This window comes from Arvicanthis niloticus, chromosome 22 (genome assembly GCF_011762505.2).
Source record: "Arvicanthis niloticus isolate mArvNil1 chromosome 22, mArvNil1.pat.X, whole genome shotgun sequence".
Lineage (NCBI taxonomy): Eukaryota > Metazoa > Chordata > Mammalia > Rodentia > Muridae > Arvicanthis > Arvicanthis niloticus.
In genome coordinates this window covers 1306975-1367052 of record NC_133429.1, presented here as the reverse complement: position 1 = coordinate 1367052, position 60078 = coordinate 1306975, and the positions used below count along the sequence as shown (strand labels likewise).

Here is a 60078-nt window from a genome sequence, read left to right as displayed (position 1 = left end):
ATGGTGCTTTGCTTGCATATTTGAGTGAGGGCACCGGATCCTAGGGAGCTGAGGAAGTTACAGGCAGTTGTGAGCTGTAATGTGGGTACTGGGACCTGAACCCAGGACCTCTGGAAGAGCAGCCAGCACTCTTAACTGCTGAGCCGCGTCTCCAGCCTCTGGATTAGATTATTTATTTATTTATTTTTGGTTTTTCGAGACAGGGTTTCTCCGTGTAGCCCTGGCTGTCCTGGAACTCACTCTGCAGACCAGGCTGGCCTCGAACTCAGAAATCCGCCTGCCTCTGCTCAGTTGATTTTATTTATTTTTAATTATCTAAAAACTTTTTTTTTTTTTTTTTTTTTTTTTTTTTTTTTTTTTTTTTTTTGCCAGGCAGTGGTGGCGCACGCCTTTAATCCCAACACTCAGGAGACAGAGGCAGGCTGATTTCTGAGTTTGAGGCCAGCCTGGTCTACAGAGTGAGTTCCAGGACAGCCAGGGCTACACGGAGAAACCCTGTCTCAAAAAAACCAAAAAAACCAAACAAACAAAAATAACTTTTTTTTTTTAAAGACAGAGTCTCAATGCGTACCCCTGGATGGCCTATGCTGACCAGGCTGACCCAAGGACTGAGAACTAGAGTTCCTCCTGGCCTTCCTATTTCCTTATAATTAAAGGCACGTGTCGCCTCCGGCTGTATTTATAGTTCTTTCAGTTGATTTCTGGGAGGTCTTGCAGGTTGTCTTAGCCTCCAGTCTCCTGCCGCGCCCCCACTCCCCGCCCGTCGACCCCCGACTCTGGGGTAGGGAGAATGCGCTCCAGGCCCTGACCCCTGCCGGACACATCAGAAAACTGGAGTGCTATGTTCTCCCAGGGGTTACAGGTCCTCCAGGCCTCGCAGAAGGGTCCAGCCTGAGGTGACAGCTGGAGCAGAAAGAGGGAATTCAAGGCGACTCCTGAAGTCCCCAGACCACGTCTCCGGGGGAAACCGAGGTAGGTAGGAGGAGCCTCAGCCGTGGGCGTCGACTTCTGGCCTGGCACAGGTGACCCCGCCTCCTGTGGCCCAGCGGAGCAGGGCGGGCGCGGCCACCCGGGTGCTTAAGTGCTCCTAGGCTCCGGTCCCGGGCCGAAGTTCCGGGTCCCCCCCCCCCCGCCCCACGCCGGGCTCACGTGGCCGCCCGGAGTCCTTCCCACCTTCTTGGCTAATGTCACTGCTCGGCCCGGGCTTCCACTTCCCCTGTGGGGACCTCCAGGGTTTCCCCTTTGAAGGCAACTTATTATACAAAAAGCCAATCAAATGTATTTGGGTGTTGAAAGGTACATTTATTTATTTTTATTTTTGAGTCAGGGTGTCACTATGCAGTTCTCTCTGCCCTAGAATTCGCTGTGTAGTCTGGCTGGCCTCGAACTCACGGGGATCCACCTGCCTCCCAAGGGCTGGGATTAAAAGCGTGGGCTGCCACGCCTGGTCGAACCGTACTTTTAATTCGGATTATAAAAATGTGTTGGTAACCGCGGGGAGGGGATCGATGCTTTGATGTAGAAAACAAAAACAAAAAAACAAAAACAAAAAAACAATAGAAAGACAAAATCAACACGCCGGGCTTCGACCTGGGGCAGTTTGTAAATATATCAACATTAATAACAATGAATGAAAAATAACCTGAAGTAAGGGCCGGGCACTCTGAGGCTGACATCTCACACAGACACGCTTAAAGCCAAAGTAAGGATGGCCAGTCTCCATAGGACGGGGCGCGCAGGGGGAAACTGAGGCCAGGCGCTGCCTCTTAGTCCCCGCTCCGCTCCCTCCCGCGAGCCGGACCACAGCCAGGTCGTCTGGTGGCTGTGACGTGCTGGAACCCGAACCCAGCAGGCCTGGTGAACCGGGATGTCGCCCGTCCCCTCCTCTGCCTTCCCCTCCCTCTCCGGACCTCTCCCACGACCAGAGAGGAAGTGGGAGAGAAAAGGACAAGGGGGTGAAAATAAAAAGGAAAACAAAACACGCTGGGCTGAATCCGCACCTTCCCACTCCCCACCTCCGTCCTGCGGAGCCGCGCGGTGGCCCTGCGAGGGTCCGGGTCCACGCCCCACACCAACCGGGTCAGCCAGCCGGCTGCGGGGAAAATTACAAGGCCTGGAAAACAACCGTCCTTCCCCGCCCCTCGCCAACCCCTTCCCCGCGCTACGCCCCTGGCACAGCCGGGTGGAGGCGACTGTTTTATGTAATCGCGGGGCGGCAGGTTTGCTGGCTGGCTGCACCGGTGAGGGCGGGACCCCCGAGCTCAGCTGACACCTCGCGGCCCTGCAAGTCTTCCCCTGGGGGTCCTTGGTACGGCTTTGGGTAAATTGAGGCGCAGATGGGAGGGTGGACGGAGACCCGACACTCTGAAGCAACCTAGCTGTACTTGCAAACTCTGGATTCCTCGCAGTTTGGGTAAACTGAGGTTTATGGTGGGGGTTAGGGGACCCGGAGCTCAGATGCAGACTCCCGATCCTTGCAAATATCCTTTCTCTTTCTCTCCTGGGTTCTTTGCACTACTTGGGTAAACTGAGGCCAAGGGTGACGGGAGCTCCGATGCAACCTCACCGTCCTTGCAACAGACTCTTCTCCCTTCGATTCCCTGCATTACTTGGGGAAACTGAGGCTCGGGGAGGGAGATGAGGTTTCGTGGCAGCGCCCCGGCGGCCTCGGAGAGAGGTGTGAGGCAAGGGACCGTCACTTCCTCGCCTTCGTCTCAGCTCCCTGGGCCAGAGGGCCCCCCACGCCCCGGCACCGGGTCCTTCGGGTGCGCACCGCGCTCCCGCCCCCACTGCCAACCCTGTCTCGCCCCGCCCCGGGCTTCGGGGGCACAGCCCGCGCCCCCTGAACCCCGCCCTAAGCGCACAGGCCCGGGCTGTTTATCTGCGGCCCCCACCCCCTGCACCCGAGGGGCCCCTCTTGCCCGCCCCCAGCACCCCGGGGTGCTCCGGGCCGTAGATAAGCCAGCAGGCTGGCACCGCGCCGCGCACGGGGCGGAGAGGTCACGGGCTTGCCAGGGGAGGGGCCGATGGGTCGGGGCTGCGCCCCCCGCCCGCTCGGCACCCCCAAATCCCTAATCGCAGCCCGATCTGCTCTCGCGGCGCAGCCCCGCGGGACGTGGCAAGAGCGGACCTGCAGAGCCTGTTCTGGCCGCGGTGGCCGGGGGGGCGGGCTGGGCGTGGGGGTGCCGGCGCTGCGGCACCTTTAAGACGAGGGAGGACCCCTCTTGCCCTCGGACAAACCAGGAAGGGAGTCGCGAGCATCATACGGGGCTTTGCGTACTGTACGGCTACTGTAGGGGCAGTGACGCCGCCGCCCGCCCGAGCGAGGTCCGCGCCGCGGGCTGCCCCGATCGCGCGTCCTCCGGGCCCGGGTCCCCGCGAGGTAAGCTGCCCAGGCTGAAGGGGACCCCTCTCCGGGAGAGGTGGGTTTTGTTTTTCTTTTTTGTTTCTTTTTTAATTTCCTTGCAGGGTGGGGACGCGGCCGGGGGCGCAGTGCGCACCCCGAGCGCCCGTACGGAGCGGTACGGACTAGATGGGAGATCTGGGGCGCCTCCGCAGCTCCGGGGTTCTGGAGACCAAGGTTGCCCGGGCAGAGCCGGAGACGAGTCGGGAGGGGGGGGTGCTCCGCCCGGGTCCCTCCGGGGCGAAGGGCACAAGCCCGCTCCCGATCCCTCCTCCCTGCTCGGGCGGCACGGCCTCCGGGCTCCCGGCGCGCGGCCCGCGGGGGAGGGGAGCCGGGCCGCACAGAAGGCGGAGGTGGGGGCAGAGGGGCGCGTCGCGTGCTAAGTTTGCAATAGGGCCCGGGGCGCGCTGCTCCCCTTTCCAAGTGGTAGTGGGCAACCAGAGGGCGGGGGAGGCCTATCCGGGATTGCGCGCAGACGTTAGAGTTGGCCAGGATGGAGCTCCTTGGCGGAGGGGGGGAGGGGGCTGACAAAACAGGGAGGGGGGCTTTGCAAAAAAAAAAAAAAAAAAAAAAAAAAAAAAAAGGCCCGAGATAGGCGGAGGGAAGGGGTGAGGGGTGGAGTGTCTGGGAGGCGGGCGCGTCCTCGCGGTTCTCCTGGGCGCTGTAGTTCTTTCACTTATCTTCAGTGACGTTTTGGAAGGTGATCAGGGAGCATGAACTACAAATCCCAGTGTGCCTCAAGATAGCGGCGGGTCAGGGAGGGGCGTTGCGGAGGAGGGGCGGTGAGCGGCAGACCAGAGGGCCAATGGACACTAGAAACCGTCCGGCGCGGCGCTGCATGGGGGTGGAGCCTGTGTCTGGGCGGAGCCTGCGTGCAGGGGCGGGGTTTGTGCAGAAGAGGCGGGGCTTCCGCGACTCCCTCGCCGGGGGCCGGTGGCGGTCCCGGCTTCCGGCTGCCGCCCCTCCCCTCCTGTTGTGTAACCGTTCCTAGGCCCCCCCCTCCCCGTTCGATATTTTAATTTTTCCCCCTTTCCCTTCAGTTCCGGACGCTCCGGGACGAGGAGAAAGGTTCCTCCGCAAGCCTGGACGTTCCCTCCCCGAGGGAGGGTGTGGTGTCAGGGGGCCTCGGGGCTTCAGGCGAGGCCGGGGATGCGCGGCCTGGCGCGGGCCGGGCCGGGCGCGGGGGAGGTGACGGGCGGACCCAGATCCGGCGTAATTTGCATCGCCCTCCCCCCAGCCCGGGTGGGGATTGGCCGGGCGGCGGCGGAGGGTGGTGCGGGGCCGGGCTCTTCGTCGCCCGCCGGGGCTCGGAGCCGCCAGCCCGCCGCAGCCATCGTCACGGTCGCCGGCGCCCGCGCGCCGCCCGCGAAGGAGGTAGGAGCCGCGCGGCCTCCGGGCCGCCGTCCTTTCCCTTCCTTCCTCCCTTCCTAATGGTGGCCACCGCCACCACGTGCGCCCCCGCTGCCGACCCCACCTGGGCCTGGCACCCAAGGGTGCTCGCTTTAGTGGCGGAAGTGAGAGACAGATGGCTTCCCCAGTTCCCTCCTCTCCTTCCCCTCCCCTCCCGAGCAGACCGACTTAGCTCAGCACCCGTGAATGACTAAGCCCAGTACCCACGGGTGACAGGCTTGGCGGAAGCCCTGCGTCTCCCCCTCCTCGCCACAGCTGCTTCCTCCAGCGAGGGTGTCTCTGGCTCCTGTGTTAGCAGGCCAACCCCCCTCCACCATCTTCCCCAAGCCTGGGCCAGGGCGTCATCCCGAGTGGCCGCTCCCACGCTGCGGGGGGAGCCACCCCAGACACCAAGCTGATTACTTGTAGCTGGCAGGGCTGCGGTGGGAGAGGTCCCCAGGCCCTTCCTCCCCGCCCCGTTCAGGCTCGACCCTGGATTGCAGAGGGGGTTCCTCAGTCGGGGGACATCTGTTCACCCCAGGGTCACCTCCACCCCACACCTTTCCCGGAGGGACTCCCAGTGGCTCCCCCAGCCGGGCCCTGGCACCTCTCCGGGGCTGGGCTCGGGGCTCTGTTTACCGGCAGGCATCGCTGTGGAGACGGCCTGGGGGAGGGAGGGAGGGGACAGAGCCTGGGGTGGAAGACAGGCAGGAAACAGGATCCAACGGGGACACTGAAATTTTAATTTGCCGGTCACTTTGGGGGTGGGGGTATTTATTATTTAGTTGAGATTGGCTGTGGTAGAAGCCAGCCAGCTCCTGGCCGGTGAAGACGGAGCCACACACCTCCGATCTGGAGTGTTCGGGGGCACTGAGGCCACAGAGGCCCCGACTGGCCTGGTGTGGGGACGGCTGTCGGGCAGAGCACCTTGTCCTTGGTGGCTTTTGGGTGCATTCTGTCCTTTTCTTTGAAACTGTGTGACTTACAGCTTGGTTCTTGTCACGTAGAGGGAAACTGAGGCTTGGAGTGGGGAGGTCTGGCGAGCCAGGGTCTGTGAGGGGCACAAGGGGGGTGGAAGGCTCAGAAACAGACTCAAGGTCACATGGTCAGTGGTCCTGCCTCTGAGTGTAGGGGTCTTTACAAATCACCTAATGTCCTGGGGGGTCTGCCCACCTGTGTCTCTCCCAAGAGATCTGGATGCCTAAGTAACACCTGTCACCATCATAGGGACTGCCCAGGATGACATTGAGCCCAGAGAGGGATAGCAACACTCCAAGGTCACACAGCTGGAAGCTAGCACTGTGTCCTGGTCCTTGGCTTCTGCCACCCTGTGTGTTGGGCACCTGGTGGGAGCATGTGAGTGACCCAGAGCCACCACCCGCGCCAAACCTGTACCCCAAATGGGGCAGAGGTGTGGTTTCTTCTGATTATTCCAGGAGGGATAGAAGTTACCTTCCCAGGGCCTGGCATGAGGAGGGGTCCACATGTGACTTGGATGGGCCGTATGACAAGCTGTTGTCTTAGATTCCCCTCCCCCATCCCCCATTGAGGTTCATCTGTGTCCTCTGGTTCCTTGGGGCTAGCTCAGGGCACTTCAGCACCTGCTAGGAGGTGGGCGTGGGTCTCTGCCACCTGAGCTTCCCCCACCTCTTTTGCCCAGGCTCCTCAGTCAAGGCCCTGCAGGAGAGCAAGCCGAGGTGGGGCCTGCCATCCACCCAGGAGTCCCTCCTCTGTTCTGCCTCAGTTTCCCCTACTGTTCTTTCCTGGACTTCACTTAGCCAACCTGAATCAGGCTTGGAGGGACTGGTGGTTGGAGCGTCTCTGTTACCCTGAATTGGCTGAAGGATCTCAGTCCTGCCAGCCTCCTGGGGTGCTTCACAGCCTGTGCAGGCGCCAGGGGCCCGGGCCCATGCCCTGCGCCCTGCCTGAGCTCCCTGGGGGCTGTGTCGGGGGAGGGGAGAGGCACCCTGGGAAGAACAAGTTTAGCAAGATCAGCCAGGTTCAAATTCCAGCTGGCTCTGTGACCCTGGGCCAGTGGCTTCCCCTCTCTGATCCACCCGTGTTGAGAGAGGGGGCAGAGATTCCAGACCCTCTCAGGAGTGTGTGTCCGCAGGTGGCTGAGGGTGGGCCAGTTTCCTTCCACCACAGCCTCACATCCATGGTGTGGGATCTGGAGTGTGGCCGGAGGATCGGCTCCTCCATCTGTCCCCTCAGCAGGCTGGGGCTGGGCTACTCAGTGGCCGTCCCCACCCACACCTTTCTGGTTTGATGGGAACAGGCCTTCCTGGGGGCCCACCTTGAGCCAGGATGTGTCTGAGGGGCCTGGGGGTGGTGCAGGTGCTGCAGGCGGCAGATAGGCCTGCCAGGACCCTCACTTTCTTCTTGTGGGCATCTTGGATAACAAGTGCAGCTAGGCTCCTTTGTGGCTGGAGGGGACCTGGGTCCTCTCAGTCGGCCTTGGTTGTCTCTAGTGGCAGAAGCCTCATCCCCTCCACCTGGGGAGGGGTCTGGCTTCCACTTGGAAGTGGCCTGGGCCTCCCTTCTGGCTTTCCTGGATGTGTGGCACTCAGCGTGGGAACAGGGTGGGCCTGGGCCCCACCCTGTAGCTGGGCTCCCCACAGGCCTGCCTGTCCCCACCCCCACACGCACACACTTCCCACTGGGCCAGTTGTCTTCCTGCCTCTGGCCCTTTAAGGCCCAGGGCAGGAAGCCCCTCCCCATTATGGCAATAACTGCACAGTAAATGGCAGGGCCTGGCCCTCCACTGCTACCTAGTCAAGGAGGGCAGGCGGGCAGGGGCCTATGTGCCCTCACTGACTCTCTGCACCATTAGACCAGACCCAGGGAACCAGGCCAGGTGGGCATTGGCATCAGGTCCGGGCTCTGTAACCCATGGGGGCTAACCTTGCACCACAGGCCGGGTCGGGGACGGGGCTGAGGGGCAGGGGCCTGGTGGGCTACACTTCTGCACCTGTGAGCTGGCAGGTTGCTGTGTGACCTTGGGGTGGCTGCCTGCCCTCTCTGGGTGTTGTGAGAGGACTATAATACACCAAATAACCTCAAGGGGTTGGTGGGCACTGTGGCAGGGTGTGCCAGGTGGTCTCCGGTTCACTGCTTGCTCTGCTGAGTCCCCAAGGAAACTGAGGAGCCTGGGGAAGCAGGGTGGAGGGTGGGTGGGGTGCTGGGGAGGGTGGAGTCTGACCCCTCATTTACTGGCCTTACCCCCAGAAATGAACAGGAAGGTAATGAATGGCAATTTTCTTCCCAGAAGCCCCACTTCCTGAAGGTGGGGCCTGTGGAGCAGCCTAACCTTTCCCTGTGTGACCTTGGGAAGACCCCAGGCCTCACCCCCACCGCATGCCCGACCCCACAGCTGAGCTGAGCTGGAGCCCTCCTTGGTTATCCTGCAGCTGGCTGAGATCACAGGGCTGCAGTGTGGCCCTGGCTGTGGTGGCTGTGTGACCTTGTCTGTCTGTCTGTCTCTCATCCCATCAGGGGTGTGCAGGGAACATTCCAAGTAACTGATGAGTTCCTGAACACTATGGAAAGGGGAGGGCAGATCATCTTGAAAGTAACTACAGCAAGTAATCCTAGGTTAGACCAGAGGTGGGACCAGCAACTGTCCCCTGATACTGGGTGTGTCTGCCTGCCAGGTGGGTGGAGTAGGGCGTGGGCCTGGGTCTTGGTTCCTCTGACCTTTGCCATGACCCTTCTATATGGCCAGGCCTCAGGAGCATGTGCCCCACCTCTTCAGCCCAGAAGGGGCCTGCCAGGGCCTGCCCCTTGCCGGTCCGCCGACTCAGCACTGAACAGCCTCAGAAATCCCACGGAGGCAGGCACAGGCAGGAGCTGTCGTTCAGGGACCCCAGCAGGTGTTGGGGAGGTCTTCCTGCAGAGGGACATGTCCCTGTGTGGGTCCCTGCACCCTTGTTTCACAGGAACTATGACCGGCCCTGGCCTTCCCTCTCACTTGGAGCTGAGTCTCAGGGCTGTTCCTGGGGTGAGGCCCCTGAGAGGCCCAGGTGGTGCCAAGGTCTGGGTGTGGTGCGGCAGGTGGTGCCCTGTTCCTGGAGAGATGGCGGGCGGGTCAGGTGTCTCCAGGGGCCCAGGGGCCCCGGAGCTCTGAGGGAGACGGGACTGTCACTTTTATCAGTGGGGGTATGTGCGATGTGGAAGAGGCTTCATGGCCTTGGGTCTCCCAGGTCTGGCCCTTGACAAGGAACATCTGCCCCAGCCACGACCTGGAGCCTGGGAGCCTCTGTACTTAAAATAGGGTTCCGGCAGCCCCAGGCCCTGGTGCTCAGCGGCTGGTGGGGAGCCAGGGTGGCTGTGCCCAAGGCAACAACCAGGCTGAGTCACTTGGGTTTTTTCAGGCCCAGGGGCCCCTGGAAGGCCACCTTTGAGCCATTCCCAAAGGGACCTGGGTCACCCTGGCTGGGGGATGTCTTTGGGGTCACATGCCCCCTCCCTCTCTGTGGCAGGCTGTGGCGGGAGGGGACAGGCTTGTCTTGTCTGCCCACATGGTCTCCAAGGCCCTGGGCCAGAGAGCAGATGGTGGCAGGGGGTGGAAGCCACCAACGGGGGCTCCTCGAGACTCCCAAGGGCTGTGCCTGGCATAAGGGTTCCCCTTCTGGCCCCCTGGTCCCTGCAGTCACATCTGAAAGTTCCCTTCCCTGTGTGGCCCCAGGGGGTGGTCTGCTTTCTGCTTAAGCAGCTGGTAGGTGGGCGGGGGAAGGGGCACAGAGGACTCTGTCACCAGCCACTCCTGTGGGGAGAAACCCACTATGCCTCCTGATGGCCCTCTGGGTGAGGGAAGGGACAGGAGCAGCCCAGAGGCCTCAGGAGGCTGTAGAAGGAGTAGCTTGGGCCTTGTCCCTTCTGGGAACAACGTCCAGTGGCCCTGGCCCTGTAGTGCAGGCAGGCCATTCTGGATCCAGAGGAATGTGGGCCTTGTTGGGTGGCGAAGGGCAGCCTGGCTCCCCAGAGAGGGCGGAGGGGTGGGGACAGCGCCAGAGGGTTGCACAAGGCCGTGGGCAGATGAGTCACAGCTGGGGGGGGGGGGGAGGAGGGGTTTGGTGGGTGGGACAGCCCAGTGTCCCCTCTGCCAGGCTCCTCTAGGGATGGCTGTCCATTTGTCAGATGGGCAGTCTGAGGCCTGGAGTACCATCCTGGACAACATAACAAGGTGGACAGGAGGCCCCGTCCCTGCCCTGTATGTGGGGTGTGGCATGGGTGGTAGCCTGGTCTCCTCGGTTATTCACCAGTCAGGTCTGTCCGGCCTTGGGGCACAACAGGAAGGGAGCACCCCAAGTGTGCAGGTCCCAGGCAGGCTTGGGTCCTGTTGTAGTGCTAGTTTAGTCCTGTCCTGGCCTCACTTTGGGGCCGTAGATAGATGGCTTCCATCCCCGGCCTATGGCTCCATTTTGGGCCTTCAGGTGCCATCCCTGGAGAGACTAAAGCTGGGGCCTACCTCAGGACTCCATGTCTGGTCTGCAGGCCTGGGGAGGTCCTAACCATTCGACCTCTTTCTCTGTCACGTGGTGTTCCCCTGGGGAAACTGAGGCCAGGCTCCAGCCAGACATAATCCCCTCCGCTGACTGCCGCCCCTTTCCACAGGTGTCGCGGAAGATGGCCGGCGGCGTGGATGGCCCCATCGGGATCCCGTTCCCGGACCACAGCAGCGACATCCTGAGCGGCCTGAATGAGCAGCGGACTCAGGGCCTGCTGTGCGACGTGGTGATCCTGGTGGAAGGACGTGAGTTCCCCACACACCGCTCGGTGCTGGCCGCCTGCAGCCAGTACTTCAAGAAGCTGTTCACGTCGGGCGCCGTCGTGGACCAGCAGAATGTGTACGAGATCGACTTTGTGAGCGCCGAGGCTCTGACTGCGCTCATGGACTTCGCCTACACCGCCACGCTCACGGTCAGCACAGCCAATGTGGGCGACATCCTGAGTGCAGCGCGACTGCTGGAGATCCCGGCCGTGAGCCACGTGTGTGCCGACCTACTGGAGCGCCAGATTCTGGCGGCCGACGATGTGGGTGATGCGGGCCAGCCCGACGGGGCGGGCCCCGCGGACCAGCGCAACCTGCTGCGCGCCAAGGAGTACCTGGAGTTCTTCCGCTGCAACCCCATGAATAGCATGCCCCCCACCGCCTTCCCGTGGTCTGGCTTCGGTGCCCCCGACGACGACCTGGATGCCACCAAGGAGGCCGTGGCTGCCGCTGTGGCTGCTGTGGCTGCAGGCGACTGCAATGGCTTGGACTTCTACGGCCCAGGGCCTCCTGCCGATCGGCCCCCAGCGGGCGATGGAGATGAGGGTGACAGCACCCCAGGGCTGTGGCCTGAGCGGGATGAAGATGCCCCGCCCGGAGGGCTCTTCCCACCGCCTACTGCCCCACCGGCTACCACGCAGAATGGCCACTATGGCCGCGCAGGGGCCGGCACTGGTGAGGAGGAAGCCGGGGCGGCACTCTCTGAGGCTGCACCCGAGCCGGGCGACTCCCCAGGTTTCCTGTCGGGGGCTGCAGAGGGCGAGGATGGGGACACCGCTGATGTGGACGGGCTAGCTGCCAGTACGCTGCTACAGCAGATGATGTCTTCGGTGGGCCGGTCAGGGGACAGTGACGAGGAGTCGCGCGCAGACGACAAGGGCGTCATGGACTACTACCTGAAATACTTCAGCGGAGCCCACGAGGGCGATGTGTACCCGGCCTGGTCGCAGAAGGGTGAGAAGAAAATCCGGGCCAAGGCCTTCCAGAAGTGTCCTATCTGCGAGAAGGTGATCCAGGGTGCGGGCAAGCTGCCCCGTCACATCCGCACACACACGGGCGAGAAGCCCTACGAGTGCAACATCTGCAAGGTCCGATTCACCAGGTGAGCCGCTAGCCCAACAGGGCCCTGGCGGACCGAGGGGCCGAGGCCCAGTGCCTCTGCCTCCCGGGTGTCTCTGGGCCTGGGCCTCCTCCTCGAGTTGCCCTTCTCCTTCCCACAAGCGGAAGGCTGCTGGTTGGTCGCTGGCATCACTCCACCAACATGGTTTTGTTTCACCATGGAGACCAGGTGGGCCTGCCTGGAACTCACAGAGGTCCTCCTGTCCCTGCCCCCTGAGTGCTGGGAGCACAGGCCTGTACCCCTGCACTGGGCTCTCCGGCCAGCATTAGTTAGGCAGCAGCCAGGTCCAGGAGTGCCGTGCTAGACACATGGGCCAGGGTCCCACAAGGCCACCAACCAGCACCGGCCTCCCCAAGACCATTCAGCTGAGCAGGGGAAGGGCTTTGTAAGCAGGATAGCTGTCCCTGGGACCAGTTAGCTTGGAGGGCCTTTGGGTCCAATCAGTAGTGGGTGTAGTGGGGAGGTCCTGGGAAGGAGCCGTGGGGAGTTCAAGGCCAGGCCAGGAGTGTTTCAGGATTGGGTCTGAGGAGTCCAGAGTCGGTTCCTTGGCTGGGTGAACCCAGGGCAATCCAGACCTGCGTGTGTGTGTGTGTGTGTGTGTGTGTGTGTGTGTGTGTGTGTGTGTGCGCGCGCGCGCGCGCGCGCGCGCGCGTGTGCAGGGGTGACTGGCAGGCAGGGGTACAGCCAGGCCAAGTGACTCAACGCTACCCCCTGCCCTGGGGTTCCCCAGCCACGCCTCCCAGGCCTGAAGAAAGAAGCCATTGTCTTAACTTCCTGGCCCCACCCGACCCCCACCCCAGCACCCTGGCCCCCTCCCCAGAGGGCAGCAGGAGAGGGTGCGGCAGTGCTCCAGTGCCTAGGAGTGCCAGGTAGGGACAAAGAGCAAGTACCATGGAAGGCGGTTGCTTTAGTAGGTGAGACTAGGGGGTGGGAAGGCTCCTCCCCCAGGGAACATTCTGGGGTACTATGGGCCCTTCCCAGACTCTGGGCTCTGGAGGGACCAGGATGATGGGGGTCCTGGGTCACCCAGCTGCCACCTCACACAATTTCTTTTTCTCTGTGTGTACCTGGCTCCCAAGCCTGGGGCTGGGCCTTCTTCCCCTCAGAGAAACAGACTCAAAGACTGGTGCCTGCTGAGGCCTTGTCCTGCGGCCTACCTGCTTACTCCTTCTCTAGGGCCTTCCCCACCCCCAGCTTCACCCTCACCCCTTAACCACCCCCTCTAGACCTGGAGCCCAGGGGCCCCTGTGACTCACAGCATTGAGTAAACCAGGCTCGTAGCAGCCGGGCTATAATTACTCAGGCCAGGGCTTGGGGTGATGAAACTGGGGCCGCCTCCCACCTCTACCCTTCCTCTGTGTGACCCCAGCCTGCTGTGCAACCCCAGGTCCCCCCCTGAGCCTTCTGGGGAGATCTCTGTGCAAAGCTAGGAAAACTGGCCACTGGGTTGCTGGTGGGGCTGTGCAGAGGAGCAGCTGCTGACCCCCCATGCTGGCTGCAGGTAGTGGGAGGGAGGTTAGCGGGCCTGGGGGTTCACTGTATCCAAATTCTCTTGGTACAGCTGAGCTAGAGACAGAGGTCTGGTGCTACCCTCTGGGCATTAGGGAGCCCTGGAGGGTGATGGGGTGGCTGGGGTTGGCAAAGGCATCCAGAGTGCCAACAAGGACCGTCAGTCCTCAGATCAAAGGCAGCCATCAGGGTTGCTGGAGGATTGTGGATTCCAGGCCAGCCTGGGCTACATGGGGAGCCCAAGCCTCAGCACAGGACAGACAGACTAGGAAATGTCACCCAGGTCAGGTGCAGGCTGAGGCGGTGTGGGAGAGGAAGGAGCAGGAGCTGGTGCCCAGTGTGCACCAGGGCCGCCTGCACACAGGCCTGCTTGTCTTCATCCCCTCTGCTGGACACGGGGCTGGGGGCTGGGGGTGGGGGCGGGAGAGGCAGGGTCCACGCACTGGTCCCAGCACTCAGGAGGCTGAGGCAGGAGAATGACAAGTGTAAGGGTGTGGCTCTGGGAGGCCCCTCCCCTTACCAGCCTTGCAAAGGCCCCATGTTAAGTACCCCAGTATTCACAGACAACTCGGCAGCAAAGACACAGTGAGACCTTGGGGTGTCGGGCTGTGGTGCAGGTTTATGTGAGGATCTAAGAAGCCTGGGACTGGATGGCCTGGGGCGGGGTGGGGGCGACAGTCCTTTCATGATGTAGGACTTTTTTGTTTGGCTTGGTCTCTGTGTGTAGACCAGGCTGTCCCAGAACTGCATGTAGCCCAGGCTCCAGCTCACCGAGATCCATCTGTCTCTGCCTCCAGAGCGCTGGGATTATGGGTGTGCGCCATCAAGGCATAGAACTTTAAGAACTGAAACCAGTTCTCCAGTCCTGGTGTCATAGTTCTGGGTCTGGCATCCAGCGGGCACCCAGTATCTCAGTTCTGTTGGTGCACAGGCACAACAGCATTTGCCTGGCTGTTGAAATGAAAAGGCTACTCAGAGACGTTTAGTATTTTTCTGTGTTGCACAGCAATGACAAGTGGCAGTTTTGGTCCACACCCTTTGTCCCATTTTGCTGCCCCCCTACCTTGGTTCCAAGGTCTGGGAACAGGGAAGACATGTATCTGGTGGGGCCTGGGGTCTCCCCAGGTACCTGCTGACCACGTCCCCATCCTCAGACAGGACAAGCTGAAAGTGCACATGCGGAAGCACACGGGCGAGAAGCCGTACCTGTGTCAGCAGTGTGGCGCGGCCTTTGCGCACAACTACGACCTGAAGAACCACATGCGGGTGCACACGGGGCTGCGGCCGTACCAGTGCGATAGCTGCTGCAAGACCTTCGTGCGCTCCGACCACCTGCACAGACACCTCAAGAAGGACGGCTGCAATGGGGTCCCATCGCGCCGCGGCCGCAAGCCCCGCGTGCGGGGTGTGCCGCCCGATGTCCCTGCTGGGGCCGGCGCACCCCCTGGGCTCCCGGACGCCCCGCGCAATGGCCAGGAGAAGCACTTTAAGGACGAGGAGGACGAGGAGGAGGCGGCCAGTCCCGACGGCTCGGGCCGTCTGAATGTAGCGGGCAGCGGAGGAGACGATGGTGCAGGTGGCCCCGTGGTGGCCACCACCGAGGGTAACTTCGCAACCTGACTCGTATTAAAACAAACCAAAAACAAAACAAAAAACTAAGAACAGAGAGAAACCACCACCCACCCCCAGCACCACAAGTAAGCAGTTCTCTGTCCAGACGCCCTCCATCCATCCTCGCGGACGTGTGCGTGTATATACCATGGCCGCGGGCGCCTGCCTTTCTCAGATCCTTAGGATGGCCCATCTGCTCCTGTGCCCCTGGCCCCATCCACCAAGGGGTCCCACCCAGGGGTCCAGCCTGCTCCTGGCTAAGGCGAGGGTGATGGGGACCCCAGGACAGGCTCCCGGCTCCTTGCTGGTTGGTTTTAGGGGGGTCTTAAACAGACCTTAAATGTTCTGTCCACTATGAGTGGACGTTAAAATGGTCCCCGGCTCCCCACCCTCCTTCCTCAGGGCACTTACTAAAGAGGGGGGTGTCCCCTCGGTCCCCCTCCCTCCTGCCTGTGGCCTCCTCGTATCTCTGCACATCCACCCTGGCCACCACTGACATACAAGTCTATTTATTCCCAAGCCTGGATGGCCAGAGTGGGGATTGGGGGGCCGCTGGGGTCCCCGCCACCCTCTTTCACGGCACTTACACCTGACGGGGTCCTCAGGGCCACTGCTCAGGGCGACCCCCCAACCTTCCCATCTCTGCTTGGCCATGCCCCACCCCTTGTTCAGAGATTGAAAATTCGTCACCCCACGCCCCACTTTTTAAGGCACTTTTTAGATCTATTTCCCTTTTTCCTCCTTAAAGACAGTTTATATAGAGATATATATAGAGAGAAATATATAAAATATTCTTTTCCTCAGAGGAGCCGGCAGCAGTTTTGGGTGGACATAGCCAAGATCAGAGGTAACCCCAGGGACTCAGGCAGAGGCAGGCGAGGGAGGGGGAGAGGCCACAGCTTAATGTCACAAAACAGCAATAAAACCCCGAGATTTTAGTAAACACGAAGGCAGAACATTAAAAAAAAAATCAGCAAAAGCAGCGCCAGCCACGTGGGGATCTTGGCACTTTGTAATGAACGGGTACTTTTCATTCTTAACTTAAGAAATGTTTACAAGTTGCACCCAGCTTCTATGAAAAATTGGAGAGAGAGTGAGAGCAGTGGGAAGTTAACTAAGTCAATTTATTTTTGTATAAAATAAAAGAACCCCAACCCATTGCTCCGGTAGAATCCACTTGTGTTCCCGAGACTCAGGGCGGGGCGTCCAGGGCGCCACGGGAAGGGACCCGGGGGTCCGCTTGGCCTGCCTCCGGGGCTCCCTGAGTCTGCCAGGGCCCCTGTCCCCCAGGTTATTTTATTTTCTCTTCTGTCTCTGTAGGAGACCACAGGCCTGGGAGCAGCAGGCCACCTGTCCTGTCCTTCCCAGCTCAGGGATGTCCCCGAGAGAGGGCTGGTCCTCGGCTAGCCGGGCCCTGTGCCCCCGTCTGGTCCCCCCCAGTGTGGTGGTCCCCCTCCCCCCGTGTGGTGGTCCCCCTCTTAGGCACCCCCTCTTTTTACTCAAAGGCACTGACTGTAACCCAGGGGCTAGCACCTGAGCCCCCATTCTCCAAACTCTGGCTTCCCTCAAAGGCCCGGTATTGACCGAGCCACAGGCCACGTACAGGGGCCGGGGTTGGGGGACATGGCTGTCAGGTGCCAGGGCGCCCCCATGTCAAACACCGTGGCCAAGGTGGAACCAAACTTGGGACCTTGACCATGCACGCTCTGCCCAGCCCTTCCCAGTGGGTGCCAGCGGGGCTTGAGGGTATTCCTGTGTCCCCGTCTGACAAATGTCTTTCTTTGGTTTTAAAGGGAAGCTCATTAAGAAGGCCGCTTTCCAGTTTTTAGCAGAGGGGTTTCCTCTCTAACCCTTCCTACCGCGCGAGTTTCCCCCCAACCCCTCCCCCCCATGTCTCAGGATCCCCCCTTGGGGCCAGCAGAATGGGCCCAGGGGCGGGGTGGTGCTGGCCTCCCCTCGCGCCCCACTTCCGCGGTGAGCTGTCCCGGGAACTGTGCTGTGGAGGCCAAGTTGGGCCCCCAGGCCCCCATTCCCAGACAGGTCAGTCCCTCCATCTTCTCGCAATAAAACCAACTTTAATCACGTGTCATCCTGGCCAGTGGCCACTAGACTTGGGGTGGATGGAGCCCTTGGGGACTATGGTAGGGTGCCCCATAACCTGCCAGCGACAACGCAAGCCCCCTTGGGAATTGCACTAAACCCTTGCCCCTCGCTCCGCACTCAGCTTCTGCCCCCCATACCCACCTTGCCTTAACCGCCAGCCCGTCCTAGGGGGCCACAGCCACCGCATGGGCCCAGTGCCGGGACATCCCCCAGCCCCTGAAGGCCTACCCCACCCCCCAGTATACTGCAATCACATACTGTATATAGAATGTGGACCGATTTTTACAACTTTTTATTCTTTAAATTAAGGCCGTGATAAAAGTTGCCAAAGAGAATTGTGGGATTCACTAGAGGTTTGAGCGGAGGGTGCTGTAGGAAGATTTTATTTGATTGTTTGGGGTTTGGTGTGTGTGTGTGGGTGTGTGTGTGTGTGTGTGTGGGTGTGTGTGGTTTTTTTCTTTCTTTGTGTCTTGTTCTATTTTTTTTTTTTTCACTGCCTGGTACCGATAACAAAAAGAAAAAAAAAAAAAAGACAACAGAATTCGTTACTTCCATTATGGTGAATTTGTGTGTGTGTGTGAGTGTGTGAGACAGAAGGGCCCAGGCTGTGGGGTTCTGGGGACCCCGGTGCTGGGGGAGACGGCCTGCAGCTGGCCCCAGCCTGTGACCTGAGCAAGACCACCCCTGCTGAGTACTTGCTGCTCTCTTTGCCTTCCTACCCCTGTCCCTGCAGGCCTTTCGAGATTAAGAAAAAAATAAAGGAAAAAAAAAAAAAAAAAAAAAAGAGAAAAAAAAGAAAAAAACAAACATATATATCTGTAGAGAAACCAATGAATGTAAGTGGTAGACCTGGCCCAGCCATGGCCCCGCCACGTGGGATTGAGTGGCGGAACCAAAGTTGGTGCCCTGGGTGTGCATTCGGGAGGACCCTGTCTGAGCACCGCTGACCTGAGGGGCTCTGCTGGGTCCTCTTGGGTAGCCAGGGAATGCTACCACTGTGCCAGGCACAATGGCAGCCTCCAAGTCCAGGTGGAGCCCAGGCTGGTCGTTCAGGGAACAGACTGTAAGTTAGCAGGGTGTGTGGAAGGGACACAGGCTGAAAGGAAAAACAGAAAAAAACAAAAAAACACAAAAACCAACAAAAAAAAGAAAAAGCAAAATCCTATTTTTTGAGAAAGAAAGATATTTATATTTGCAGTTTTATTTTAAAAAGTTATTTAAGCTGAGGAAACGGCCTTCCCGGAGTTCGGGGTGGCTGGCACCGGACGGGTCAGGGGTCTTGGGGGCTCCTCACCTCAGGAATGATTATCTCAGTTCAGAACTAGCTCGCACTAAATATATATTGATTTACCTTTGTGGGGGGGCAGGGGGGCCAAGAGACAGACAGAGGGCCAGGGGAGCCTCACCCCAGGCCCAGAATGAGGTGCCTTGGAATTTGGGGGCCCAGGCCTGGTGCATGGGGGTCCAGAGCACAGAACAGACATTCCACTGACTGGATGTAAGAATCTTTCTAACAAGGTGTGGGAGGCAGAACGAAAACAAATCAATTGATTAAAGAAAAATGCACTTTTTGGGGGTGGGGGGACAAGCTTTAAAAGTAATTAAAAAACAACAAAAGATTATGAAAAATCTGAAAACATAGAATTCATTTTTCTTGTACATAAAAGAGAAAAACCCAACCACTAAATGCAGCCTGTTACGATATCTCTCTTTGCCTGGTCTCTGTGTTCTGTCTTGTTTTTGGGGGGATGGGTCTGGGAGACACCCAGTCTCTGCCTGGTCTCACATGCCCGCCCTGTATGTGGGGCCTGGCAGAGGGACCCTGCAGGTCCCAGGGTGGGTGGTGGGTTTTCCCAGGCCTTTCCTGGGAAAGGACAGGTATCCGTGGGCCAGCTGGGCTGGTGACCAGTCCTGGCTGAGACACCCCAGCTTCAGGGTGTTGTAGGCCCTAGGTGGGCTGGGCCTGGATTCTAGAAGGCCCCCATGCTACTGTCCCCAGCTGAGCTCCAGTGACCTTATCAGGCCTAGGGGACCGGAAACCTCAGCTGGCTGTGGACAACTTCTTGTCCTCAGGAGGAAGCTGACTTGGGGCCCTGTCACTGGGGAAGGGGATGGGGTGGGCTTGGGGTCCACTCCCCGACTCTAGGCTCCCTTAGGGTGTCTTCCCACTTGTTCAGCTGTGACCCAGGCAGTGTTATGTCCAGAGCACAGATGAGTCGCTCTTGGATCTTCTGTCCACCCCGGAGACCTGGGTGTTGGGAATGCATTAGGCCTGACTGCTGTTGCCCGAAATGTCTATTCACAGGTGACTGCCACAGCTCCAGGTGGGAGGGGCTTCCTTGATGGCTTCCCTGCGGACCATTTCCCAGATCACTGTCTTGCAGAGCTGGGTCTGAGCGGCTACAGGGCATGCCCTCTGCCGTATTGAGCATCCTGGTATCAAGCATTGTGCAGCCCCCCCGCCATGCACTTGATCATCCCACCGGCCACATCCGCGAGTGGCAACTGCCCAGTTTCTCACTGAGCACAAAGTCCTCCAGGTCCCTCCACTCTGTGTGTCTGAGCCTCGATCCTGATCAGGGTCGAGTAATACTCCAGTGTATTTTCTAAGCAAATTTTTGTCGGAGTTCTAATTTCTGTGTGGGAGGGAACTCACTCCGGGGCCACCCACGTCGCCGGTGGTAGGTACTCAGACCAGGGCTGACCCTTTGGTTTGGCTGTCCCTGCCCCCAGCGTCCTGATAACAATGAAGCTCTTCAAGCCCAACAAGCAGTCGCCTGGGCTAATTCACGTCCCAGCCCAGTTCACAGCTCCTAGAAAGGACGGGCAAGCTAGCCTGGGCTACAGAGAAACCACAGATGGTCAGATGCAGGACCGGCTACTCTTCGTTCTTTTTTTTTTTTTTTTATTTGCATTTTTAAAAAACAATTAAATTAGAATACAAATATTAGAAAAGAGTGCCGTGTGGCTGGCCAGGGCCCCGGCCTCCCGGCGAGTTCATGCGGTGACACCGCCAGGCAGCCCAGCTCCAGACCGGACCCGGTATTGCTTCCTGACAGAGTCGGGTGGGGAGGGTGGCAGGATGCCCCGGGGTCTGCCTGGCAGCGGGGCGTTGGAAGAGCGAGGCTCCCGAGGGTAAGGAGGCAGCCGGGGAGCCCCACGCCGCGGGTCACACAAGAGCAGGGCGACAGCGCCCAAGCCCGCGGCCGGCTGCCCCATGGGGAAGTTAACCTGAATGAATTGGAGTTACCGAGGTAGCTGGCTAGAAAACGACACCCCCCCATGCCACCCGGGACCGCGGCCTGCGCCCGGCCCCACGACACCACGTTATTGCACATTGTGGCCGCCGTCCCCGGCCCGCCGCCCCACCATGGCTTCTCAACTAAACTGCTCGCGACCGGGCCAGCGCTCCGGGTTCAGGGCTCAGCCTCAACGCAGGGAAGCGGGGACAGCCGCCGGCTGCTGTCCAGTGTCCGAGGTCCCCGCGCCCTGCGGGCTGCTCCGGGAGGTGGCGTGCAGGCTGCCGGCCTGTGTAAGTGTTTATTTTCTCTTGTTTTTGTACTTTTTTTTTGTCATTTTACTTTTTTTTAATCCCCCCAAGTGGAGAGTCCAGAGGTACAGGAGCCGGGAGCCGGGGAGGGGTGGGCGAGGGAATGATGGACGGGAGCGGCTCCCGCCCTCCAGCGCCCCGCAGCGGCGTCAGCACGCGGGCACCAGGCCCTTCTGGAATGGGCAGCGGCGCTTCGGCCGGGGGCCCTCGTCCTCGTCCTCATCGTCGTCCTCGTCCTCATCCTCATCTTCCGAGGAAGACGAGCTGTCCAGTGTGAGGTCCACCACGTCGGCGCCCGTCTTGCCATTCTCCAGGCCGCCCGCCGCCCCCGCCCCGCTGCCGGCGCCGCCTGGGCCGCCCAGGCCACTGCCCATGCCGGGGGCGCTGGAGGCTGCCGCGAGCCCGTTGGCATCCGAGGTGCCTGTGGGGACAGGGCAACAGTGCTCAGCCACCCGGCCCGGCTGGCGCGGCGCGGCGCGGCGGTGGCTGTGTGAGGAACTCACCTAGCACCAGGATGGGGCCCTGCGGGCTGCAGCTCGGCTCCTTCTCGGCACGGATTGGGCGCCATGAACCTTCCGCCAAGAACTCAATCTCATCCGCGTCCTCACACTCACTCAGGATCTTCGACAGCAGCCTGTGGGCACCATAGGGGACAGGTCTGGACCCAGGCACAAGGTGCACACTGCTTGGCACCCCTGTGTGCCTGGAGAACTCACTCCTGTACATTGTCTGAGGCCCTGCAGGCTGAACAGAGCTCTGACTGACTTCCCACAGCACAGGCCCCATTACACTGGGGTGGTGGCTGGGGCTCCACCAAGGGCAAAAGCACAGCTGAGCCCGCCAGCCCCGGCTACAGACCCTGGAGCTTAGGAGAAGGGAGGGCGTGCAGCAGAAGGCCCGCAGCTGGGCTGAGAACAGAGGGCAATTGAGTCCAGCCTACATGCCCAGTCGCAGGGGCGTCCTCATGCTACCAAGGCTAGAGCTGGTCAGGGAGGCGGCCATCTGCAGGCTGGGGGAGCTGGGCGGGTGGCAGCTTCCCAGGCCTCCATTTCCTCACCAGGAACGTGACAGATCAAAGACTGGGACCTTCTGGGAGTGGGCCAGGATTGAATGGCAGGTTCTGGGGGGGACACCCTCAAGTCCCTCCTCCCAGTCCAAGGACAGAGAGAGGTGCCTGGGGACTCGGGCAAGTGGTTGTAAGGGCCTCAGCTCTTTGTGCTGGCTCTGGAGACACAGAACCATGGCTGGCACCTGGCAGGAGCCTCAGGTACAACAGACAGCAGACTCAGTGTTTGGAGTGGAGAACTGAGACATCCCAAGGGAAAGGGCAACACCCTCCCTCTGTGCTAGGCGACAGGTTCCTGCCTGTCCTCTCCCTCCCCACACAGAAGTCACAACTGCAGGTGGCCACTTGCAAACAGCGAGAGCTCAAGATCACACACAAGGGACCCCAAGCAGCCCGAGGCTACAATATAGTGATCCTCTCCATAGCAAAGGCCCCAAAAACCCTGCAACAGAGAGAGGCCAGGACTGCATGCTCAGAGCAGTGGAGTCAGGCGGCTGTCTCCAGTGCTGAGCTTGGCTGTGCCCTCGGCCACATTTCACAAACACAGCAGGGTCCAGCCGGGAGCGGCCCAGGCCAGGTCAGACTCACCCATCTATGATGAGCTGGTCATAGGCTGCAGGCTTGTCACACACAGGGCACATCCATGTAGGCTTCTTCTCGTTCATTTGCAGGTAGAACACGGCGTCAAAGCACTGCAGGTGTGCGCAGGTCTCTGCACGGCACGGCACTGAGAGCCGCATCTTCACCAGCTTGAGAGCAGACAGAAGGGTGTGAGGACACTGCTGTCCCACAGTGACCACCCACACAGCTGGGGACAGCTGGGACTCACTGGGCAGATGAGGGACACTCGCACTCCGGTGGTGGCGATCTCACTGTCGGGGTCCAGGCGAAGCTTCTCCTTGACTGTGTGAGGTGACAGAGGGGACGGGGCTGTCAGAGGGCAGGCTCTCTCCACAGCTGAAGGAGACTGCAGGTCTCATGTAGGCCAGGCTGACCCCTAGCTCCTGACTGCGTGCTTGGAAAGTCACTTCCAAGCAGCCTGAACCCCACAAATCCTGATGCACCCCACAGAGGGCCTTCCCCATCCGCTGAGGTTTTGCTAGGTTGCAGGGCATTTCTGGAAAGATCCGGGAGGTACAGCTTCCTATACAGATGTATTGTGGCAATGTCACGGCCTTGAGGGGTCAGCTGAGAACACTGTGGAGAGGCCACAGAATCTGTAGCTTCAGGGCAGCAAAAGTTTTCTCTCAAGCCTTGTGACTCGTGGGACACTGAGCAGTCACACAAGGTGCACCTGTGACTGCTGTCTCAACTCTGACTAAAAAACAATAGAGCCAGTGGCCTTGACCTGCAATTGCCCAGGTATGACAACCCCAGCAGGCCTTGGCCACCTCCCAGCTAGGGGTCATGACAGCTCTCTCCTCAGAACAGGCTAGAACCTGGCCAGGGTAACCCAGGCTGGGAGGGGCAACAACAGGCCTGATGCCTCCAGGATGGCTGAGGCCTCTCTTGCAAAGAAACAGCCAGTGGGGAGTGGTCCAGAGCCAGTGAGGGCCCCATCAGCAAAGGGTGGGCGGGCACTGTGGGTGGGCTCTTAGGCCTGCTGAAGGGGTCATGTGTTTCAGAACTATACTGTCTCGATTTAAAAGCACCCATCACAAGCTGGGTGGTGGCGCACACCTTTAATCACGGCACTTGGGAGGCAGAGGCAGGCAGATCTCGGGGTTTGAGGGCAGCCTGGTCTACAGAGTGAGTTCCAGGACAGCCAGGGTTGCTATACAGAGAATTCATGTCTCAAAAAACACAACCCACCCCGTCACAGGAACAGGACAGCTGGCTGGCGTCTCACATGCCATCTTGTTCCCAAGGTCCCTCCCGCCCTCATTTCCCCGCCTGCACTCACCATGCTTCGAGCCCATGCTCCGAGTTTGGGGGCAGACCTCAACCCCAGGTCAGCCTCACATCTCTGCCTCACATCTGCCCCTGCACACCCTAGCAGGAGATCCTGCAGCTTCTGCCACTCACCCAGCGCCTTGCAGAGCTCAGGGTGCTTCACCCCGATTGTCTTTAACCTCTGGAGCAGGTCTGAGGAGGTCAGCTGCCGCACCAGGTACAGAGCCACAGAATAGCTCTGTAGATAGAGAAGCCGTGTCGGGGGTCAGTGTGGGATGATGCGGTGCTGGGCGCAGGGTGGACAGGGTGAGCGTGAGGCAGCTGGGCACAGGCGCTCACCTTGCCATAGTTGCCCCAGGTGACAGTGATGCGGTTGGTGGCCGAGGACAGATACATGAGGTGGGTAAGGTTGATGGGGCGGCAGGGCCTCTTGGGTTCCACACCGGGCTTGTTGGAGGGATAGTAGCCCTGCGGACAGAGCTGTACTCAGTCCCACCAGGCCCCATCTCTCCAAGTGCCTACATCATCCCACTCTCCAGGCTGCCTCACTTACCGGCACTGAACAGTAGCTGTGGTTGACTTTCACAGCAATGTTGGGTGGGTACTGGTCCTCCTGTGGACAGCTGGTATCAGAGTAACAGATTCTGGGGAGACAGCAGGACATGGGCTGTGAAGGCACAGGAGGATGTGGGGAACACAGGACATGGTGGGATGTGGGGAACACAGGACACAGGGGGATGTGGGGAACACAGGACACGGGGGGATGTGGGGAACACAGGACACGGGGGGATGTGGGGAACACAGGACACAGGGGATGTGAGGAACACAGGACACAGGGGGATGTGGGGAACACAGGATACAGGGGGATGTGGGGAACACAGGACACAGGGGATGTGGGGAACACAGGACACAGGGGGACGTGGGGAACACAGGATACAGGGGGATTTGGGGAACACAGGATACGGGGGGATGTGGGGAACACAGGATACAGGGTGGATGCGGGCAACACAGGACACAGGGGGGATGTGGGGAACACAGGACACTGGGGGATGTGGGGAACACAGGACATGGGGGGATGTGGGGAACACAGGTCACGGGGGGATGTAGGGAACACAGGACACAGGGGATGTGGGGAACACAGGACATGGGGGGACGTGGGGAACACAGGACACAGGGGATGTGGGGAACACAGGATACAGGGGGATGTGGGGAACACAGGATACAGGGGGGATGTGGGGAACACAGGATACAGGGGGATTTGGGGAACACAGGATACGGGGAGATGTGGGGGACACAGGACACGGGGATGTGGGGAACACAGGACACTGGGGGATGTGGGGAACACAGGACACAGGGGATGTGGGGAACAAAGGTCACAGGGGGATGTAGGGAACACAGGATACAGGGAATGTGGGGAACACAGGACACAGGGGATGTGGGGAACACAGGATACAGGGGGATTTGGGGAACACAGGATATGGGGGGATGTGGGGAACACAGGATACAGGGGGATTTGGGGAACACAGGATACGGGGGGATGTGGGGAACACAGGATACAGGGGGGATGTGGGCAACACAGGACATGGGGGGATGTGGGGAACACAGGACATGAGGGGATGTGGGGAACACAGGACACAGGGGATGTGGGGAACACAGGACACAGGGGATGTGGGGAACACAGGATACAGGGGGATGTGGGGAACACAGGATACAGGGGATGTGGGGAATACAGGACACAGGGGATGTGGGGAACACAGGACACAGGGGGATGTGGGGAACACAGGACACAGGGGAAGTGGGGAACACAGGACACAGGGGATTTGGGGAACACAGGATACGGGGGGGGATGCAGGCAACACAGGATACAGGGGAGATGTGGGGAACACAGGACACGGGGATGTGGGGAACACAGGACATGGCGGGATGTGGGGAACAGAGAACACAGGGGGATGTGGGGAACACAGGACACAGGGGATGTGGGGAACACAGGACGCAGGGAATGTGGGGAACACAGGATGCAGGGAATGTGGGGAACACAGGACACGGGGGGATGTGGGGAACACAGGACACAGGGGATGTGGGGAACAGAGGACACAGGGGGACGTGGGGAACAGAGAACACAGGGGGATGTGGGGAACACAGGACACTGGGGGACGTGGGGAACACAGGACACAGGGGGGACATGGGGAACACAGGACAAAGGGGGACGTGGGGAACACAGGACACAGGGGGGACGTGGGGAACACAGGACACAGGGGGGACATGGGGAACACAGGACACAGGGGGGACGTGGGGAACACAGGACACTGGGGGATGTGGGAAACACAGGATACAGGGGATGTGGGGAACACAGGATACAGGGGATGTGGGGAACACAGGATACAGGGGATGTGGGGAACACAGGATACAGGGGGATGTGGGGAACACAGGACACAGGGGGGATGTGGGGAACACAGGACACGGGGATGTGGGGAACACAGGATACGGGGGGACGTGGGGAACACAGGACACGGGGGGATGTGAGGAACACAGGACACAGGGGGGATGTGGGGAACACAGGACACAGGGGATGTGGGGAACATAGGACACAGGGGGACGTAGGGAACAGAGAACACAGGGGGATGTGGGGAACACAGGACACTGGGGGACGTGGGGAACACAGGACAAAGGGGGATGTGGGGAACACAGGACACAGGGGGGACGTGGGGAACACAAGACAAAGGGGGACGTGGGGAACACAGGACACAGGGGGGACGTGGGGAACACAGGACACGGGGATGTGGGGAACACAGGACACAGGGGGGATGTGGGGAACACAGGACACTGGGGGATGTGGGAAACACAGGATACAGGGGATGTGGGGAACACAGGATACAGGGGATGTGGGGAACACAGGATACAGGGGGATGTGGGGAACACAGGACACAGGGGGGATGTGGGGAACACAGGATACAGGGGGATGTGGGGAACACAGGACACAGGGGGATGTGGGGAACACAGGACACGGGGGACGTGGGGAACACAGGACATGGGGGGACGTGGGGAACACAGGACACAGGGGGGATGTGGGGAACACAGGACACAGGGGGGATGTGGGGAACACAGGACACGGGGGGACGTGGGGAATACAGGATACAGGGGGGACGTGGGGAACACAGGACACGGGGGATGTGGGGAACACAGGATACAGGGGGATGTGGGGAACACAGGGGGGATGTGGGGGAACACAGGACACAGGGGGGATGTGGGGAACACAGGACACAGGGGGGATGTGGGGAACACAGGACACAGGGGGGACGTGGGGAACACAGGACACGGGGGGACGTGGGGAACACAGGACACAGGGGGGACGTGGGGAACACAGGACACAGGGGGGACGTGGGGAACACAGGACACAGGGGGATGTGGGGAACACAGGACACAGGGGGGATGTGGGGAACACAGGATACAGGGGATGTGGGGAACACAGGATACAGGGGGATGTGGGGAACACAGGATACAGGGGGGACGTGGGGAACACAGGACACAGGGGGGATGTGGGGAACACAGGGGGATGTGGGGGACATAGGACATGGGGCTGTGGGGACATGCAGCCAAGGACAGAGTACTGGAAAAGCCTGGGCAATGACAGCAGGTGACAGCCAGTGTGCTGGGGCTGTGTCAGAGAGGCAGGGCAGGGGCAGGCAGGGCCAGGGCAGGGCTCGTACCTCAGCACCACCTGTACAGCTTTCACTCCGGGCTGCAGCTCCCTGTGGGCAGGGCAGGAGTCAGTGGTAGCACAGGCCACCCAGGGGCCCTTCTCATGGTCACAGAACCCAGCCACCCCACTGCCTTGACAAACGGGGCAGGAACTACTCAGGCTCATCCACACCCACCGCGCCCAAGGGACCCTGGGTTCCATGTGGTGCCGTGCTTGCCCAGGGAGCAGGGGGAGCGCCTGGCATCAGTGGGTGGCTCTAGGAAAGCAGGCCCCACCTGGAGTTGCGGATCATCTCCACCTGGCGCGGCGTCAGGGTGAAGATGCAGGGGCTCTCCTGCAGTTTCTCCGCGCTCTGTGGAACTGAACACACGCGGGTCAGACGGGCTGGCTGACCTCAGGTTCCAGGGACATGAACTGGCCTCACCCATTCTGGGTCCCTCTGAAGCCAGGTATCTCAAAGACAGCGGGGGTAGCATGTGGATCCATAGGGCACTGTTTCATCTGCACCCAGGTCCAGTCTCCACCAGCCAGGCAGGCTCCACAACAGAATGCTGGCCTACTGTGCAGAAGCCCAGCAGAGGCCTCTTACTTTGTGTGCATGTGTAAGGCAGTGCTGCCACAGCAGCCCTCTGAGGGAAAGGAGGAGGAGGTGGTGCAGGCGCCTGCCACCCCAGTGTGCAGGAGGCTCAAGCAGAAGGGCCTTGAGTTCAAAAGCCAGCTGGACCCCAGGGCGAGTCTGAGGCCTGAGGCCACAGCGGTGGGGACCAGGTCCATAGCTCCACCCAGCTCTGCAAAGCCAACCATCTGGGTCAGGTAACACTGTCTGTACAGCACAGGACCCCATTTACAAAGACAGCTGATGCTGGGTGCAACTGGCCTAGAACCTTCTGCCCTGCAGGCTGTGGTACCTGTACCACATGGTGAGCACAGGCATTCTGGACCTGGGGCGAGGTGAGGGACTGTCAGGCCTGCAGCCAGCCTGGCATCATGGGTCTCTGGTGACAGCAGGCTGCATGCAGCAATGCTGCAGGCCCAAGAGAAGAGGAGCCAGAGCTCAGGCCCCACACACTCAGATCTGCCTACTACCTGGAGTAATCACCCCAGGGACGGGCGGTGGGACTAGTCCAGCAGGGCCATGGAAGACACCGGAGCTGGCAGTGGCTGGGTAAGAGGTAGAGGCCCATCCACCCTTCCTGGGGGAGGAGAGGGGAAGGCAGGGGAGAGGGGAGGTTTCTGTTGTGTGAGCAGGGACATCAGGCAAGACCCAGGCTGCCCGGTGAGCACACTACTGTCTAGAGTCCCATACCCCAGGTGAGGCTTGTCCCACCCTATGCTGCTGGAGGGACCATGGCTATTGGTCTCCTAGAGCAGCCCATCCCCACCCCTATATCTGAGGGCAGGCCCTTCATGGCAGCATCAGCCATGAACCCAACTCTTCCTCAGTGGCCTCATCAGACCCACTCAGCCTTATGGCCTTTGTACCCAACTGTGGCTCTCACTTTATAGCCCAGGCTGGCCCTGAACCTGCAACCCTCCTCCTGGACATAGGAGGACAGCTCTGCAGCTCCTGTCACCATCCCCTCCTCCAGCGCGTTGTTGACGCTGTCCTGTACAACCGTGTCTGAGGGAGGGCCTGGTGAGAGCTGCACAGCTGGCCAAGCGTGGTGGCCCATACTATAATCCCATCACACTGGAGAAAGGCATCTCTGTGAGTTCCAGGCCAGCCTGGTCTACAGAGTGAGTTCCAGGACAGCCAGGGCTACACAGAGAAACCCTGTCTCAAAAATCCAAAACCAACCACACACTGCAGGACTGCTTGGGTGAGGTGGGATGAGGTGGAGATCAAGGCTACACACAGCAGCTCTGCTCTGCCTGCCTCCCTCCATCAACCACTCTTTCTCTCTGGGCCTCTGCAGCGTGGGCCATAGCTGGAGGCCCACCCCGTGGACAGGGCAAGCACAGACACTGTGGGGGGCCCACGGAACACCTCTGCCTGAAACAGGTGACCACCAAGGCCCAACAGGGCAAGTAGGAGACTGGACAGGACACTCAGGACCATGGAAGATGACACCCAGGATCTTCACAGTCATGTGGTCCCTCTCAGTCTTGTGCACTCCAGGGTGGAGGCAGGCAATGGGAAGCAAGTGGAGATGCAGGACCACCCAGAATCAGCTCTGGGTATCCCTGAGAACCGAAAGACAATGACACCACTGTCACCTCAGGCTCAGGCAGCCTAGCCAGGGGCTACAGGTGATAGGTGTTCTCCTCACCAGACGGTCTCACTGTGTAGTCCTGGCTGTCCTGGAACTTGCTCTGTAGACCAGGCTGGCTCCCAACGCAGAGAACCTCTGCCTCTGCCTCCTGATGCTGGACTGAAAGTGTACAGCAGCGCTGCCTGGCTCAGGAGATGGGTGTCGGATGCTTAGCTGGTTGTACCAGCAGTGCCAAGGCAAACAGTGGGGCCCAATCTGCTTCAGAAGCCATTGCAGCGGCATGACAGGCTTGTGTCACCCGGCTCCAACCAGCCACTCTAGCCTACCACAAAGGTCCCGAGTTAGGGAGTCAGCCTGGAGAACATGAGGGCAAGAACAGCACTCAGCTCCACTGTGGGACTCCTGGCTAGGTGGGGATGCGGCTGGGCACAGAGGACCACGGCCTGTGCCACTGGGGTGGGCAGGACCAGTGCAAAGGCTGCCCCAAATCTGTGACCTAAACGAGCCCAGCCTGGGTATCAGACAGATAGCAAGGGCGATGGCAGAAGCAGGGGTGCCTGCCTGCCAGCTCTGCAGCGGGGAGGGAGAAATGGGATCAGAGGGACAAGATCATTTTTGGCTATATAACAAGTTGGGCCAGCCTGAGCTACCTTAGACCCTGCCTCAAAATACCACAAAAACCAACACATAAAAAGTAAAGAGCAACAGACAAAGGTAGTGTTAAAAACCAGTTGTGGTGGAACAGACATCATACAGGTAGGTGACTGGGATGTACCCTTAAAGACAAGCCGGGCGGTGGTGGCGCACGCCTTTAATTCCAGCACTTGGGAGGCAGAGGCAGGTGGATTTCTGAGTTCGAGGCCAGCCTGGTCTACAGAGTGAGTTCCAGGACAGCCAGGGGTATAAAGAGAAAGCCTGTCTCAAAAAACAAAACAAACAAAACACTAAAGACAAGACAGGGACCAATGGCCCGGGGTGGGTAATGAGTCACAATATGGGAGACTGAGGTCCAGCTTATGCAAAGGCCGTACAGACAGAACCTGTCCTCTGAGAATGCCATGGGGTGGACCTCGGATCCTAGCACTGCAGGGGCTGAAGCCAGAGGATCACAAGTTCCAGGCCAACCTGAGCTACACTGTGAGCCCTGCCTCCAAAACTACATCAACAAAACAAGGAAGATGGCCACTTCCCGGGTAGCTGGGGTTAGAGCAGGGCTAGAGAGGCTGCTGTCCGACGGCCCCGAGGGTCAAAGGGCCCCAGCTCAGCCCTGGCCACGTCCTCAGGTCTAGGCCCCCATCACTCCTTCCTCCCACAATGGCTTCGCTCCAGATGAACAAGCCCAATGATGCCTTCTCTTCCAGGAAGCTCTCCAACTGCTCAAAGGACACACAACCCTAGGGTAGAAGTCAGGCCAACCGACAGCAGCCCCGTGCCAGCTGACACCTCCCTCTCCATCCAGTCCTAGGTCAGCTCTGCGGTGGTCAGCAACTGTTACCTACTTGGCCCCGCCTTGCCTGGAAGTGGGGGAAAAACCAACATGGACCCCCAGACAGACAGGGGTACCAGGTATAGCCTGGTGGGAAAGGGGCCAGCTTGGGGGGCCTAGGAGCTCAGGCTGCTGTGTGTCCTTGGGTGAGTCCCTTGCTCTCTCTGATTACCAGCCCTCTTTAGAGGGGCTGTCAGTGCCCTCTGAACTGCAGCTGGTCTCTCACCCTTTTCCCCTCCCCCTCCGGGTACTCAGGTGATTTATGGGTTCAGCCCGGCACACACTAAGTAGTATGCTCTTCCAGGGAACCCTATAGTATCATGGGGCTCTTTCTGGCCTGGGAAAGGGGCTGGCCACTGTGGACTGGCATCACAGGGCTTATGCCAGGGAGGGTCTAGACTAGGGTTGAGCAAGCTTGTGAACTCCTGGGTTTTGCAGCTTGAGAGCTCATGGCCTTGGATCCAGGATCAGCAGTCTTATCCAGCAGCCCCTTGGGGTGTGGGCCAGGGAAGGGGGCGACCCGGTGAGGAGGCAGGCGGGCAGGCTAGACCTCTTTGTTCAAGCAGCTGGTAGACAGGGGAACATGCTCTCCCGGAGATCAGGTGACCAAGGTCCCTAGGGGGTAGGGGCACAGTGATGCATTGTGGGGCGGAGTGACGGCTGGCTTGCTCTGCAGGAAGGAAGCCTGTCATGCAGGCTGGGAGGCCAGGGGGCCAACCTCCGGGCACTCAGGTCTTCCTCAAGATGACACCCCATCAGTTTGGCCCCAAGGCTCCCAAGGGCTGTGGGGACCTTCGGGGAGGCAGGCTTGTAGCACTTGGAACATGACAGGAAGGGCAGGGTGGGCAGGCCAGGGGGCTCTGCTTCGAGCCCAGATCAGCACCAAGGGTTTCAAAAGAAGGGCGGAGCTATAGGTCACAGGCGGAGCCTCAGCGAGGGGGTGGGGCCTCTGATTACAGAAAGTCCTGGACCATGCCCTAGGGCAAAACCAGTGCTGTCCACTACCCTTCCTCAGACATCGCCAGCAGCCCTAATTTAAACACAGCACCCCCAAGTCCCAGGGTACAGGAGAAGAGTGCTAACCAGGGAACAGGCAGGGTGGACTGGCAGTGTGGCTGACAGGAAGAACTGCTCATCTTAGACTCTGTCCCAAGTACTGGGCCAACCTCTGGGCTTCACACAGAGGCGCAGGCAGGAGGGAGAATGGGGGACCAGAGTGTCTGGAGAAGCTGAGAAAGGCCCAGGTCCTGGATCGAGCCCATTAGAGGACCTGCCAGGTGCACAGCTCAGAGCAGCATCTGTGGCACAACCCCACTCCCCGCAGCATGTGAGAGGTGACGCATGCTAGTGAATGTCTGGCTCACTGTTCAGCCTGTACCCTCAGCAGAGCCTTAGTCTGTAGCCTAGTCTAGCTCAAAACTCACCATCCTCCTCATAGCCCCTAAGTGATGACGTGCTGCCCTGCCTCCCATCCCATGCATGAAGCTGCTAGGTTTGGAGCTGCTGGCCAGGGGCACAGGGCTGTGCCTGCTTCGGGGATCTCCTGGATGAAGCCACCACCCTCCACTCACCCAGTTCGGTGGGTTTCAGCAGTTCGTCCAGCATGTTGAAGAAGGGCAGCTTAACCAGGCGCACCTCGGGCTTAAGGGTCTTGGTGGGCAGGCGCCCCAGTCCATTCAAGTACTTCCCGTACAGCACGGGGTAGTCCACGGTGGGCCCTGACAGGGGAGTCCTGGGCATGGAGTGGAGCGCCAGGGGGTCCAGGGGCCGCGGTGCCTGTGGGCCAGGCTCTGCGGTCTTCTTGGCATAGCGAGTCTCATACAGCTCTTTGATCTTCTTGAAAAGCTCTGGGCTACAGTCGAACTGCACCAGTTGCAAGGCCCTGGTCACCAGTTCATGCTTCAGCCCGCTCTTGCTACGGCCAACAAAGCCCAGCAGCATCTGCAGGTCTGACACTCGGAAGCTCATCACCATGTTCTGCAAAGGGGAATCACAGCAGCTCTCAGGGGTGTGACCCTCTAGCCTGTGTCCCCCACCCCCACCTCCCTGTGGCAGCCACCAAATCCTGCTTCCTATGAGTACCGTCCCAGAGTAGGTATGGCCTCCTAGTTTCAGGCCCCTGGGCACCATGGTCTGAGACAGATCTTCTAGTAAGGCACCCTGGACCCTGCCCTTGGTTTTCAGCCAATCATGCCAGGTGTACACCCAAGGCACCACCAAGGTGTCCAGAACAGAATGGGCCCACATGAGAACAGCCAGTCTCTGAAAGCAAACAGAGCTGTGACCAAGCTAATGACACAAACAGATGGGCAGGCCTAGGAATGCACCTATGGGGTGCTTCAGGCAAAAAGAAACCAACCAGAGCACAAGGGGATTCCAGCGTGTGACCCGGTCCCTCAGGCTGGCTGCTTGCACTCATGACAGCTGATACCTGGGCATGGCAGGTCCCCACAGATGGAATGACCAAGCATCCCTGAGAGACGGGCCAGCTGGGCCCTGGGCCTCTTGTGTTATGTTCTGATGCTGGCCTCCATTGAATGAAAAGTAGAAAGGTACTTCCACAAGGCTGGGACACGTACCCCTAGTGGCATGAGCAGATACAGTCAGGTGACCCAGTCCACGAGCCCCAAAGAAGCCTGTAAGATACAGAAAGCCCACCTGACCAGCCCAAGGGTCTGAGCCCCAGGGATCCATTCCATTGGATGTCCACCTGGTCACTTGGGGTGCTCAGTCCTACCTAACATGGCCCTGGGAACCAGGGAGCTCTGAAAAACACATGAGACCTGGGTTGCTAGCTAGTACAGCATGACTTAAGTACTCCTGGGATGACAGAGTGAGATGGAGTTTGGTCTGCTGGCTACCAGGCTTCCCAGATTCTCCAGGGACTCTAGGGTATGTAGCCGTTGGGCACTTCCAATATGGCCTTCACTTCTTACTGTGCACAAGGACAAAAAGCACACAGCACATTTGTACCAAAACTCTCACGACTCAGGAGAGAGGCACAGTAAGATAGGAGCCCTTGATGGTCCAGCCAGAGCCAGAGGGCTTTGTGGTCCTAGTGGATATCAAGGAGTTCTGTCACCCAGAACTGATGGCAAGCCTCCGAGTAGCCAGGTCGCTGCCATATGGTCCGGGTCAGGTTTCCCAGCAGCTGCCATGGCCTGAGCAGCCTGCTGCAGAGCAGCAGGGCATCCGGACAGGCGCACAGGACGAAGCCTCCATCCATCACCCAGAGTGTATTTCCCGCCCTGGCACAGACTACCAGAGCTGAGTTTATAAATGACTTCTGGATATTCAGCTTGTGGTGTGATGTGGAGCGACAGCCCAGACACAGACAGAAGTGGCTGCACTCAGCTCTGTCACTAGCCTAGGCTCTTCAGAAAGCTGAGATGCCCGACACAGGGGCAAAGGATGAAGGCTTCGCCCCAAGCCTGCTGCAGGGACCATTCATCTACAAACACAATTGTCTCCTGGAAGCCCCAGTAGACCTCAAAAGACAGAAATCTCTGGCCTGTTATGACAGACTGGAGAAAAGCTACCAAAAAAGTGGAGGTGTTGCCATCACAGTTAAAGCACTGTGAAGGGCCATGACAGGAACCCTCTGGAGTGTTTCAGAGCTTCAAAGAAGGGTCAAGTTCACCTAAGGTGGAGGTGGGTTCTAGCTGGCAGAGGGTCAAGTAGAGGCCGTCAGCTTTTATTTCAAGGATCTAGACAGCAAACAAGGAATCGCAGCCTTTGTCACAGAGGGGGATGTGGGTACAGAGACTTGGGCCTCAACCCAATGTTCTGGGTGCTAGCTGGGTGAGTGAATAGGGAGAAAGATGGGTACACTTTTTCTAATTTTTTTTTTTTTTTTTTTTTTTTGAGACAGGGTTTCTCTGTGGAGCCTTGGCTGTCCAGGAACTCACTTTGTAGACCAGGCTGGCTCACAGAGTCCTCAGAGTAAAGATGTGCCACCACTCCTGGTGAGGACTACACATTTTAATCAGAGCCTCTAGGATAACCCTAGGACTGTATAACAAGAGAGCCCAGAAAAGGGAAGGGAAGTCAGGATCTTATGGGTGGGAAGACGCTTGAGGGGGGCTGAGGGACTGCAGTAACTCAGGGGGGACAACTGTGCTGGAGCTCTGGCAGGGAGACAGAGCACAACTGTGCTCCCCTGGACTCAGTCAAAGTGTCCTGTGAGGATCAATCTGAGGAACGCTTAAAAAGAAGGGGGTGTTGGGTCCAGTGGGCTACGGCAAGCAGCAGTGAAACCCAAAAGATGATTCACCAGGATGTAGAGGTTAGAGATGGGTTGTAGAGTGAGACAGGGTCACTGGGGGCTTAAGAGGTATCCTATAGCTGACAAGTGGGGAGCCGGACTGGAGGGCTGAGTCTCTAAAATGAACTTGGGCACCCACAGTTAGCCCCAGTCTGGAGTCCGACTTATTCACTAGTGGGAGGTGTCAGTCTCAGCCCCGGGAATCAGAGGACTTGTGGCAATCCCTACAGACCTTCCCGCATGCTGGCCTGTAGGGGAGGAAACAGGAGCACCGGGACCTGAGTCCTACTCGTTGCCTTGGAAACCCGATGGAGAAGTCACTCTGCATTCCTTCGGCTTCCGAGACCACAGAAGGACCCCCAGTTCCGTCCCAGTGGAGCGAACCCAAAGGAGAGGACAGTGCCTGCACCGGCAAAGCTGTGTGCCCACACTGTAGGCACCCCAGCTCTGGTCGGTAAAGCAGTGACAGTGGACGGCAGGGACACCCCAGGAGGGTGCTGGCGACCCCGCCCCCGGTCTCCCCGCCCCCCCGCCCGCAGGCTCAGCCCGCGTCCCGGTCCCACCCTCGCCGCCCGCGCCGCCACACCCCGCACCCCGCCTTCCCAGCTCCCTGCGAGGAGCGGTCCGTACTCCACCACCCGCCTGTCCCGGCCAGAGCCACTCTCGCTCACTCACTTTGGCCTCCACCAGCTCTGCCGCCATCTTGGCCACTAGCGTCCCCCGCGCCGGGAGGCCCCAGCCGTCGCGTCACGTGAGGGCTCGACTGGAGGGCGGGGCCTGCGCGAGAGCCAATAAAAGCGAGTGCTAGCTCCTTTCTCCACGCCCCCGCTTCCGAGAGGCGGGAGGAGGCATCGCGCGCACGCGCCCACAGAAACCACCGCCCGAGGATCTGGCCAATCACAACGAACAACTGCCAAGCCCCGCCCCCCCACGGTTATTTTTCAAGGTACTGGCCGCTACCACGCCCACTCAGGGGAGGAGTCTAGCTGCTTAAAGACGTAGCAGCACTTCCCGCCGCCTCATTTCTCTTGCTTCAAAAAACCGCTAAATTTTTGTGTTTATTTAGTGTGTGCATGTGTGAACGTCAGAGAACAGTCTAGGAAAGTAGGTTCTCTCCTTCCACTGTGTAGGTCCGAGGGATGAACCGGGTATCAGCCCAAACCATGTGCCCTTTTGCCATGCTCCCTCGCTCTTACTGGCCCCACCTTTTCTAGAGAGTACCGGCCGGATCCCCTACCTCGTTTTCAAATTGGCTTGCGGTGGCAACAGTTGTGGATTTTAAAAAATGGTCTTTTGTTATTTGAGACAGGTTCACCATGTTGCCCTGGCTCTGTAGAAATCGCTCTGTAGACCAGGCTGCCCTCAAACTCACTGAAATCCGCCTGCCCCTGCTTCCGGAGGACTGAGATTAAGGACGAGCATTACCAAGCCCAGCCTAATCTTGCTTCTTTAAGGCATAGAAGCCCCTCCAACAGCCTTTTTTTTTTTTTTGGGGGGGGGGGGCTCAAGGCCACGCCCACTCTTCTGTGGTCTGTTTTATTTATTTATTGCGGTGGGAGGGGGAGACATGCGCAAATTTTGATCGTCCAAAGACAACTTAAGGAGTTACGGGTTTAGGGAATCGAACTCAGGACATCCGGTTTGGAGACTAATGCGAATGGATGCGTTCCAAGCCTCCTATGTGGACGTCAGAGGACAGTCTCCTGGAATCGCTTTCTCCTTTAACCATGTGTCACAAAATGAGTCCCGGGGATCGAACTCCTTATAGGCGGCAATCAACCATTTCAGGGCCCTCCTCGGCGCCTAACTACCCACAAGCCCCACCCAACTCCCAGGTTTCCGAACCCTGCAGGCCACGCCCACCTCTAGCCCCGCTCTGGGTTTTTAAGCGCGGACGGCCCCGCCCCCTTGCTTCCGTTTCATTGGGAGGACTGGACCGCGCCCACGTCCAGCGTCGGGAGGGTGGTCTTAAAGGTGTAGGTTCTTCCCGCTCGGGTGCATTTTCTGGTTCCTGTTTACGTTCGCAATTTGGTGGAGAGAAGGGTTGGGGATGAACAGAATGCGGCCGGGCTGGTGTCCCTGTTCCGTTCGAGCGGCAGCTAGCAGGTGCAGGGCTCGCATGGCCGTGTAGCGGCGTGGTGTGAGCCTGTGCGGTGCACATCCGGGTTCCGCTCGCACACTCCTCTTCCTTTCGTGTGTGTGTGTGTGTGTGTGTGTGTGTGTGTGTGTGTGCGCGCGCGCGCGTATTCAGGTCGAGTCTCCGAAAGCCACTTGATCCTTACTCTTGTTCTAACTAAATTACAAAGAGAGAGCTCTACCAAGCCTGATTTCTCTCTGTCACAAGCCCCCTGTAGCTCGCCAGTACCCACAAGCTCACCCGGTAATCCCCTACTAACCCCCACTGTAGCTTCTGTCACCCAAGTGCTGGCCTGACAGCCACGGCTCACTACGTCTTATTCTGTGATCCTGAGGCTTAAACCAGGGTTTTCTGTATGCCAGGCAAGCGTTCCACCAACCGAGCCCCAGCCCCTTTTGTACTCTTGTTTAATTTTTTTAAAAAAATATTTATTTATTTTATGTCTACTATGTTTTTTTCTCTATGTCTGTCTGTGCCCATGGTGCCTACAGAGGTCAGATGCTCTCTGGAACTGGCTACAGATGGTTGTAAACCACCGTCTGGATGTTGGAAACTGATCCTGAGTCTTGTGCAAGAGTGCTCTAACCATTGAGCTCTAACTGCTATGTATACCCCATCTCCTCTTCCTTTTTTTTTTTTTTTTTTTTTTTTTTTTTTTTGAGACAGGGTTTCTCTGTGTAGTTCTGGCTGTCCTTGAACTCACTCTATGGAACAGGCTGGCCTTAAACTCAGATCCACCTGCCTCTGATTCCACGACACAGACACAAGGGATTAATGCTGTGGCCACCGTCCTGGCTTCAGCTTTGTTTTTGCACAGATTTTCTTACTGAACCTCATGTGCCCTGGATCTGCTAAATTGGTGGTCACTGAGCTTCAGGGATCCTCCTGTCCCAACCTCCCTTTTGCTACAATGACAGATGAACTACCCTGGATTTTTGCATAGTTTAAGGATTTGAACTCAGATCCCTCATGTGTGCAGCAAATGATTTCCCCACTAAAACAACTCTGGCTCATTAACCTCATTACAGTTTGACAACAACACTTTTCTTTTTTTTTTTTTTTTTTTTTTTTTTTGAGACAGGGTTTCTCTGTGTAGCCCTGGCTGTCCTGGAACTCACTCCGTAGACCAGGCTGGCCTCGAACTCAGAAATCTGCCTGCCTCTGCCTCCCAAGTGCTGGTATTAAAGGCGTGCGCCACCACTGCCAACAACACTTTTCTTAAGAGATGTCTTCCGTGTTAGAGAGATGGCTCAGCGGTTAAGAGCACCGGCTGCTCTTCCTGCAGGTTCTGAGTTCAATTCTCAGCAACTGCATGGTGGCTCACAACCATCTGCAGTGGGATGCGATACCCTCTTCTGGTGTGTCTGAAGACAGCAAAAGTGTACTCATATACGTTAAATGAGTAAATAAATCTTGAGAGAGAGAGAGAGAAGAGGAGGAGACGGGGGAGGGGAGAAGGGGAGAGAGAGGTCTTCCTCTTTCCGTTTTAAGAGTCCATTTCAGAATGGACTACATTTCCCAGAATTCTGCAGGCACCTGATGTCACATGATCAGAATCTATCCAATAAGGGGAGTGATACCTTTTTTCTCTTTTCCTCTTTCCTCCCTGGCCTAAGTTGGGATAATGTACCTAATACTGGATCTTGAGGAAGAAGACCATCTTCTGGAGATCGTAAAAGAAAGCTAGGAAGAGATTCTTTTTTAAAATACTTTAATTTTATTGTCTTTCTTTTTTCTTCTTTTCGAGACAAGGTTTGCCTCAGGAGTCCTGAGACTCTCTCTGTAAACCAGGCTGACCTCCAACTCAAATCAACCTGCCTCTGCCTCCTGTGTGCTGGGATTAAATGAATGGTCCACCACTGCAGGTTTACTTTTCTTATTTCTAACTGTGTGAATATATCAGAGCCCAGAAGAGGGTGTTGGGTTCCTCATGATCCTCCTCATGTGGGTGCCGGGAATCCAACCAATGTCTTGTGTTCCATCTACTCTCCGACCCAGGTAGCCATCTCCCCATCTCCAGCCGGGCCTAATTTCCTTTTCATTTCACCTATTGGTATTACTCTATGGCCTTTTCCCTTTGTCATATGCATGTGCATATGACTTTGCATGCAGTCATTTGTGTATGGGAGGTCAGAGGTTAACACCAGATATCCTCCTCCTCCTCCTCCTCCTCTCCTCCTCCTTCTTCTTCTTTTTTAACTTTGAGGATGAGACAAGAGAATCCCTGAGGACCACAGGCAGGCTAGTTTAGCCTCGTGGAACTTCGGATTCCCTGAGAGCACGCCAAAGGTTTTTATACAGGAACAGGGACTCCAACGTTTCCATGGCAAGTACTTGACCGTTTGAACTATGACTCAAGCCTTGTTTTTTGTTTGTTTTGATTTTTTGTTGTTATTTTAGTCAGGGTCTCATGTAGCCCAGGTTCACTCTGTAATCCTCCTGCCTCCATCTCCCCGGTGCTAGAATGTCTGGTTTGTTCTGTTGCTGATAGCTTGGTGCACGCTAGTCTTGCCCTCTGCCCACTGAACCCCAGACCCACTCTTTTTTTGTTTGTTTGTTTTGCTTTTTGTTGTTGTTTGTTTTCTGAGACAGCGTTTCTCTGACAGCCCTGGCTGTCCTGAAACTCACTCTGTAGACCAGGCTGGCCTCGAACTCAGAAATCCGCCTGCCTCTGCCTCCCAAGTGCTGGGATTAAAAGCGTGTGCCACCACTGCCCGGCTTCCAGCCCCACTCTTTACTTCTTTATTCTTACAAGGACCTCGTAAAATAATTTATTATTCACACTAATGACCAGAGACATCCAGTAACTTATCCACATAGCACATTAAAGCAGCACCAGAATTTTTTTTATATATAATTTAATTGTATTTTACTAAAATTGTCACAATTTTTACTATACATGGAGATAAGAATAATGAATTAATATGTAACTTTTGGGGTTTTTTTTCCTTTCCTTTTATTGGATATTTTCTTTATTTACATTTCTAATGTAAATTTGAAATTCAAATGTAAATTTCCTGTTTTCCCCTCTGGAAACCCTCTATCCGATCCCTCGCCCCCGCTCCCCCACCCACCCACAGAATTTAAACTTACATCTTGTCTAACGAAATCGAAATCTTAAATCTGATTTATCTCAATGTGTAACATATATTTCTTCCCTACATAGAGGACAGGGAGATGCGTGCACCACGCAATTGGGCAGAGACAGCTGTAGTACGTGCGGTGCACTCGCCGAGCATGCGCAGTAACAACTTCCTGCATCTTCTGCGCCCCTTCCCTGCACCCGGCAGCGCCCTTGCCCGGCTGCTGTCTAAACTGATTACTGCAGATCCTAGTGGCTGTCTAGCAGCAGGCTCTGCAGATCTTAGCCGCTGTGCATCTGGCCCCATCCCCCAGGTGTCAATCCCTTTTGTCCAGTCTCAGCCCTGAACATTGCTCTATTCTCTTCCCCGAATTAACTAGCTTATTAGAATTTGCCAAGAAAGCCAATCACTGAGAACAATTGAACTGTTTCTCTCCAAAATGAAATTTAATTACTTAGTCCAGATAGTGGCTCACTCCTTTAGCTCCAACACTAGAAACCCAGAACCAGGGAGAATGTCTGAAATCCCAGGCCAGACCACAAAGGTGTCCAGAAAGACCTTGTCTCAGAGTTTTGTTTTCAAATTATTCTATTTTAACTGAGTGTGGTAGCCCACACCTTTGAACCCAGAAGTTTCAAGTCAGAGGCAGGCAGATCTCTGTGAGTTTGAGGCTACCCTGGTCTACAGAGTTAGTTTCAGGCCAACCAGAATTATGTAGAGAAACGCTGTCTCACAAAACAAACAAAAGGGGGCTGGAGAGATGGCTCAGCGGTTGAGGACTCTTCTAGAGGTCCTGAGTTCAATTTCCAGCAACCATATGGTAGCTTACAACCATCTGTAACAGGGATTTGATGCCCTCTTCTGGTGTGTCTGAAGACATCGACAGTATACTCACGTACATGAAATAAATAAATCTTTAATACAATCAAAAGTGAAATTGCTTCTTTTTTTGAGCCAGGGTCTCCTGTAGCCTAGGCTGACTTGACCTTGGTCCCTGCTTCCATGTCTGTCCTGTTCTGGTTCCTGCTTGAGATGGAAGTCAGACACTTGCACCTGCTTGGTCAGTACTCACTGAGCTCAGCCCAGCTAGATTAACATTTTGTTTGTTATTAATGTGTGCATGATGTCTGTGCTACACATACATGTGGGTCAGAGAAGTTCCCAGAGTGGCACTGTCTTTCCACCATGGTCTGAAGGGCATCAGGCTTGTGTGACACGCTTCCACAAGGATCTCAGTTCTGATTTAGTTTGAGAGAGTATGCTGGAAAGCCAGGCTTGGCTAAGAACTTCCCACAATCTTTCATCTTTGAACACTTTGGAATAGCAGGCTAGTCCAGCCATGTCCACTCTCAATCCCATTCATTCATTCATTCATTTTTCTGAGATTGAAGGCATGTGCCTCTTTAGTTTTTGAAACAAATCCTCTGTGTAGCCCAGGCTGGCCTTGAACTCAGGTAGCTGAGGATAATCCTGTGCTCCTGCTCCTCCTCCAGTCTCCAGCTGGTGGGACGAGAGACATGTGCTGCCAACCCTAGTTTATATGGCTGTGGGGTGGAACCCAGGGCTTCTCTCCTGTGGAAAATTCTCTATACCCTGGGACCAGCTCCAGCCGGCTGAATCTCTGAGAATATTTGCCCTGTCTGATTGCAAAGACCCCCTTCTCCCTAGAATGAACTGTTGAGTCTTTGACAATCACTTCAGGGACCTCTCTGCTCTTCAAGAAAATAGATCGGTCGGCCAGGATGCAAAATTCCCGACCATAGAGCGCATGCGCTGGCCGTGTAAAACTTGACTGGAATGGAGTCGCATACCCACCTGGTCCTTAGTTCTCGAGCCTGCCACTCCTTGGGAGGTTCTGCGTCCCAGCCAATCAATAGACATGATTCCTGTCATTGGTCTAAGCGTCCCCTCTTGTTTAAGCAGGGATCAGGTTTTTAAAGCAAACAGAATGGGACCGCAGTGGTGGAGGAGGGTGCCGGTTCACTTTAGAGCCAAGATTTGCAAACCGCATTGCTTAATTTTCTTATTTTAGGTTAGGACTCCTCCCCTCCTCTCCTTCCAATTCTGGAAGGGTAAGATGTGTCCCCTCGCTTTAACCTAGGGAGCTTGGAACAAGGTTTCCCGAGGGGAGGTCTTCTGCGTGGGTCGAACGCGGAAACAATGAGTATCTATTGTGTACAGAAGGCTCGCTTCCAGGGTCAGGCGGGGACAGCCAGGCTCGCGGTCCTGCGGCGCCTCCTTCTGGACTCACGCGGCACGGCCAGCATCGAGGGCTCTCTTTAACATCACTTTCTCCTTGCTTTGTTCTGGTAGTAGCTTTAAAAGGATTGCTGGGAGTCATGGGCTACAGAATGAAACCCCTGTAAAGGTGCAAAAAATTAGGAGATAAGCGACAAAAATCCAAGAAACCACAGGTTTGGTTTCGTTTTCTTTTTGAAACAATTCACTATGTAAGGAAGGGTAGCCTTGAATTCCTGATCCCCCTGCCTCCATCTGCCAAGTGCTGGAATGACAGCTGACTGTCACTCTGCTGAGCTCCACGCACTGATCTCTAGCTATATGTTGTTTGTTTGTTTTTAAGACGGGGTTTCTCGTTTTAGCCCTGTCTGTCCTGTTACCCACTCTGTACACTAGGTTAGCCTTGAACAAAGATCTGTCTTTGTCGTCTAAATGCTGGGATTAAAGACGTACACCATTACTGTTCGCCTTTTGTTATTGTTTTATCATTATTGTTGCATTTTCGCCCGCAGGAGGATCAGTAATTCAAGGACAACCTCTACAGTCAATCCAGTTGAGGGCCAGCCTGTTCTACTACAGATCCTGTCTCTGGTAAAAACAACAACAACAACAAAAAAAAAAAAACGTTTCAGGAGAGCGGGGTGTGTTGGCGCACGCTTTAACCCCAGTACTGAAGCAGTAGAGGCAGGCAGATCTTCGGGATTTGGGGCCATCCTGGGCTGCATCCAAAGACCTTGTTTCCAAAACAGACTAACAAACAAACGAAAAAGTGTAATAAAAATACAAGCAAGGTTTTGCAGAAGTAAATCTGTGGCCCCAAGGGTCACTTTCTCCAGCTTTTCCCAGAGGTGTCAAATTACATAACAGCCTCAAACCCAGGAACTTGGACTTTGGCCCAACGCCCTGCCGGTCCGAATTTCAAAAATTTTTTTTTATTGACCTACGAGGTTTTCAAGAATCATCTTGGAAGCAACTGTGTTCTGAAGAATCTACGTCTAAAAACCCACCTTCGGACCCTTGCCCTGGGTCCCGGGACCGAGCTGGCCACGCCCCGGCCGCGACGCAGCCACTCCCAAGGCAGATCGAGACCCAGACGTAGACCGCCGCGCATGCGCAGATCCGTCCGCTCGGGTCCTAGCCAACCAGGCCCGAAGCGCACCCGCGCCGTCACGTGACGCGCCCAACCGGCGTCGCCCTATAAAAGGCCGGGCGTTGACGTCAGCGGTCTCTTCCGCCGCAGCCGCCGCCATCGTCGGCGCGCCTCCCTGTTCACCTCTGACTCTGAGAATCCGTCGCCATCCGCCACCATGGTGAGTGTCCGCGGGGCGGCAAGGCTCGGGGACCGCGACGGCTCTTCGGGGCAGCGGGAGGTGGCCGAGCGCGACCCTGAGGAGGAAGGAGGAGGGGACATGGCTGCCCCGGCCCGGGCGGCGGGACGTGGTCGGGCGGCGGCGCCATGTCTGCGTGTCCCCTGCGGGCGGGCCTCGGCAGTGTCAGGCTCCGACGTTGGCGTGGTCCCGTGGCCGCGTGCGCTGATGTGGCAGCGGACGTGGCGCTGTCCCCGCGCCCCCGGGAGGTGACAGCCTGCAGGGGCGGCTTCCGTGGACACCTGCAGTGGGCTGAGCTGCTTCCGGTTCCTTTCCCGGAGCCCCGGTCAGCTTGCGGTGCCTGGTCCGCATGCTGACACCGGCCCCCATACTCAGATGGCTCGCCGGCCTGGTGGCCCGCTGTGGCCTTTGATCGCGCGCCTGACCTTGGCGCGGCGCGCCGGTTGGTTTGGGGGCTACGTGGTGTGTGTAACCTCTGCCCGGGTGGCGGTCCACCTGGGCTTCGTAGCCCAGGCTCGCTCTTCCCTGGCTCCAGTTGTCACATCTGGCGTTTAGTTCGAGCCGTGTTTCTGAAGCCCTGGCTGGTGGGTCCCGGTGAGGTGCTGGGCTCGCGGCGTGAGTCACACTCCGGGGACGGCTCCCGTCCGCGCCACGGGTGCTATTGACCCGCTGGTGCCTGCCAGGCCGGGTTCCCAGAGTCCGCCTGACCGCCCTTCCCCCACCACAGGTGAACTTCACAGTAGATCAGATCCGTGCCATCATGGACAAGAAAGCCAACATCCGGAACATGTCGGTCATCGCTCACGTGGACCACGGCAAGTCCACGCTCACCGACTCCCTCGTGTGCAAGGCGGGCATCATCGCCTCCGCACGGGCCGGGGAGACGCGCTTCACTGACACTCGGAAGGACGAGCAGGAACGCTGCATCACCATCAAGTCCACGTAAGTGGGGGGCAGCCCAAGGGGTCTGGCTCAGGTTGTCGTTCAGCTCCCCCGGCGTGGTGACGGCCAGTGGGCCGGCAGCAAACTTAGGGCCACTTGTCCAGCACAGCTGCACCTCCGCCTGCCTGCCGAGCTGAGATGTGCCGGACGGTGTCCCCTTCCCCCTTAGGGCCATCTCCCTCTTCTACGAGCTCTCTGAGAACGACCTGAACTTCATTAAGCAGAGCAAGGATGGCTCGGGCTTCCTCATCAATCTCATTGACTCTCCAGGCCACGTGGACTTCTCCTCAGAGGTGACCGCTGCCTTGCGTGTCACCGACGGAGCTCTGGTGGTGGTGGACTGTGTGTCCGGTGAGTGGACTGTAGCAGACCGTAGCTGACGTTCCCACGGCCCAGCACTGCCGCAGTTTGGGGGACATACGTTCTGGTTGCAGTGCGGCTCTGCCCATGTGTGTCTGGGCAGGGGGCTGTGTCGCCAGCTAAGTGGTAGCAGTTAACCCTTGTTTCCTGCACGCCGAGGTCCAGGACCTCCAGGGCTGCATAGTGAGGGGTGAGGGCAGCGTGGCGTGGGCTCAGGATGCTGCCCTCACAAGAGGACCGACCTTGATTCGCGGGTGGGGCTCCTGGGGTTCTGGCACCAGTGAACCTTGGGAGATGCCCGCGCTCATTCCCACAGACAAGCCATTCGAGGTTGTGGGGCCTTGAACAGCCCAGGGGGTTAAAAGTTGTGCTCTTCCAGGGCCCCTAAGTGGTGTGTTGCGCCCCTCCCTCTCTCCCTCAGGCGTGTGTGTGCAGACAGAGACGGTGCTGCGGCAGGCCATCGCCGAGCGCATCAAGCCTGTGCTTATGATGAACAAGATGGACCGGGCCCTGCTGGAGCTGCAGCTGGAGCCCGAGGAGCTCTACCAGACCTTCCAGCGCATCGTGGAGAACGTGAACGTCATCATCTCCACCTACGGCGAGGGCGAGAGCGGGCCCATGGGCAACATCATGGTGCGGACGCCCTCTTGTTCCGGGCGGGGGCTGGGGTTCCCCGTGCCCACTCATGATGACGGAAATTCTTCACTTTGACCTGATGTCTGTTGAAGAAACTCAGTGTCTGAGGCTGTGGGCTTGTGTGCGGCTGGGCTGGCTGCTCACCAGCTTTGCTGGCTAACTGCTGCCCTCCTCCCTCAGATCGACCCTGTCCTGGGCACCGTCGGCTTTGGCTCTGGCCTGCACGGCTGGGCCTTCACTCTGAAGCAGTTTGCAGAGATGTACGTGGCTAAGTTTGCAGCCAAGGGTGAGGGCCAGCTGGGGGCAGCTGAGCGCGCCAAGAAGGTAGAGGACATGATGAAGAAGCTGTGGGGAGACCGGTAAGTACAGTGTGGGGCTGCCCCTGCCTGCCCACCACCCGTCCAGTGTCTGCTGCGGGTGCCATCTGACCACTCTCTACAAGGTACTTTGACCCAGCCAATGGCAAGTTCAGCAAGTCAGCCAATAGCCCGGATGGGAAGAAACTTCCCCGCACCTTCTGCCAGCTTATCCTGGACCCCATCTTTAAGGTGGGTATGCTGTGGGTCCCCCGTGAATCCCAGTGTGGAAAAGCATCCCCTGTCACCGTGCTCATCCGCCTCTCTGCTGGGCACAGGTGTTCGACGCCATCATGAACTTCAGGAAGGAGGAGACGGCCAAGCTGATCGAGAAGCTGGACATCAAGCTGGACAGTGAGGACAAGGACAAGGAGGGCAAGCCGCTGCTCAAGGCTGTCATGCGGCGCTGGTTGCCTGCGGGGGATGCCCTGCTGCAAATGATCACCATCCACTTGCCATCCCCTGTGACTGCACAGAAGTACCGCTGTGAGCTGCTCTACGAGGGGCCACCCGATGACGAGGCTGCCATGGGTATGTACCATAGAGGCGTCGGCGCTCTGCTCGTGGGTCTTCCTGGCGTAGCAACCAGGTGACTTGAATTCCCAACTCTCCATAGGTATTAAGAGCTGTGACCCCAAAGGCCCCCTTATGATGTACATTTCCAAGATGGTGCCAACCTCTGACAAAGGCCGGTTCTATGCCTTTGGTCGAGTGTTCTCTGGGGTGGTGTCCACGGGCCTGAAAGTCCGCATCATGGGCCCCAACTACACTCCCGGGAAGAAAGAGGACCTGTACCTGAAGCCTATCCAGAGGACCATTCTGATGATGGGCCGCTACGTGGAACCCATTGAGGACGTGCCCTGTGGGAACATCGTGGGACTGGTGGGCGTGGACCAGTTCCTCGTCAAGACTGGGACCATCACCACCTTTGAGCACGCTCACAATATGCGGGTGATGAAGTTCAGTGTCAGCCCTGTTGTTAGGGTGGCAGTGGAGGCCAAGAACCCAGCTGACCTGCCCAAGCTGGTGGAGGGGCTGAAGCGCCTGGCGAAGTCTGACCCTATGGTGCAGGTGTGCCACTTGCTCATTGGCTTGCTGTGGTTAGAGGGGAGATACCTGGGGAAAGCAGGGAGTGCTGGGCCTGAGGCTGGGGCCGCCTGGGGAGGGTGGCAAGGGTGCTGACCACTGTTCCCACAGTGCATCATCGAGGAGTCTGGAGAGCACATCATTGCTGGTGCAGGCGAGCTGCACCTGGAGATCTGCCTTAAGGACCTGGAGGAGGACCATGCCTGCATCCCCATCAAGAAATCAGACCCTGTCGTGTCATACCGGGAGACAGTCAGTGAGGAGTCCAACGTGCTGTGTCTGTCCAAGTCCCCAAACAAGCACAACCGCCTGTACATGAAGGCCAGGCCCTTCCCTGATGGCCTGGCAGAAGACATCGATAAGGGTGAGGTGTCTGCCCGCCAGGAGCTCAAAGCCCGTGCCCGCTACCTGGCTGAGAAATACGAGTGGGATGTCGCTGAAGCCCGCAAGATCTGGTGCTTTGGCCCTGATGGCACTGGCCCCAACATTCTCACCGACATCACCAAGGGTGTGCAGTACCTGAATGAGATCAAGGACAGTGTGGTGGCCGGCTTCCAGTGGGCTACGAAGGAGGTGAGTGATTGTGCCTGGGCTTTCTTTCCTACTTCTGAGGGCCTGTTGCCGTCTGACTTCTAGCTCTTGACAGGGTGCTCTGTGTGAGGAGAACATGCGTGGTGTGCGATTTGATGTCCATGATGTGACCCTGCACGCCGATGCCATCCACCGGGGAGGTGGCCAGATCATCCCCACAGCACGCCGCTGCCTCTATGCCAGTGTGCTGACCGCACAGCCCCGCCTCATGGAGCCCATCTATCTGGTCGAGATCCAGGTAACTTGGGTGTATTGTGTGGGGCCTATCTATCCTCCTCCCTCTGCCCACTGCAAACCACTGTTCTCTCTTCTCAGTGTCCTGAGCAAGTGGTGGGTGGCATCTACGGTGTCCTGAACAGGAAGCGTGGCCATGTATTTGAGGAGTCCCAGGTGGCCGGTACCCCCATGTTCGTGGTCAAGGCATACCTGCCTGTCAATGAGTCCTTTGGTGAGTGTCTGCTCCCGGGGTTTGCATGGCAGGCCTATGTAGCTGGGTGGGTGTGCAGCAGAGGAGCAGAGTTCTGTCATTTCAAGGGCAGCCTGCTTGAGGGTGCCAGGAAAGCCAGCTTCCCTGTGAGGAGAGACAAGACAGCTAAGCTAAGACAGGGAAGACACCCCGAGGGCTGGGCCACTTGATGAGCCTCCTGTCTTCTGTGTAGGCTTCACCGCCGACCTTCGATCCAACACTGGTGGCCAGGCCTTCCCCCAGTGCGTGTTTGACCACTGGCAGATCCTGCCTGGGGACCCCTTTGACAACAGCAGCCGTCCCAGCCAAGTGGTAGCCGAGACCCGCAAGCGCAAAGGCCTGAAGGAAGGCATCCCAGCGCTGGACAACTTCCTGGACAAACTGTAGGCAGCCTGGTACAGCCACACGCTGCACAGTGCCGCCCGCCCATCAGAAGACACCTTGAGACTGTCCCCACGGTGCCCCTCTGGAGGCTGCTGGGGCCACCCTGACATCACTCAGCACACTTGCCACCAATTCTATTTATTTCGGAATTAGAAGGCAGCGGAAACCGCTCTCTGCAGGCTGGACTGGCAGGCCGTGGGGTGGGCGGGACACGGCTCTTAACATTTTCAAAGGGAAACTCGCAGATGTCAAAGTCTAAATGAATGCATTCAGAGGTTTATGGGGTCCATGGCCGAGTGGAGTTCCCCCAGAGGGGGAGGTGGGGTAGGTCCCTCCAGGAAGGCAGGCAGCCAGCCTTAGACTTGCAACCCCGCTGTGCGAATCATTGGAGTAATAAACTACTGTGGTTGGTCCGCACGGGCTCCTCTTCATCCTGGTTTGCGTTCACTTTCCTGGGCACCTCTGATTTTAAGGGTGCCTGGCTCCTCCCACAAGGCTCCTAGTTTCCTTACTGAGGGTGGCCCGCAGCTATGCTCCCTGTCCCCTCTGCTACCCTGTGTCCTGGCGACAGATCTTCCAGGACACAGAATTACCCCACACATCCAGGGGTCTGGTTTCCGGCTTATGCGGTCCAGGCTCTTCGGCCTCGCTGTTTGCGCCAGCCAATCCTATCAGAGCAAGGAGACGCCCGCCCACTAGTGTGCTCCCGGGGGCGGGATTGGGCGCTCCTGTAAATCCCTGTCCAGCCGGCAATCCTTGTCCAATGAGCACTGGAGTTGCCTAGCCTAGGGTGATGACGTTGCAAATCAACGTCCGCTTCCGCCGATAGGTCGGCTGCTAGCCAATGAGTGGTGGCATTCAGTTTCTGGCTAAAGTGGTCCAATGAGCGCTGGCTTCCGGGCTTTGCGGGGGCGTGTTGCTGCGCCCTCGGCGCATGCGTAGATGCCTCCTCGGGATTTGCGCTGGAGGCTCTCGCGGGGGCCTCGCTGGCGCCGGGCGGGGACTCACGGGCATAGGACGGTACGAATGGGCCGGGGCCGGGACGATGTGTTGGGACCCAAGGGACACGCAGCAAGGGCGAGAGCAAGGGGAGGGAATCCGCAAGGGACATGGTTGTCTCGGGACGCTCCAACCTCCAGGGTGGACCTCTAGGACCGGCACCACTGCTGCGCATGCGTCGGATTTCCAGCGACACCCCTGAGTTCCGGGGTGCAGGTGGGCATGATTGACAGGTGAGGAAGCTAGCTAAGAGTCCAAGAGCCAGACGCTACGGAAGAGAGTGTTGAGAGTAGGGAACCTCACGCAGACTTTGAACTCTGCTTAATTCTTCTGCCTCAGCCTCCTGAGTGCTAGGGTAAAGGGCACATGACACTATATCTGTGTTTTACAGCGTTGTGTCTGTATATAGATACTGCTTGAGAGACGTTTTGCTTCTTTTAGTTATATCTATGCTTGTTTCTGACAGGGGTGTCGCAGTGCCTGCAGGTACCTTAGGTACCTGAAGAGGGTGTTCGAGGTCACCAGGCGCAGGAGTTAGAGGTACTAGTGGGCCAGGTAGCATGGGCACTGGTAACTCAGCTACTGTGCAAGAACAGCACCCACTCTTACTATCTGAGCCATCCCTTCAGTCACTTGAGTTAAGTCTCATGGAGCCCAGGCTAGCTGTAACTCACCAGGGATTTGAGAATGCCCTTGAACTCCTGTCCTCAGCCCTGCCCTCCCCAGGGCTGGGGTGCCAGGTTTGCTCTACCATGTCCAAATTGTGGGTAGGGGCTTTAGGTGACCAAAGAAAATCTGGGGCAGGGGCATTGGTGTCACATATGCTGGGGGAGCCTCTTGGAAGAAGTTTGATCCCTGATAAACATTTCTGCTTTCCTCGGTCCCCCCCAGTTCCTGGGTCCCCAGAATCCTGCAGAAGGCAGCCGCCATGTCCACATTCAGGCAGGAGGATGTGGAGGACCATTATGAGATGGGGGAGGAGCTTGGCAGGTGAGTGCTGGGGGTGGTGCCTCTGCCCTTCCTGGCTGGCCTCTGTCTCGTCACCACTCTGGGCTTTAGATTCCCCTGTCCTCTGAGCCAGGGACAGCGCTTGAACATTGTCTGCTATGGGATTGTTGTGAGACAGAGACTTACTGTGTGTGCCTGGCTGGTCTGGAACTGGCACAGAGATCCTTCTGCCTCGGCTTCCCAAGTGCTGGGGCTACAGGATTGCACCACCACCCTGGCCTTCGTTGATTTTTTTAAAGGCAGGGTCTCATGTATCCCAGGTCGGCCTTGAACTTCTTTTATGTTTATAGTTTGTGCATATGTGTCGTCGTCACAGCACTTCTCCTGGAGTCTGTGCGCTTCTCTCCATGCAGGTTCCAGGGGCTGAACTCAGGCTGTCCTTGGCAGCCTGGGTGCTGTGTCCCACCCCCCACACTGCTCAAGCCATTTGATGATTTTCTGAGCCTCCCTTTCTTAGTTCTACACATATGCTCTTACACTGGTTCAGGAGACCGTTTTCTGTTTGGTGTTTCTTGAGAAAGCCAGGTTCTCTTTCTAGGCTAACTCTCATGCCTTGGAGCCCCCTCCCACCTCCTCACTCCGGGCCCTTCCTCTTTCTAAGGGGCTTCAGACCTTATTTGGCAAGTTCTAGCCTGGCCAGCCTTCTGGGAACATCAAGGCCCGCCCTATGATGTCACCCCCATGGAATGTAAATAACCCTTCCAGTATAAGGCAGGCTGAGGAGAGTCTTCCTGCCTAGGGGCCCTGAAGTACTTCCTTCTGGAGTTTCCCACTGCAGTCCTCATCCCCACCCCTGAGAACCTCCCAGCTAAGCTGGGGGACCAAATGGGACCTGCTCTGGCAGACCTCAGGCAGATGTGCTGTCTCTTCACAGACAGCTCAGGCCGTGGGTGTCTGCCCACAGTAGGGCTCCAGCTGTGTCCCCATCATGCACATGAAGAGGCACAAGTGCTGGTCACATCTGAGCCTGCTACTAGAGAAGTGGTTCTATTCCCAGCACCCACATGGAGGCTCACAACTACCTGTGACTCCAGCTCCAGGAATCTGACGCCCCTGCTGGTCTCTGTGAAACAGTTTCACGTACCACCCGCCTCCTCACCCCAGAAGGACATATGGACGCTTTAGCCCCGACATAGTGACACTCAGATACTGAGCACCTCACAGGCACTGGTGCTCGTGTAGCAAATGAGGGTGGATCTGTGCCTAACCGGTGCCTTGATTCTGTGTAATTTACATAAAGTATTTATGGTGTTGGAGTTGGGCGGGTCTGGGCCCCAGGCCTGCCACACTGTACACTTGCTGTCTGATCTCTGTGTTTTTATTTTTTAATTTCTATAAAAGATTGATTTACTGTGCATACAGTGTTCAGCTGCATGTATGCTTGCAGGCCAGAAGAGGGCTCCAGATCCCATTACAGATGGTTGTGAGCCACCATGAGGTTTCTGGGAATTGAACTTGGAACCTCTGGAAGAACAGTCAGTGCTCTTAACAGCTGAACTACCTCTCCAGCCCCTATTTTTAATTAATTAATTAATTAATTAATTTTTTGGTCTTTCCAAATAGGGTTTCTCTGTGTAGTCCTGGCTGTCCTGGAATTCACTCCGTAGACCAGGCTGGCCTCGAACTCACAGAGATTCACCTGCTTCTGCCTTCCTGGGATTGAAGGCGTGCAACACCAGCACTCAGCTTATTTGTTAATTTATAAGAGATATTTATTATAGTATGTGAGTGCGTGGCAGCCACAGCCCTTGTGTCAGAGGGTGACTTGCAGGTCCCAGGTACAGTCAGGGCTGCTGTCCCATGTCTGTCAGTCCTCACCACATGCTCAGCTCCAAAGTCCTTGTCCTTAATAAACCTGATAAGCATGGTGGGCATGCCTGTTGTCCCAGAAGTAAGGAGGTACATACAGGAGAACCAGGAGTTCAGGGTCATCCTCAGCTACATAGGGAGTGAATTCAAGGCCAGCCTGGGCTACCTGAGACCCTACCAGAAGAACAAGTCTGATGATAGCTCAGGGTAAAATATTCACCCTACAAATGGGAAGCCCTTAGCTTATGTCCCAGCAACACACCCAAGAGATACACCCATGGGCCCTGCCGTGGAGAGGCCTTGGTTGCTCCGGCATAGTGGGCCGGGAAGTAAGAACAGTGGATGATGGGAATTGGCTGAGGGGCTGCACTGCACCTGCCATGGCTCTACCCTTCCCTCGCCCTCGGCTCTGCCATCTGTGCCCACCCTTGAGTAGCTTTGACGGCACTTGGGACCCGAAAGCCACCTTCTGACCTCCGCACAAGCCCTGTGGCTGCCACACACTCACATACGTCATTCCTGGCAGAGGCAGGCAGATAGACGGGATGGACATGGTCGCAGCACGAGTATGGTCTGACCCAGGCTGGCTTCCGTCACTGTGCTGGAAGGTGAGGTGTGCAAGTGTGGACCGCTTACCCCAGCACTGGGGCATCATAGGCCAGAGCCAGGTACTGGGCACTTAGCGGCACCTGCTGCCTGTGGTCAAGCTGCAGCTTTATGCTGCACTCTATGGTGGTGGCGGCCAAACACTCTCCTTGGCTGAGGTGGGGATGATGGTGGCAGTTGCCTCGCAGGGTCATTGCATGGGTGCGGTCCTTACACACATTTCAGCATGAAGCCAGGGCAGCACCCAGTGGAAGAGGCCATGTCCTTTTGGCCTCTCCATGACCCCCATACTCTCAATGTGCTACTGGAGTCAGTCCGGTGACTGACACCGGGGTGGTGTCTCTCTGTGGGTATGTTGCTGTATCTGTTGAGGGGACTTGAGTGAGCCGTTGGGTTGCTCGAGTCCTGGGATTGGCCTTGTCCCTTCCCCACTCCATCCTGGGACTTTCGGTGCTTGTGCAGTGATAGACACAGGTGAGGGTGCAGGACAGTGCCTACAGGTCCTGCTCAGGCCTCGTTCCCCGGGTGCACTTGGTCCACACACCCTGGGTGGCTGCACACCGCCAGATCCTCTCATCGGATGTGCAGGTTTTCAGGAGTAGCCATATGGGTTTTGTCTGTTTTTCGGTTGGTTGGTTTTGTTGTTTTGATACCCGGTGTTTTGTATCACTGGTTATGCTGGAACTTGATATGTAAACCAGGATGGCCTTGAACTCCCAGAGATCCTCCTGCCTGTGAGTACATACACATAAGCCGGGTGTGGTGGTCAGTTCCTCCCATTCTGGTTGTCTGTGTTGCTGCTTTCACCCACTGAGACGTCTGACCAGCTCCATGTTGTATGAGGCAGTGTCTCATGTAGCCCAGGCTAGCTTCAAACTCACCATGTAGCCAAGGATGACCTTAAACTTTTGATCCTCCTGGCTCCACCTCCCGGTACAAGGATGACAGGCATGTTCTATTCCCTAAAACATTTTATACTTTGGTTTTTTTTTTTTTTTTAAGATTTATTTACTATGTATATAGTATCCTGCCTGCAACTATGCCAACATCCTAGGGCCGGGCGGTGGTGGCGCATGCCTTTAATCCCAGCACTTGAGAGGCAGAGGTAGGTGGATTTCTGAGTTCAAGGCCAGCCTGGTCTACAGAGTGAGTTCCAGGTCAGCCAGGGCTACACAGAGAAACCCTGTCTCGAAAAACCAAAACAACAAAAACAACATCCTAGAAGAGAGCATCGGAGTATTGATGGTTGTGAGGCACCATGTCGTTGCTGGGGATTGAACTCAGGACCTCTGGAAGAGCCGCTAATGCTCTTAGCTGAGCCATCTCTCCAGCCCAAATATTTATGTCCTGAGGTTCTGGGAAAACATGCCGTTGTCCCAGCTGCTGGGAGCCTGGGCTCAGAAGCCGAGGGCCAGCGTGGTTCTCATGGTCAGACTTTCTGTCTCACTCTAAAAACAGAAGAACCAACAGCCAAAGGTAATCTGTTAAAAACAAAAAGGGTGTGACCACAGCTTCCACCTTCCCACCCTCAGGAGGCTGAGGCCAGGGGTCACTAAACTCAAGGTTAGCCCAGGTTACGTGGTAAGCTTTGGCTGTTGAGACAAGAAGTCTTGTAGCTTAAACTGGTGGTGTGCAGCTCTATTCCTGGGCAGAGTTGAATCAACTTTCCCAGATAGGGAGCCATTGGCAGACCCAGGCAAGGCACCACCAAAGTCCAGTGGTGAGTTTTATTGGGGTTATGTATGTATAGGAGAAGAAATGGTCAGACAGCTGCATCACCAAGGCCCACCCCGCATGGGTGCCTGCGGGCAGTTCCACCATGGGCATCCTCCTCCTGGGGCTGCTCGGTTCCCTGATCCTCTCCCAGGCAGCCTGGCTGATCTGTGGCCGTGGTTTTGGGGTTTTAGTTTGTTTTGTATTGGGAGGGGCAGTACACCCGCCTGGGGACAGCCTGAAACTGCCGAGGCGCTGGCTGTTTTCAGGAGCTTTGCTTACAGGGTAGGTTTTCATTTTAGAGGATGCAACTACACAGCCTTGGGCGTGAAATGCTCGTGCCTCTGCTCCTTTATTAAAAGCCTGACTGAGGGATACCATTTTTATGTCACCTTGTTTTTTGGAGACAGGGTGTCTCGCTGAACCTGGAGCTCAAGATGGCTGGACTCCCTCATCAGGGACCACCTTCTCTCCCCCAGCACTGGGGTTAACCACACCTGATTCTTCTTGGGTCCCCAGCCTCTGGCCAGTGCTCTAACCCCCCCTCCCCACAAGCCGTCCCTCAAGTGTCCATCATTTGGGTCTTTGGGAGGATCTGCTGTTGTGGGAAACCTGGGGGACAAGTGCACAGGTATAGAGTCCTGGCTTCCTCCGGGCCTGCGGCGCTTAGGTGTCTCCTCCCCTGCAGTGGCCAGTTCGCCATCGTGCGCAAGTGCCAGCAGAAGGGCACGGGCATGGAGTACGCGGCCAAGTTCATCAAGAAGCGGCGCCTGCCATCCAGCCGGCGCGGTGTGAGCCGGGAGGAGATCGAACGCGAGGTGAGCATTCTGCGTGAGATCCGCCACCCCAACATCATCACGCTGCACGACGTGTTCGAGAACAAGACAGATGTGGTGCTGATCCTGGAGCTGGTGTCTGGTGGCGAGCTGTTCGACTTCCTGGCGGAGAAGGAATCGCTGACCGAGGATGAGGCCACGCAGTTCCTCAAGCAGATCCTGGACGGTGTGCACTACCTGCACTCCAAGCGCATCGCGCACTTTGACCTGAAGGTGGCGCGCGTTTGTATGTGTGGGCTCGGGGAGGGAGGGGCAGGGGTAACCAAGAGTCACCCCCAATGCCGTCCTGCAGCCCGAGAACATCATGCTGCTGGACAAGCATGCGGCCAGCCCACGCATCAAGCTTATCGACTTCGGGATCGCACACAGAATCGAGGCCGGCAGCGAGTTCAAGAACATCTTTGGCACACCGGAGTTTGTTGGTGAGGGGCAGGTGTGGGCACCGCCCAGTAGGGTAGAGCCGGCATGGCCTCGGCCTGACCTGCCTCAACAATCCTGTCTCCCACAGCTCCCGAGATCGTCAACTATGAGCCGCTTGGCTTGGAGGCTGACATGTGGTGAGTGGTGTTGGCGGAGGCCCTGAACTGCTCCATTCCCTCGGTGCTCCCCATGCTCGGTGCTCCCCTAGCTGTTTCCAACCTTTCAGACTACATGGGCTCAGCTCTGTCACACAGGATCCAGGGGCTCACTGCTGCCAGAGAGGGTCCTGAGGTTCTGTTGTCCTGGCTTTAGCCCAGGTGGTCAGGTGACCCTGTGACTGACACTGACCACACTCTGTAGAGTGGCATCCTATGCCCTGGGTATGAAGTGCTGCCACAGCCATTCTGACCAGTCTTTTCTGCCCCCTACAGGAGCATCGGCGTCATCACCTACATCCTGTGAGTGCCTGAGAGGGGCCTCAGACTGTACCTGCTAGAAGCCAGGGTCAGGGCTGGGACTGCTGCAGACGCACTGGGAGAGTTAGGGAAGGAGCTGCTCCCCGTGGAACCGTGGCTGTACCTCTGCCCGTGCCCCTCGCTCCCTCACGGTGGGGTCTCGGCCCCGCCCTGCCCACTACCTCACTGAGGGATTCTAGGCTGTGGCTCATTCCCAGCTCCCCAATAAGGATTGTTGACCCTGTTCCAGGGACTGCCCACCCCCCTGGCTGGAAATGTCTCCCCTCTCAAGGGGGCCAGTGAGTCAGAAATATGGGGAGATGTCCCAGTTTGCCTTCTATTATGATAAACCAAACCCACCTTGGGGAGGAAAGGGTTTGGTCGTTCCCATGACAGCCAGCCATTGGAGGAACTCGGCAGGAGTGAGTGGAGAGACGGGAACTGTGGAGGGACGCTGTTTACTGGCCAGTCAGCCTGCCGAGTCTCATGGGAATGCTTGTGCCCCAGGCTGGCATCCCTTGCTCACAGTGGTCACAGCCTGCTCACATCAACACCCCACAGGCCGTCTGAAGCAGGCAGACTCACTTCAGGTCCCTATTCCCAGATAACCAGTGGAGGGATGTGGGTGTCAGCCCCCAGCAGCTGACCCGTCTCTGGCTTGCCATGCGCCCTGTCTCCCTGCAGCCTGAGTGGGGCATCCCCATTCCTGGGGGAGACCAAGCAGGAGACGCTGACGAACATCTCTGCAGTGAACTACGACTTTGATGAGGAGTACTTCAGCAGCACCAGCGAGCTGGCCAAGGACTTCATCCGCAAGCTGCTGGTCAAAGACCCCAAGTAGGCGGACCATGGTGGCAGCCTCAGCTGGCCACACCAGTTTTCTTTTTTGGGTCTTTTGTTGTTGTTGTATTTTTGAGGCAGGGTCTTCCGTAGCCTGGGCTGCCTCGGCCTCCTGGGTGCTGAGTGCCTGGTTCACTACCAGTCTTTACACCCTCCATGGCCAACTGAGCGGGGACCTCTGGGCACAAGTGACCACAGATCTTAGAACCTCACCGGCGGGGTGGTGGAGCAAGCCTGCCCCCAGGGTGGGGCGGCAGGGGCTTTAGGGGTGATAGGGCTACAGCTTGTCTGGCTTCTCCATACACTGGGATAGGACACTTGTGGAAGACTGGGATCATGGTAGGGTCACCTGTCCTGTTGCCCTGATGGGGGTCATGAGGGGTCCCTTGGGTGGAGTCATCAGAGAGCTGTCCCGCTCCGCCCCGCAGGAGGAGGATGACCATCGCACAGAGCCTGGAGCATTCCTGGATCAAGGTGAGGCCTCGAGAGCCCGGGATCGAGCTGGCAGGCGGGAGGGCTGTGGACGTGGCCTCCCTGCCGCAGCTCTGCTCCTCACAGGTGCGCAGGCGCGAGGACGGCGCCCGGAAGCCGGAGCGACGGCGGCTGCGCGCGGCGCGCCTGCGCGAGTACAGCCTCAAGTCGCACTCGAGCATGCCGCGCAACACGAGCTACGCCAGCTTCGAGCGTTTCTCGCGTGTCCTGGAGGACGTGGCGGCGGCGGAGCAGGGGCTGCGCGAGCTGCAGCGGGGCCGACGACAGTGCCGGGAGCGCGTGTGCGCGCTGCGCGCGGCAGCCGAGCAGCGGGAGGCGCGCTGCCGCGACGGGAGCGTGGGGCTGGGCCGCGACCTGCGACGCCTGCGCACGGAGCTGGGGCGCACCGAGGCTCTGCGCACGCGCGCGCAGGAGGAGGCGCGGGCGGCGCTTTTGGGCGCCGGCGGCCTGAAGCGTCGCTTGTGTCGCCTGGAGAACCGCTACGACGCGCTAGCCGCGCAGGTGGCCGCCGAGGTTCAGTTCGTGCGCGACCTGGTGCGCGCGCTGGAGCAGGAGCGGCTGCAGGCCGAGTGCGGCGTGCGCTAGGCTGCGGCTCCCCCACCCCCAGAATAAAGCTGCTTTCCGCGCACTGCCGCGTGTCTTCCATGCCCCGCAGGGGGAGTGAGAGCTAGCAACCCCAAGATAGGTGCTCTCCCACGCCGCCAAGGGCCACCCTGGAGATCAGGGGTGGTGTCGCCCACAGTTCACATACAGATCTGCGAGGTTGAACTGGTAAAGCCGAAGCTCAGTGGGGACCTGCAGTATCACATAGCTCCGAAAAGGACACACCGCGGGGGTAGGGGGACCTGGAGGACAGTTCACCTGTCTGTCATCTCAGCTCGTGGAGGTCAAGGCAGTTTACGGCATCATCCTGCCTCAGGAACAGTCAAAGCTTCTCAGCTGAGTCCTGCCTGGCCTGCTAGCCCTGGGGCTCTGGGGCGGTTTTGTATAGTGGACAGGTAACGGGCTGTCCACCTGCGGCGTTCAGACCCCACCTACAGACGTCGGGTGCACAGCCACCGCGAGGCGGCAGCAGAGAGCCGGGCGGTCCCACACCCTGTGACAGCTCAACCACCTATAGGTCAAGATTGGGGGTCCGACACCTTCCGCTGTCTATGGGCACGGGGCGTGCACGTGGTGCAGAGACTCATAGAAAAGCTAGGTGGGATGGCACAGGCCTGGGGAGGCAGATCTATCTTTGCGAGTTCAAGGCCAGTCTGGTCTACAGAGTGGATTCCAGGATAACCAGGGCTACACAGAGAAACCCCTGTATCAAAAAATAAAGCTGTCGCCATAGGCCCCTTCACAGGCGTTCCTGATAAGCCCGGGTTTTACAAAAATATGGACGTGTAATAGATAATCCTCCGGACCAAGAAATGGAGCGTTATTTGGGAAGATCGGTTTGTTACGTTTAGCTAAATTGAGCCAAGGCAGGGCTGAGCTGCAGGCAGAAGAGGAATGACGTAAACAGATGTTCCGGGTGCATGGGGGCGGGGCAATGCCAGCTACGGGTGTGTGCACCGGGTTCCTGTTTCCTTATCAGGGCTTCACCGGGTTAGTGAGGACGGGTTAGGGCTTTGGGTAACGCTAATGACAGCTGATAGAACCGACACAGCTGACAAACCCGTGTGGCTTCTCAAACCCGCTTTAAACCGCCTTCTCCAGGGGCCAGTGAGTTCTTGTGTCTCCTAAGCTGGTAGCCAAACACCCCAAGTTATGGGCCTTGTTAGATGTCCGGGGCTTGGTAGCAAGGCCCTTAGAGTTGAGTCTTAATCAGCTAATTGACTCGTTTATATGTTTTTTGAGACAGACTCTCACTATGTAGCCTTGGGACTTAATAGCCCAAGCTGGCCTTCATCTGTGGTCTAGTCTGCCTGCCTCCCGACAACACCTAGCTCAATTGGAGGTTTGGGGGACCCTCCTTCGGGTTTAGCCTCTTCTAGCTCAATTGGAGGTTTGGGGGACCCTCCTTCGGGTTTAGCCTCTTGTAGGTCAGAGGACAGGCACTGCCGTGCACCATCCCCCCCCACACCCCCACCCCCACCCCCAAAGCCTGGAACAGGTGCTCGAAGCAGACAGGGCCCAGCCGTATTCGCGGTCGCTCAGCTTTTGACCATACTCGGGCAAGAAGCTCCCTCACTATTAATAACCTGGCAGGGAGCCGGCGTCGCGGC

General features: G+C 57.7%; 4 protein-coding genes, 1 long non-coding RNA gene and 1 other non-coding gene across 16 annotated transcripts; 4 read left to right on the top strand and 2 right to left on the bottom strand.

The window, feature by feature from the left end:
* Positions 1 to 2175: 2175 nt before the first annotated feature.
* On the top strand, positions 2176 to 18612 carry Zbtb7a (zinc finger and BTB domain containing 7A). 4 transcript variants are annotated; one of them, XM_076919327.1, is made up of 3 exons: positions 2176 to 2308; positions 10409 to 11667; positions 14349 to 18612. In XM_076919327.1, the coding sequence occupies exons 2-3, from the start codon at positions 10421 to 10423 to the stop codon at positions 14812 to 14814; spliced, it is 1713 nt and encodes a 570-aa protein (XP_076775442.1). In that variant the 5' UTR covers positions 2176 to 2308; positions 10409 to 10420; the 3' UTR covers positions 14815 to 18612. The 4 variants fall into 4 exon arrangements, with proteins under 4 accessions (XP_076775442.1, XP_076775441.1, XP_076775443.1 ...); XM_076919326.1 differs by lacking the exon at positions 2176 to 2308 and adding an exon at positions 3010 to 3422; XM_076919328.1 differs by lacking the exon at positions 2176 to 2308 and adding an exon at positions 3061 to 3382.
* A 1854-nt stretch (positions 18613 to 20466) lies between these two features.
* Pias4 (protein inhibitor of activated STAT 4) lies at positions 20467 to 35902 on the bottom strand. Of its 2 annotated transcripts, none has more exons than XM_076919323.1 (11): positions 35756 to 35902; positions 32388 to 32793; positions 27393 to 27477; positions 27125 to 27166; positions 23971 to 24061; positions 23757 to 23885; positions 23550 to 23655; positions 22354 to 22427; positions 22113 to 22273; positions 20962 to 21092; positions 20467 to 20879 (listed from the first exon to the last, which is right to left on the bottom strand). In XM_076919323.1, the coding sequence occupies exons 1-11, from the start codon at positions 35780 to 35782 to the stop codon at positions 20608 to 20610; spliced, it is 1524 nt and encodes a 507-aa protein (XP_076775438.1). In that variant the 5' UTR covers positions 35783 to 35902; the 3' UTR covers positions 20467 to 20607. The 2 variants fall into 2 exon arrangements, with proteins under 2 accessions (XP_076775438.1, XP_076775439.1); XM_076919324.1 differs by lacking the exon at positions 35756 to 35902 and adding an exon at positions 33396 to 33502.
* A 4825-nt stretch (positions 35903 to 40727) lies between these two features.
* Positions 40728 to 43701, bottom strand: LOC143435800 (uncharacterized). Its single transcript, XR_013106196.1, has 2 exons — positions 43546 to 43701; positions 40728 to 42660 (listed from the first exon to the last, which is right to left on the bottom strand). It is a non-coding gene; the product is annotated as an uncharacterized LOC143435800 (long non-coding RNA).
* Positions 43702 to 43706: 5 nt separating this feature from the next.
* Positions 43707 to 49118, top strand: Eef2 (eukaryotic translation elongation factor 2). Its single transcript, XM_076919308.1, has 12 exons — positions 43707 to 43848; positions 44594 to 44808; positions 44978 to 45159; positions 45590 to 45801; positions 45985 to 46163; positions 46247 to 46352; positions 46439 to 46691; positions 46777 to 47231; positions 47358 to 47819; positions 47893 to 48075; positions 48153 to 48285; positions 48497 to 49118. Exons 1-12 carry the CDS (start codon positions 43846 to 43848, stop codon positions 48688 to 48690), a joined length of 2577 nt encoding a protein of 858 aa, XP_076775423.1. The 5' UTR covers positions 43707 to 43845; the 3' UTR covers positions 48691 to 49118.
* LOC143436532 (small nucleolar RNA SNORD37) lies at positions 45850 to 45913 on the top strand. The gene has a single exon (XR_013106496.1). It is a non-coding gene; the product is annotated as a small nucleolar RNA SNORD37 (small nucleolar RNA).
* A 445-nt stretch (positions 49119 to 49563) lies between the features above and the next one.
* Positions 49564 to 58493, top strand: Dapk3 (death associated protein kinase 3). 7 transcript variants are annotated; one of them, XM_076919314.1, is made up of 11 exons: positions 49623 to 49707; positions 49827 to 49902; positions 50153 to 50226; positions 50578 to 50676; positions 55511 to 55871; positions 55951 to 56080; positions 56167 to 56215; positions 56510 to 56536; positions 57218 to 57370; positions 57802 to 57847; positions 57932 to 58493. In XM_076919314.1, the coding sequence occupies exons 4-11, from the start codon at positions 50615 to 50617 to the stop codon at positions 58448 to 58450; spliced, it is 1347 nt and encodes a 448-aa protein (XP_076775429.1). In that variant the 5' UTR covers positions 49623 to 49707; positions 49827 to 49902; positions 50153 to 50226; positions 50578 to 50614; the 3' UTR covers positions 58451 to 58493. The 7 variants fall into 7 exon arrangements, with proteins under 7 accessions (XP_076775427.1, XP_076775424.1, XP_076775426.1 ...); XM_076919313.1 differs by having other exon boundaries at positions 49624 to 49707; positions 49827 to 49919; XM_076919312.1 differs by lacking the exon at positions 49827 to 49902 and having other exon boundaries at positions 49564 to 49707.
* The last annotated feature ends 1585 nt before the right edge of the window (positions 58494 to 60078 follow it).

What these genes read in the sequence shown, in the direction of transcription:
- Pias4 (XM_076919323.1), bottom strand. Translation starts at nt 35,782, where the DNA reads ATGGCGGCAGAGCTGGTGGAGGCCAAA. An exon ending in TGAGCTCTGCAAGGCGCTGG is followed by an intron (nt 22,428 to 23,549) that starts GTGAGTGGCAGA and finishes CACCTCACACAG; the next exon opens with TCAAGGAGAAGCTTCGCCTG. An exon ending in GGGCCCCATCCTGGTGCTAG is followed by an intron (nt 20,880 to 20,961) that starts GTGAGTTCCTCA and finishes CTGTCCCCACAG; the next exon opens with GCACCTCGGATGCCAACGGG.
- Zbtb7a (XM_076919325.1), top strand. Translation starts at nt 4,553, where the DNA reads ATGCGCGGCCTGGCGCGGGCCGGGCCGGGCGCGGGGGAGGTGACGGGC. An exon ending in GCGCGCCGCCCGCGAAGGAG is followed by an intron (nt 4,778 to 10,408) that starts GTAGGAGCCGCG and finishes CCCTTTCCACAG; the next exon opens with GTGTCGCGGAAGATGGCCGG. An exon ending in TGCAAGGTCCGATTCACCAG is followed by an intron (nt 11,668 to 14,348) that starts GTGAGCCGCTAG and finishes CCCCATCCTCAG; the next exon opens with ACAGGACAAGCTGAAAGTGC.
- Dapk3 (XM_076919309.1), top strand. Translation starts at nt 49,622, where the DNA reads ATGCGTAGATGCCTCCTCGGGATTTGCGCTGGAGGCTCTCGCGGGGGC. An exon ending in GGACTCACGGGCATAGGACG is followed by an intron (nt 49,708 to 50,577) that starts GTACGAATGGGC and finishes GGTCCCCCCCAG; the next exon opens with TTCCTGGGTCCCCAGAATCC. An exon ending in TGGCACACCGGAGTTTGTTG is followed by an intron (nt 56,081 to 56,166) that starts GTGAGGGGCAGG and finishes TGTCTCCCACAG; the next exon opens with CTCCCGAGATCGTCAACTAT.
- Eef2 (XM_076919308.1), top strand. An exon ending in TGCATCACCATCAAGTCCAC is followed by an intron (nt 44,809 to 44,977) that starts GTAAGTGGGGGG and finishes CTTCCCCCTTAG; the next exon opens with GGCCATCTCCCTCTTCTACG. An exon ending in GGTGGTGGACTGTGTGTCCG is followed by an intron (nt 45,160 to 45,589) that starts GTGAGTGGACTG and finishes TCTCTCCCTCAG; the next exon opens with GCGTGTGTGTGCAGACAGAG.